The sequence below is a fragment of the Lolium rigidum genome, chromosome 7 (assembly GCF_022539505.1).
Source record: "Lolium rigidum isolate FL_2022 chromosome 7, APGP_CSIRO_Lrig_0.1, whole genome shotgun sequence".
NCBI classification, from domain to species: Eukaryota; Viridiplantae; Streptophyta; class Magnoliopsida; order Poales; family Poaceae; genus Lolium; species Lolium rigidum.
The window spans coordinates 49,535,979-49,608,067 of record NC_061514.1 but is presented as its reverse complement, the minus strand read 5'-3'; the positions used below and the strand labels follow the sequence as shown (position 1 = coordinate 49,608,067).

The 72,089-nt window shown below is 45.9% G+C and overlaps 3 protein-coding genes and 3 pseudogenes across 3 annotated transcripts; 3 read left to right on the top strand and 3 right to left on the bottom strand.

The window, feature by feature from the left end:
* Positions 1 to 11,207: 11,207 nt before the first annotated feature.
* LOC124671321 lies at positions 11,208 to 12,239 on the bottom strand (annotated as a pseudogene).
* A 3,431-nt stretch (positions 12,240 to 15,670) lies between these two features.
* On the top strand, positions 15,671 to 20,622 carry LOC124671320 (annotated as a pseudogene).
* A 5,488-nt stretch (positions 20,623 to 26,110) lies between these two features.
* LOC124671319 lies at positions 26,111 to 34,199 on the top strand. The gene is made up of 5 exons (XM_047207708.1): positions 26,111 to 26,420; positions 26,563 to 26,842; positions 30,206 to 30,453; positions 31,252 to 31,559; positions 31,869 to 34,199. The coding sequence occupies exons 1-5, from the start codon at positions 26,111 to 26,113 to the stop codon at positions 34,197 to 34,199; spliced, it is 3,477 nt and encodes a 1,158-aa protein (XP_047063664.1).
* A 1,601-nt stretch (positions 34,200 to 35,800) lies between these two features.
* On the top strand, positions 35,801 to 38,051 carry LOC124671317 (putative disease resistance protein RGA4). The gene is made up of 2 exons (XM_047207707.1): positions 35,801 to 35,819; positions 37,165 to 38,051. Exons 1-2 carry the CDS (start codon positions 35,801 to 35,803, stop codon positions 38,049 to 38,051), a joined length of 906 nt encoding a protein of 301 aa, XP_047063663.1.
* Positions 38,052 to 39,377: 1,326 nt separating this feature from the next.
* On the bottom strand, positions 39,378 to 42,322 carry LOC124669322 (annotated as a pseudogene).
* Positions 42,323 to 46,234: 3,912 nt separating this feature from the next.
* Positions 46,235 to 50,700, bottom strand: LOC124669336 (polyamine oxidase 3-like). The gene is made up of 10 exons (XM_047205969.1): positions 50,576 to 50,700; positions 48,652 to 48,764; positions 48,462 to 48,550; positions 48,233 to 48,346; positions 48,059 to 48,146; positions 47,887 to 47,972; positions 47,702 to 47,804; positions 47,499 to 47,596; positions 46,974 to 47,403; positions 46,235 to 46,889 (listed from the first exon to the last, which is right to left on the bottom strand). Exons 1-10 carry the CDS (start codon positions 50,586 to 50,588, stop codon positions 46,572 to 46,574), a joined length of 1,452 nt encoding a protein of 483 aa, XP_047061925.1. The 5' UTR covers positions 50,589 to 50,700; the 3' UTR covers positions 46,235 to 46,571.
* Positions 50,701 to 72,089: the final 21,389 nt, after the last annotated feature.

The window sequence follows — 72,089 nt, the reverse complement described above, 5'->3', positions numbered from 1 at the left end:
GCATGGTATGTGGCTAATCGATGAGTTATGCATGATTTGTGCATGTATCGTGTCCGCAGGTTCCACTTGGATTCTGCTAGTAATTCAAATTCAGAACTCCACAGTTCTCGTCCACGACTCTCTGAATATGGATCCGAAGCATTGGGCCGACATGAGAAAAATGATGCAAAAGTAACTATTTTCATTCGTTTGCGCTCTATATCGATCGGCCTTTTTCGTTCATCATTTCCTAATATCAAGTAACTAATTAATAACTCTCTTGTTCATTTAATTTTCCTTGCCTCGTAGGGTTTGGAGACGGTTCGTAGATCAAAAGGTCGGTGAATTCAAAAAAGCTACATTTTAAAAGGGCAAAGGCTGCGGCGGGGATATTTAGCCACCGGGGACCAATCTATGTGGATACTATGTTTGTGAGAGGATCCGGAGATACACCACCGAGCGGCAACCGTCCGAGAACAACATCGGGAGGAATAACCTCCGGACGACGCTTACTCCGGAAGCTCGCGCCGACCACTTCAAGAGGAACTAGCTGGATGGTTCGCGAGGGAAGTCATCGATCCTAGAGGAGAACACTATGTAGAGGACGTAGAACTTTATATGCACTAAATATGTATGGAAACTTGTTCAAAATTGTATATGGTCATCCAATATCGAATATATATTGTATATTCCTCTTGAATTCTTTTTGTTCTAATTTCAAATTTGTTTGAAATTGTACATTCATATGCATGTATGTAGTACGGTAGAATATGTGAAACTCCTTCAAAATTAAAACCCAAAAGAAATAAAACAATACAAATTAAAAACAAACCAGATTTAGGGGGAGGGGCTAAACCCTAAACCACTGCGGAGGCCTTTAGTCGCGGTTGGCCGGAAGAACCGCGACTAAGGTCCTCCGCCCGGCGCTCGCCTGCCGCCCACGTGGACGGACCTTTAGTCGCGGTTCGTAAGGAACCGCGACTAAAGGGGGGGGACCTTTAGTCGCGCCTAATTGGTCGCGGTTGCGCAACCGCGACTAATGGCAGTTGCCAACCGCGACCAAAGGCCATTTTTCTACCAGTGGAGCTTCCATCTACTCAATACAAAATAGCATATCACGTTGATCTAAAATCCCTGTTGAGTTCCTATCAGGTTCACCTGCAACCAAGGGGGTAGAGGGCCGCAGAGCAGGATCATAGGTACGACAAAGCTGTTCTTGGGAGAGGTTGATGTAGAAGGCGAATGCTGCACCCTTGTTGATTCCGTCAGCTGCGTAATCTCAGGGCTACTCATTAGCTGGAAACATTACTACATCCAATGGAGATTATTTGCTAGAAAGTTAAGTATTGGACAACAATTTTTTCTATTTTTGTACGAACATGTTAGCATTTCATTTCATGGATGTCAGATAATAGCAACCGTTGACAACAAAGAGATATTATGAACGACAAGAATTGTATGGTAGTGGAAAGCATAGAGGTTATCATCGCTTCACATGAGTTTTTTCTTGGAACAAAGAAAACAAACATCTGTGCACATTGAGGTTATTATCGCTTCACATGGTGAAAACGACAAGTCAGGTTTGATGCATATCACACGCACCCAAAATTTAGAGAATAAAAACACTAACTACCTCTAATGTTTTATTTAATTAAACTGTTAATAATATAAAACAAAACAAATTTAGAAGACTTCATACAAACACGAACATATATAGCCATTGATTGGCTTTCAGTCACACATTTGGTATTATAGGAAGGAAAAAAATGAAGAAACATAGCAGGACATTGGAAATCTGTACGGTTGCAAATATAAACAAAGTTTGCAGCTGCACGGCTTGCTACCATAACCAGCGATGACATATATGTTATTTGAGTTATAACCTGGACGGAGTTAAGTTATAATCTCCAAAACTTAAAAAGAAAAAAAACAGTTCAATGGAGTTGACATATACCAGTTATGTTATACTACAAGTACATGATCCAAAAGCTTTGTTCTGATGCGTCGGGATTTTCTTTGTTTCAGAGCAGATAGTGGGAATAATCCGGCATCACATATTTTAGTACATCTGCACTCAAGCAAAGAAACACAAACATTAGATGATGTATTTAATCATAAGAACATAGGGACCATTGGAAAATAAAGTCTAAACGAATTTAGATATAACCTACACATGAAAGAGAATAGTAAGAACTTGATTGGGCTGGGAAGGATTTATAGTAGCACACATGACTGCTTCCATTGCAAATGTGCTGAAAATGGGTTTCTATCACAGGAATAGGGATTTTTCTGGGAAAAGAAAACAAAAAGTTGGAAATAAATTGGTGGTGTGGAGCAGCAGGGCTCGCTACCATAACCTCCACACACGCTGCTTCTATTGCAAATGGGCTGAAAATGAGTTTCTATTAGATGTCAAATGAACCACATTTGTTCAACGTCGTCTGCCGTCCGAAGCCGCCAAATAAATTAAGAAGGAACTTGTTATCCAGTGGAGAATCACCTGGAGGAGGCGGGCATGGATGGTCCATGGCGAGCTTCTGCACCAGTTTGATACACTACCAGTCAAGCTTCGACATGAAATACAGATGAAATCATGGCCGTTGAAGGCCATCCTCTGGATTTCACTGATGTCCGCCGTGACGTTGAACATCGTTGGTCAGGTCCACATTGTTCAGGGTTGGGCTGTCTAATATCCTAGCAACCTGAAAGACGGTCGAAGAAGGTCCATGGTGAGATGTGCACCGTGCAAATTTGTGGTTGCCAGCTTGTTATGGTGTTTTAGTCCGTACCTGCCCAATCTTGGGCCTCCTTGCAGCCGAGTGCCGGAACCTCTCCACATCGGCAAAGTTGCCAGCGAGCAAAGGGTCCACCACCTCGTCAAACTTATGTTCATCAACCGCGCAGGCGAGCAGCGGCCTCGACTGCGTTAAGAATTTGGATAGAACATGCTGTCACAATTACTGATACAAATAACAAAGTGCCACTACTGCTATATCATCTTACCCACTCCACCAGGCTCTCATCATCGAGGGACAAGACGAGTCCACAGGTTGCCGGCCAGTGATGAGCTCCAGGAGCACGGTGCGAGAGGAGAACACGTCCGATTAATTTCTCCATCAGCTTCCCTATCGATGTGTGCTCTGGGGACAAGTACCTATAATCCTATATTCAACACAAATTCAGAGTTGACACTCGTGTAAGTTACCCTTTTTCTTTCCCCTTGCTGAGAAGAAATGTCCGTGCAACAAGCCCATTTCAGAATACAAAATCATTGATTCTCATGTAGCAAGCACTTCAGTGATTACACCAAAACATCAAATATTCCATTGAAAGGGTAAACACAATTCAGATCTCAGGCCAAACAAAAATGTAAATTGAAGTATAACTTTTAGTCTTTTAGAATATATTAACTTAAGTAGCTCTGGCTGATACAAATTATTCACAGCACAAAGTGGAAGTAAGTTGCAGGTATAAAACAACAAACAAAACAACATTGAGCAAATACACTCTATGTACGAATAAATAAACCGCAATACTCATTTCTTTTTCCAATTGGCATCTCTAACTCTATAAAACTGAGAAAGATCAAAATGCAAAATGCTATGTCACACAAAGGGCTTTTGCACTTCCACAGTTGACAAAATTGTGTGTCCAAAATCATAGTATAAATCAAGTTTGTCAGACTCAGCCGCGCAACGGTTGGCCCAGCTATACACTTATACTATTTCAAAACAATGGGACATCCTAGGAAAAGCAAACATTGGGAAGAGAAGGAGGAACAGAGGAATGGTGTTACCGGGTGATACACGACCCCGTCAGCTTCCGTTGACCACTGGTGGCGAGCTGGGGCGGTACATGCTCTGAACCATGAAACCTGCATTATACTCAGTTCCGCGAGGAGACTGAGCGCGAGGGATACAACGGTGCACACGGCCGCGACATGGGAGATGCTGCAAGGACACCACGCATGGATGAATCCTGGTCAAGACGCCGACGAGGATGCGCGGTACATCGCGACCAGGATTCAGACCGACGAGGTGTAGGCGGGTCTCTGGCTTGAGGAGGCCGGCAGAGGGAGCGATAGTGAGGGGCTGTAGTCGCATCGCTGGTCCTAGGCCGCAACGGAGGGAGCGTCATCCGGCGAGCTCGAGCTCCGCTTGATGGGTCGAAGACGCGCAGGGGGTGGCCGTGGGCTAGCCCTGCTCCATGGGATGACGGATGTGGGGTGAGATGAGGGTCGACTTGGCGACGGTCGGCTGGTCAGGGGCGGGCGTAGGCCGGAGGCCGAAGCAGCCAGGTGCAGCGGCGGCGGAGGATGTGTGGGAGGAACCCTACTCTTACGTTTACGTCACGGGGGAGGATGGCGAGCTCAGGGGCAAGGGTTTCGGGTGCTGGGTTCAGGTTCCATCATGAGTTCACGACCTGGTAGCTGGGCTTCGGCCCAGTTGAGCTCGTGCGGAACGACGAAGGAAACGACCAAAATCTTGACGTATTGGTATCTATATCTATACCTAATAATAAAGGAGCTAAGGTTTCTGCCAAAATTTTCGTCAACGCTTTTTTAGGACCGTTTTGCCCTCCCACCAAATCCCATATTACAGCAAAATGCCATGGTACCGGTTCGTTCGTTTAATTTTTCTTTTTTCCTCCTCTGCCGACAGCCAGAGCTGCTCTGCCGCGCGGCGCGATGCGCGCCTCCCGCCGCAGCAGAGGCGTTGCCGTCAGAGTATTCCTCGAGCAGCCGTGGAGACGGCGCACTTCAGGATGCGGTCGAGGTTGAGGATGCGCCCATTTGAACGGGAGGATTCCTGCAATGTGCAACACAAGCCGCCGCCTGCCCCAACTCCTGCTATGCACCGAGCTCCCGTCACTCGATCCGGTCGTGCACCCCCGAGTCGACCGCCACCAAGATCCACGCATTCGTCTCGCCGCTACCTTTTTCGGGCGTGCCGCCCCGCTCTGGTTATTACACTTCGAGGAGTAGCAATACTGGGTGTGGCCTACTTCTCCATGGCGAGGTACGAGGCGAGAGGGCGCCACCACCGTCGCCAGCACTGGCCATACGGAGGCGGCAGCAGGCTGGGCAGTTGGGCGGTTGAGCTACGCGTTGGTCCTCACCACAGGGACGGGAGCAGAGCTATTCGCATCAGGGGAATTTCTCGATCGAGAGATGCAACATCGATTGGGATTTGGGGATTTCGCTGATTGCCTCTGGTGTGGAACAAGGAGATGACGACCAGCGGTTGCTGGAAAGATTCGTTCGGTTCGTTTTTCCTTTTCTCTCATCTCCTTCGCATAGTCGCGTGCCTCCCGCCGCCGGCCAGGCTCGCCGTCGACTGGCTCTCATGTTAGCCCAAATTAGTTGCTGGTCGGGACTTAAAATGGCTAAGAGCTTGCGGCACCGCGCCTTGCAGGCCGCCGCCTCTGCGGTCGTCCGCGCCGCATGGATATCCAACTAGATTGTGGACGCCGGAAGCAGCAGATCGCAACCATGGCAGTGGGGCTGGGCAGTCGGCTGGAACGCAAAGCGGCGCGCCCTTGAATGCTCCATCTGGTGTCGCTCCTGCGCCTGCTCCGCACGTTCCTGATGGTCGAGCGACTCCTACACAAGCAAAAGGTCCTCATTGGTCGTCGTTGACCACGTCCTGGTTCATGGCGGGTCGCGCATGGTTTAGGGTACACAGACTGTAGTCAACTTCAACCGCTATCTCCCTTCCAAGAGCTTGGTGTGATACCGTAGGCTTCCTGGTCAATAGAAGGGGATTTTCCTTGCCAGCAGGAGACGCAGAGATAAGAATGGATGGTTGTGCCCGGTTCGTGTCTTACCCGATGAACAAAGGAACATGTAGAGAACATAATAGAGGAGTGTAAAAAATAGTTGGCTAAAATAAGTACACATTTGTTATTCCTCATTTTGCATCAAGTATAAAAAAATCAACAACCTCATTTTGCATCAAGTATTTAAAAAATCAACAAATAGAATTTATGTTGCAAATTATCTTTAATTTTCACCGAAAAATCCGACAGGCGCCCGCACGATGGAGGAAGCTCCTGAGAGGCGACACCGTATATGATTCGGGGGAGGGCAGGCCATCGAAAATTTCAATAAATGGATTTTTGTTGGAAACATCTTTAATTTTCACCGAAAAACCTGACATACGCCCGCACAATGGAGGAAGCACATGGGAGGCATTGTCTCCCCACGGCTTCAAGCTTGGGGACATCCTAAGGCTGAGCGTCTCACGCGACACCTCCTTCGCTTCAACCACCAGCACGATGGGGGCGTGGTGCCCAATGAACGGATGTTCCCGCGTGTGCGCCGGATCGACAAGGTCGCGAAGATGTCGATGGGAGATGCGTGATGTCCTACGAGAGGTGTTGTGAGAGGTAAAGTTACACATAATTCCTACGTTGTTTTATTCTTTGCCCATCATTATGCTGCAATGATAATAATTTAGCAATTTATCACCGGTGCAACGCACGGGCATTTTTGCTAGTCCTGACAGAATAAGGAATATGTTCGTAAAGTAGTGTAGATAGACTTTAGTCGTCTAACTGCCTAAGCATGATGATCGTTTTAGAGATCAATGGTTCCAACTCATCCCGACAAGTCGGCAATCAAGGGTACCGATTCATCCTTTTATCTAGTCCCCAATCTCTCGGGGTGCCAGCCAAACTACTCCCCAGTCTCGCCCAACTCGTCTAAAAAATCTCGCCGTACCCCTGATGAATCGCCTCTGCCGATTCCCGATCGCCATGGACGGGATCGACCTGGCGCTCGCACGGGCACAGGAGGAGCGCCGCAAGCTGGAGGGCGCATTCGACACCGACCTCTACGGCGCCGCCGGCCACCGTTTCGATGGCTACGTCGCCTCCATCCCGGTATCCGGGGATGATGAGGACGATCTATCCGCCGGCAGCCCCACCTTGGCTCCTCGTCTCGCGTCATACACGGGCTACGACGCCGCCCTCCCCAGCGACCACGCCACCAACGGCAAGCCACGGCGCATCATCGACCGCGAGGACGAGTATCGGCGCCGCCGCCTCCACCGCTACTTATCGCCCGACCGCCACGACGCCTTCGCCGCGGGCGAGGCCACCCCGCACCCGTCCGCGCGGACCTACGCCGACGCCATGCGCGAGAACATGCTGCAGCACCGCAAGGAAGAGTTGCTGCGTGAAATCGCTAAAATTAAGGAGGCGGAGAAGCAGCCGGTGAAGCGACGCGACAGGTGGGATGCTACCGCCGCCGGGGCCAACACCGCTAGCTCAGCTTGGGACGACGACGACGATGCCCCCGATGCTCCGACAGGGAAGAAGCAGAGGTCGAGATGGGATGATGATGAGACACCCAAGAAGCAGAGGCCGAGATGGGATGACGAGACACACAAGAAACAGAGGTCAAGATGGGACGACGAGACAACGGAGGCGAGTATGGAGACGCCACTCGGAGCAGAGCATCTTGCCACGCCCACGCGAGCAGCTAGCCAGATTGCTGCCTGTGGCTCAGCGACTCCGGAGCTGTACCAGCACCTGCCGTGGGAGCGAGGCATCGAGGAGCGCAGCAGGCCTCTCTCCGATGACGAGCTCGACGACATGTTCCCGCAGAAGGGGTACAAGATCCTCGAGCCTCCGGCTTCGTACCAGCCCAAACGCAACCCGGCAAGGAGAATTCTTGCCGCCACGCCGACTCCTCTATGCACGCCGTTATATGCTGTTCCGGAGGAGTACAGAGTGCAACTCAGATTTCTGGGGCAGATGTAATTGAGTGTGCACAATCAGTAGGAGCGTAGGTAACTAAATTCAGGTTATTGCATCTGCTTCAGAAAAATTTGAGTTGCACTTCTGGACTTGATTGCAAGACCTAATCAATTGGAGGAGGATCCATATTCTTTTATCCTAAGAAAATTTGCGCTGATGATTTTTTGTCGGACATGGCTCATCTTCAGCCTCTTGGATCCCCGGGGAGTGAATTACACAAATCTACCACAATTGAGGCAGTGGTTACAGGTCAGTACCATTCTTGGAATTTTTTGCTAAAAACTACAACTTCTGGAACGACCAGTAACAAATCGTGCAAACCATCGCCTGATAGCAGTTTAATAGATGAGGACCCACTGTCAGTGCTGAGTAAGCCGAACGGCCGTTTCCTCCCGTTAGGAAAAGAAATCGATGGCTGACCCATCCTGGAGGCTGACACGTGCAACGTGAATCACATTATTCCCATTCATTTCTAGCACTGTTCTCTTCTTGTCCCGTGAGCAGCGCACACCGGCGGATCCGTGAGCAGCTCGGGTAGTTCGTCGCCGGCGAGCTTCTGCGGCGTCTCGAGTGCGGGGAGGCCGTCGGCGGGGGACTCGAGCGCGGGTAGGCCGTCGCCGGCGAGCTGCTGCGGGGGAGGCTGTTGTCGGCGAGCTGTGCGGCGTCGCAAGCGCGAGGAGGCCATCGCCGGCGAGCTGTCGTGGGGGACTCGAGCGCGGGGAGGCCGCCGCCGGCGAGCTGCTGCGGCGTCGGGAGCGCAGGGAGACCGTCGCCAGCGAGGTGCTACGGCGAGCTGCTTCGGCGTCTCGAGCGCGGGGAGGCCGTCGCCGGCGAACTGCTGCGGCGTCGCGAGCGCGGGGAGGCCGTCGCCGGCGAGCTGTCGCGGAGGACTCGAGCGCAGGGAGGCCGCCGCCGGCGAGCTGCTGCGGCGTCCGGAGCGCAGGCAGACCGTCGCCAGCGAGGTGCTACGGCGAGCTACTTCGGCGTCTCGAGCGCGGGGAGGCCGTCGCCGGCGAGCTGACGCGGGGGACTCGAGCGCGGGGAGGCCATCGCCGGCGAGTTGCTGCGGCGTCTCAAGCGCGGGGAGGCCGCCGCCGGCGAACTATCCTGTGGGACTCGACCACGGGGAGACCGTCGCCGTCGAGCTGCTGCAGCGTCGCGAGCGCGTGGGCGTGGGCTGCAATGGGGCTTCGCTGGGCATGGGCTCCTCCGACGGTCGCATTGGCGACGGCGAGCGAAGGAGTTCAGAACAGCACGAGTGCCTCCGGCTCTTTGCTTTTTTTTTTCCGTTCCCGTGTACGTGCGCTGTACTGTCGATCGATGCATGATAAAGCTGTGATATTTCTCAAAAATAAAAAATAAAGCCACCGTGGCTTAACCAGCTAGTGGCTCTCACGGGAGAAAACGGCCGTTTGGCCTGACAGTGGGTCCTCCTCCCTTAAACTGATGTTAGACGAGTATTTGCGCGATCTGTTGTTCGTCGCCTCAGGAGTTGTAGTTTTTAGCAAAAATTTCCAAGAATGGTACTGACGTGTTACCAGTGCCGCAATTGTGGTAGATTTGTGTAATTTACTCGTCCCCGGGTTTGAATGCATATTTTTGGATGGAATAATAAGATGGGGTTGCTATTACTCGGCTCAATAAACTGCTTAGTAATATATTGCAGCTTGCTTGCGTGATGAGTTAGACTCCAAGTTCTGATAATCATCATATTGTGGTTGCATTGGCTACAATGAGTAAGCCTAAGAGCATCTCCAACATGCGCGCGGTATAAAAACTGCCGGTTTGCAACGCGCGGGAGCAAAATCGGTCCTCCAGCAGGCGCTGCAAACGGCGCGGCGCTGTAAATTTTTTTGGGCGCGGGACGGTTTGCGCTATCGTGAGCGCTATACTTTGTGCGCCGGCTACAGCGCGCGGCATCGCTCGACCACGCGCGAAGAAACCCCGCGCTGAAACTTCCCTTGCGCCTCGCCGCCCGACCGCCCAAACCCTCGCCTCCGCGTGGCCGTCGGCGCAATCCCGGCGATGGATGGGCCCTCCGGCAACCCAGCAACCCCTCCCTACTCCGTCCCACCCGCCGCCGCTGCCGCCGCCTCTGCAGCGCCGCCGCCCAATGCGGCAAACCCTACCGGCAGCACCGACGCCGGCAACACAACCGCCGCTGCACGTGCGCTCTTCGTTCCGCCGCGCGGGACGCTCCACACAGGCGCCGCCGCCGCGCAGATGGCTGCCGCGCAGGCCGCCGGCAAGGCGCGAGCGCCGGAAGGGGCCGTCGTCCAAACGGCCATACGGAGCCGTCGGTGCCGCCTCCGTCGCGCCGCCGATGAAAGTGAAGGCGCCTGCGACCCGCCGCCCGTAGCCTCCGCCGCCTCCTCCACCTACGAATCAGACGCCACCGGTGCCTCCGTCCGGCAACCCCGCGGGCGCAAATACGGTGCATGATGAAATGTCGGAGAGGTAAAAAAACACATCTTTTCATCCAAATTTTAGTTTAGATGCATACATATCCGGAGAATAATGAATTTCATTGCAATGTAGAGTCGATGATCAGACTTTCATGGAGACAATGAATGTTGGATCTTCGTTTATGCATGATGAAGCCGCCGATGGATGGGAGGAATATGATGATGTCGATGAGGAAGGAGAAGGGTTGATTGAACCTCGCCATCCCGATCGGTCGGCAAACTACACCATAGCGGAGGACAAGTTGCTTTGCAAGACATGCTTGACAATTGGAATGGATCCAACAACCGGTACCGATCAAACAAGAGACACATATTGGATGAGGATGACGGAGTACTTCAACACCCACAACACAAGTGGTAACGAGCGAACCATGCGCTCACTTCGGTCTCGTTGGTCCGGCATCAACACCGATTGCCAAAAATGGGCCGGCGTGCAAGCCAACGTTGATGTTCTTAATCCAAGTGCTAGTATGTTGACCATATAACTCATATGTGAAGGATACGGTTCTATTTCATATAGCTCATCTATTCTCTTTTGCTTGCTTTGTAGAACTCTATGGCTCAAGGATTGTTTAGGGATGTGGGAAAGAAGAACAAGAAAGGCAACAAGATACTTGGCAAGCCATTCACCTTGCATCATTGCTATAAAGTGCTAGAAAATGAAGAAAAATGGAAGACCCGCGGCAAGTTGGATGCGGCAACTATGGCGGCCAATGCTACCGGTGATGCAACAATTATCGATGATGATGATTCAAGTGACGAAGGCAAGAAGAGAAGCTCCACTCCTCACTCAGTGAACAATAGACAGAGGAATATGCTTGGTAGGAAGACCGTCAAAGATATCGAGCAGCGGTTGCGAGTCATCTTCGTTCTTGTCGAGCAGCCAGCATCGGCATTGTTTTCTCTTTTCTTTCTCTTTTGTTCCTTTGGACTTAGTTGTGCTGCGGTCCCAGCGTGCCTGTTATATCGGTTGGTTGCTATATTAATATAGCAGGCGAAAGCCTATTTCGAGGAGGATCCTGCAAACAAGCCAAATGAGAAATGATGCAAGAACTTCAGTTAATGATAAACAGGGGTTTTGACAGTACCACTGAATGATGAGGAGCCGCTGCCCGACCCACCAGAGGCACTCACGACCTCAGAACCCTTCTCGGTCTCCATTGACTGGTAAGTCGCAGTTGGCATCTCATCTACATACTCATCCACTTGCTCAGCCATTACTACAGTCGTCTTCTGAGGATTCTCACCCTCCTGTAAATAACAAAACAGAACAGAGAATCGAAATTTGCATATGCACTACTTGCAAACAATGACAGTGCGTATTGTTTCCTATGGCCATTACCACAACATCAGCATTGTCAACAAATGTAGGCACAACTTCAGACCCAGCAGCATGGTTGATCTCAGCACTGCCCCCATTCATCACCGCAGCTCGTCGGCTCTTGTTGAGCGCCTTGTTGAAGTTGGTGACGAACCGATCAAGCTCCCACTGCGTCTCGATGTCCATTTCGTCGATATCCAGCTCAATCGCATCCCCAAGCAGCTCTGGATTGCTGGCACTCCTCTTCTGCACAATCTGCATCACATTATGCATCTTCTATTCAGGCAAGTTCTCCAGCCCCACCTTAAGCATGTTCTTCTCCTCCGAGCTCATCCCCCTCTTGTTAGGCACCTCGGCCTTTGGTTTCCGCACCTTCCCCGCCCTCGACTTCACTTGTGTCGGCCGGTACCACCGGTAGACTGGTAGTGGCAGTTCCGCCGGCACCGGCACCGGTATAGGCGGCGCTAGGCGCTTGCATTCTTCCTAGAAACAAGAGACCTCCTCCCTGTACATCTTCTCGAACGAGACAAGGAGGTTGCCGGAGAAGGTGTGGACGTCACGCCGGCGGGGTTGTACCGCAGCCACTGCGAGTCTAGTGTGAGGGCTAGGTGCGGGGAGGGAGGGTGGGGGCACAGGCGCCAACGGGGCGCAGTTCTGTCCCCAATGGTGGAGCAGCCGGTGAGGCCGGCGAGGATGGCGGGGGCAGGGGCCATCGCCGGGGACGGGAAGGGTTTCGCGTGCTGGAGTTGGTGTTGAACGGCTGTGAATCCGGCCTGCGGCAGGGGGCTGACCGGCTGAGGGGATAGTGGTCGCCCTTTTTTTTTTTGAGATGGTCGCCTCACGCCTGGTCGGCTGGGATCTCTGACATGTGGGGTGGCCGGGTGGGCTTGTAGAAGGGGTGGGCCGGATTCACGGCGTGCCAGAATTCTCCTCGCCAGTTACCAGGGTGCGTGTGGGCTCCGGAGTCGTTGGGCCAGAGACAGCGATCTCTCTACGCTAGTTGACACGCCCACGGCTATGAATCCACTACACAAACAGTTATATGCTGATCTGCAGTTCCAGCTTGACCCTTCGCTACGGAACGTGGATTCCTACCGGACCTTATGGCGCCAGGACCCAATCGGCCACCGTCCAACTGCATCAAGATTAGTGCTTCATTTTTGCAAAAAAATCCTACGTTTTATCAAATTTCTCTCAGGAGATCCTTGTTGATGTTCTAAAGTTCTTCACATCTAGTGTATGGATCCATTATTTTGTATGAAGTTCTTCACAACTTTTCATATAGATCCATTGTTGTCATTCTCAAGTTCTTCAGAAATTGAAGATAAAGATCTAACAGTCAAAAAGTTCTTCACAAAAATGTAGTAGATATCCATTCTTGCTATTATAAGTATCATTTATCAGATCTCTGTAGAATGCTTCATAGATCTTCATAGATCAAACACAGACGAGAAAGTATCTATAACAAAAATTTACAAGATCCAAACAGGATCCAGTAGATACAACAAGATCCAAACAACAACGTGGATCCAGTAGATACAAAAAGATCCAAAACAACAACAGGATCCATAGATACAACAAGATCCAAACAAAGATCTTTACAAAGAAAAAAAAAACACCGGCTCGTGTCCAGCCGCCGGCTCGGCCGTGCTGGCTGGCGGCGACCTCCGCCTCGGCCGGCCGTGCTGGCGCCGGAGATAGCCGGCGGGAGGCGGCCAAGGCCGACGGCGGCGGCGTGCGCCCGTCGACGGGGAGGCCGAGGACCCGATGTAGGGCCGGCGCGAGGTGGTGGCGAGGAGGAAGCGGACCCGGGACGGCCGGGGAGGGCGACGAGCACGTCGGAGAGGGACGGCGGCGAGGGGAGGCAGCGAGGGGAGGCGACGAGGGAAGAGGCGAGGGGATGCGGGGATGGCGGCGAGGGGAAAAAATGGGCCGATTTAGGGTTCCGATCGGGGCTGGGAGATCTTTATACAGAGCTTTCATTGGACCATATCGTGATTTGCAGGAAGTACGGGGTCTTTTTTGCAAAACAGTCACGCACGAATCTCCCAGCGGAACCAGACGCGCGGGATTGAGTCCGGGCGCCGTAAGGTCCGCTCGTTTGATTATTCGCTACGACATCAGCAATCCACTACAGAATCAGTACCTGTTAGTGTACACTACAGAGACTTGCTAAAAAAATGCATGTCTCTGTTGTGAAATGTGTGGCTATGGAGCTTTCAGAGGGTCCCATGCAACTAGTACCACCACCTTCATTTTGCTAGGATGTGTTTTGATTTAGCGTGTCTGACACATTGCATGAGCACAATAATAAACTTAAATCAAATAATCTTTCAAATATTTAAGATACAAGGATTAGTGTTTTAAATTTTGTGATTTCTAGTTCAAGTTCTGAAGTAAAAAAATCATAAAATGAATAAGTGAGATTTTGGACTGCTTTATATCTACCTATTAATAGTGTCCAATACAAAAGTAATGCATGTTGCTTACTTCTCTCTTATTTTTTCTTCTTCTCTTTTTCTACACCAACAACTGCCCTGCTCTTACTCATCCCTCCACTAGAGACCCCGCTGCCTACTCCTCTGCTACTCCTCCTCTACCCCCTCTACTTTCCTCGCTCTTCTCTATGGTCATGGCTATGGTGGAGTCTCCAGCTTTGATAAGACCAAGGGAACGATAGATTAGTGGGAATGGACTCGAGGTCGCTAGATCTGATCCCGGTGGAGCTTCGGAAAGCCAGATTCCTTGCCAGCAAAGTCAATGTTCCACTGCAGGGTCAGTTATTGTGGATTTTTTTTTTGAGAATTTCTCTGCGGATTTGTTGATGCTGCATGAGTGTTTCAAATGCTACAAACTCGTGTTCGTTTTGCTACAAACATATAAACGAGATGTTGCAGTGAGTTTGGCCATTTATTGTAAATGTTGTACCCATGCTACAAATATATTCGTGAGTAACTACAAACCTTGTCTTCCCATGATGTATAGGGTTTTATTGACTTCTTTTTTCCAGGGATTTTCTAGGATGGAAATTTGATGCAACCGGTATATATTTTATTGCATCCTTACATTGTTTTTTGGCAACATTGATGTTGTTGTGGTGGGGTATTTTTGCTCCCCTGGGACTTTCTTGCTTCAATGAAGCAATTGCGGGATTTGGGTAGGATAAAAATGTGTTAGAGCATCTCTAGTAGATACCCCATCTAGAACCCTAAACTTGTACGGATGGATTAACTGCATCGCTCGTTTTCGCATCAGTAACGGAAGCAGCAGAACGGATCCCCCATCCTGAACCCTAAACTCGATTTCTTATAAATTTGGCGCAAGATTTTGAAACTAGAACATCCAAGATTCGTTTACAAACAAATGCAAAATTGGAACTAACATTCCTAAAAACCGCAATTAAGCTAGCGCATGATTCATCACTACATCATTTGAACTTGGGGTGTCTTCTTCGACAACGGCGGCAGCGAAGCTTCACGCGTCCTCGTTGTCGGTGTCGTTTCATTTTTTTTTCACTGATGCACCCGATAGCAGTGAAACAAAAATAGGCCTAAATGGCATTCAATAGTCCATATTATCTGGAAAAAAGCACGACAGGGCACTGGATGCTGTGTCGTGCAAGTGTTCTGTTGGGTTGAAGCAACATGTAGCATGTGTACGTCTTTATTTCTCTCTTTCGGTTTGGTTCGGGTGAGCTGAGTTGCTCATTTGCCCAGGGGTATTTAGGTTTTTCCTCCTGTTCCTTAAGTTTTGTTATAATGAAGTATTATTTATATTCAAACAGGGTATTGTTTAAAAAGTGGCAAATAAATTTATGGCATATTAACAGTTATCATGGAAATGCCCAGCTAATATTTTCTTTACCCAGTCAAAATTACAAATGGAAAGTCGGCATATGATCAAAGATCCAAAGTCCAAACTTTTGTGGCTGCATATGATCAAATCGCTGGTAGCTCTCCCTACCATACAGGCAGCATGACACCCTCACCAACGATTTTTTTTTTTCCGTTGAGTCATCTGAATGTCTTCTACTCTTCTCCTTCACACTCTACTTTCTCACCGTCTACCTCCCGCAAAACTTTTGTGGTTTGCAATTCATTTTTTTGGATATAGAATTCAAATGTTACAGGTAGGTAGGTCAAACATGGTCATACTAGTCTTTTCCTCTGCAGTTACATGGGACGATACTGAAGGGGTGCATGAAGAAGCACAAGTAGCTCAAAGATCAAGGGGCAATGATGCTGATATATCTAGTAACAATGGTGGCAAGAAACAATCCAATGCATGGGATGATTTTGATATTACAGAAGAAGACACCGGAAAGCCTGTGAAAGCCAAGTGTAAACACTGTCAACAAGTGGTTGAGTGCAGGACTGACAAATGGACATCAGTTTTGCACAACCATGTCAAGAGTGAGGGTTGTAAAAAGAAACTTGGAGCAACTGACCAGCCGCCAGACCCTTCAAGGTACATTTTTTTGTATATTGCCGTATGTTTTCCTCCGGATCCTAAATTACTCATATTTCTGCACCTCTTTTAGTGTTAAAGTTTGTTTGTATGTATCTAATATATGCCCCACTGTTATTTTAATAACAGAATATATATTACCACTCGCATGGATGTCCACCTAATATTCAAAATTCATTTGTCATAAAAAGTTATGGATTGCTTTTAAATTATTTGTAGATATAAAACATTGCTAGCCACTAATCATGGAAAATTTGGGGCCAAAATGTGACTATATTCATCTTGCACAAAAAAGACAGATCTGTACAGCTTGAACAGTGCATAGTGTACGTGTTCAGGTTGCACAAAATTTTCTTTTTTTTTAAAGAATGCATATCATCATATACTTGCTTTTATACCAATTTTCTCTAAGATACATGTGATGGCGTGGTATATATCTGAATTTCACATTTTTACAACATTTTGAAATGGAAATGAAAAGTTGTATTTTGTATGGTGGAGAAATAATTGCATTTCTAATAGCCAATCTGAAATCTCTTTCATATTGCAGCAGCAATGATCCTACTGAAAATGCTGCCCCTATTGTAACTGGTGATTCATTTGGCAGAAAAAGGAGAAGAGATGAGGATTTGGCACAAATCACCGCAACTAGCATACACAGTTGGCACAAGGCTGAATTTTCCAACAGGATACAGGTAATAACTCATCAGTTACAAGACATCCGAGAGGACGTGAGCGACACTCGAAAGATGAATGGATCATTCTATGATACAAGTTCAAACCACTGCCGCAGTACAAGCAAAGATGATGTGTGCCCAACATCAAGTCTTAATCAGCAAAAAATATATGGAAGAGATTTAGAAAAGAACACCATCATACAGATGATTACAGCTGAGAAACATGAAAGTATATCTGTACTTTCTATTGTAGGCATTGGAGGAGTTGGCAAGACAGCTCTCACGCAACTCATATACAATGATCCACTAGTGAAAGAACAGTTTGAGCGGATATGGTTATCGGTGTCTAACAACTTGGATGAAGTAAGACTTACCAGAGAGATTTTAGACTTCGTTTCTCAAGAAAGACATGAAGGTATAAGCAGCTTTGCAAAGCTTCAGGAGATCTTGAAGATACACATGGAGTTCCAATCGAAAAGGTTTCTGCTCATTTTAGATGATGTCTGGGAAAACCTAGATGCTTACCTATGGAACCAACTGTTGTCTCCAATGATGTCAAGTCATGTGAAGGGTAATGTTATTGTAGTCACAACTAGAAATTTTTCTGTTGCAAAAAGGATAGGCACACTCGAACCAATCAATTTAGGTGCTTTGGCAAATGATGATTTTTGGTTATTGTTCAAATCATGTGCATTTGGTGATGAGAACTATGAAGGGCATCAAAGTCTAAGCATCATCGGACATCAAGTAGCAGAGAAGTTAATGGGGAACCCGTTAGCAGCTGGATCTACAGGAGAACTATTGAGAAAGCAACTCACCATTGATCATTGGAGTAACATTTTGAAGAATGAACGTTGGAAATCCCTACAACTAAGTAGAGGCATCATGCCCGCTTTAAAGTTTAGCTATGATCAACTACCCTACTATCTACAACAATGTTTCTCATACATTTCTATATTTCCGTGCAATCATCAGTTTCTTGGTGATGAGTTGGTCCGCATTTGGATTTCACAAGGATTTGTGAAGTGCAACGATTCCGGTGAGAAACTGGAGGAGACAGGACAGTGTTATCTGACTGATTTGGTGAACCTAGGCTTCTTTCAGCAAGTTCAAAGCAAAGACAGGAGAGTCCTTTTTCAAGCTGAAATTTTTTCCATGAGACTCATGAATCCAGTTGCAAGAGAAGAGTCATTTACAGGCAATCAAACTTGCTATGCTATGGGTGGCCTTATGCATGATCTTGCGCGGATTGTTTCAAGAAGTGAATGTGCAGTTATAGATGATCTACAGTGCAATGAAATGTTGCCAACTGTACAACATTTGTCTGTGGTAACTGATTCTGCATACTGCAAAGATCAAAATGGAAGCATACCTCGTAATTACAAGTTTGAAGAAAATCTGCGAAATACAGTTACATCAGTAAGAAGATTGAGGACACTGGTATTAATTGGGCAGTATGACTCTTTCTTCTTCCAATCCTTTCAAGATATATTAAGAAAGGCACATAATTTGCGTCTGCTGCAAATGTCTGCATCATATTCTGATTTCAATTCCTTCATGTGCACTTTGATAAATCCTACGCATCTTCGATATCTGAAGGCCCTTAAGCCGGGGATGGTTTTACCTCAAGTTTTGAGCAAGTTATTCCATCTTCAAGTATTAGATATTGGCTCATCCACTTATCCAACTATATCTAATGGTATCAATAATCTTGTTAGCCTGCGGCATATTGTTGCACAAGGACTGTCGGCCATTGCTGGGATTGGTAACATGACATCCCTTCTGGAACTACATGATTTTAGGGTCCAAAATTCTGGCAGCTTTGAGATAACACAACTTCAATCCATGAACAAGCTTCTACAGCTTGGTATCTCACAACTTGAAAATGTTACTACAACAGATGAGGCTGCTGGAGCAAAATTGAGGGACAAAATACACTTAGAAAAACTGTGCTTGTCGTGGAAGTATACTTATCACAGTGACATAGCAAGAGAGGTACTTGATGGTCTTGAACCACATCAAGGCTTAAAGCATCTGCAGATATTTGGGTACAATGGTGCTACCTCCCCAACTTGGCTTGCCACCAATATCTCAGTTACCTCTTTACAGACACTTCATCTAGAGGATTGTGGAGAATGGCAAATACTTCCATCTCTAGAAATGCTTCCATTTCTTACGAAGTTGAAGTTGTGCAAAATGCAGAAAGTAACAGAAGCAACATTTCCTTCATTGGAGGAGCTGATTTTAATTGAAATGCCAAAGTTGGAGAAATGTTCCTGCACTTCCGTGTCAGATCTGAACTCTAGTTTAAGAGTACTGCATATCAAGATGTGCCGTGCACTGAAGGTGTTTGATTTGTTTGAGAATTGCAATAATTTCGAAAGCAAAATGAAGTCATGGTTGCCCGGTCTTAGAAAGCTAATTATCTACGATTGTCCTCATTTGCAAGTAATGCACCCTCTTCCACCTTCAACCAACTGTTCTGAATTATTTATCAGCAGAGTTTCAACATTTCCAAAGATGGAGAGATCATCCAGGGAAACATTAGAAATTGGGTATCTATTTGCCTTTCATGATGTGCCTTCTTATGAGATGAGGGCATTGGACGACAGAAGATTAGCATTCCATAATCTAAGGGACCTTAAATACTTGTGCATCACATATTTCAGATATCTGATGTATATTCCATTCAAAGGATTTAGTCAGCTAGTCTCCTTAAAGAGTTTGAAAATAAGCGATTGTGAAAAGCTTTTTTCTTCAGATATACCAGAGCATACCTATGAAGATGTGGTAGCTGCAAATTGCATTGCCCTCCCGTATCTTGAACATCTCCACATTCATTCATGTGGTATAACGGGGAAGTGGCTTTCTCTGATGCTGCGACATGCGCCAGCTCTAATGGTATTGAAATTAGGGTCCTGCCCGCAGATAACCCAGTTATCAATACAAGAGGAAGAAAACAGTCAGCCAAATCTTATCTCAACCCTGCAAGCTTTGTCATCAGGATATCCAGACTATGCATTGGCAAGCTCAGCTCCAGAAGGGCTCTTGCGCATTCCATTAACTCTACTCTCTACTCTCCAAGAGATGGACATTGCAGTATTCCCTTGTTTAACATCTAAGCGTAGCATGGGAGGCTTATCTGGATTTACCTCCCTTGAGAAGCTAACAATTCGGTATTGTCCTCAGCTCCTTTCATCTTTGGTGCATATTGACGGAACTGATGGGCAGATGAATGGAAGATGTCTCCTCCCTCAATCACTTGGACATCTTGTGATTGGCAATTATTCCGGAGTAATGCTTCAGCCATGCTTTCCAGGGAATCTGACCTGCCTCAAAAATTTCCAAATATTGGACAATGAAAGTTTGGAATCTCTACAGCTGCATTCATGCACGGCATTGGAGGAGTTGAATATTTTGGGATGTCCCTCGCTCACCGCACTGGAGGGCTTCCAGTCCGTTAGGCATTTGAGTGTATTCAGCTCACCCAGTTTGCCTCCATATTTGGAGCATTTTTCCAGGCAAGGTTGTGCGTTATGCCCTCAACTGGAAAAGCTTGTGACCGATGACCCCTGTATCCTTACCACACCGTTCTGCAAGCAGCTCACATCCCTACAACGCTTAGAACTACGGACTTGCGAGAGTAAAGCAATACGGCTGACAGATGAGCAAGAGAGAGCGCTTCTGCTTGTCACGTCCCTGCAAGAGCTCCAATTCTGGAAATGCAGTTATCTGATGGATCTTCCTGGGGAGCTGCACAGCCTTCCTTTCCTCAAGAAGTTGGAGATCAGGAATTGTCAGCGCATATTGTGGCTGCCAGAAAAGGGCCTCCCACCATCGCTGGAAGAACTGAATGTAAGCTGCCATGGCGGTTGCAGCAAGATGCTGGCTGCACAAAGCAGGGCGCTAGCAACAAGCAAGCTAAAGGTCAAAATTGATGGGAAATGTGTGAATTGATTGCTTGCTGGTTGGCTTGTTAAGCACACGTTTCTATCGCACAACACATATCACTGAGTTGTTTTAAGGTATGTATGATTTTACTATGGATCATGGTCCTCACAGAGTTTATTATTTAACATAGATTCAGTTTAGTGTCATGCTGAAGTATGCATGGTTGCTGCTGCAGGGTCTGTCTTCTGGATAGTGGAATAATAAGCTGGTGCATCTCTGTTTTTCATGGATCACAAGCTTATGTTCAGAAGACCAACGCCTAAATGCATATGAAAAGCAGTAGAGTTCAACAGGAATTGAAGAATGGGCTTCCTCTCATATCAACTGAATGCAGTCAACGGGTAAACCAATCTGTTCCATTTTTTTGTTCTGCATCTCATCCTATGAGCTCAAGAGCATGACTAATTTTCGTTTCCCTTTACTGAAGAAGGAACTGTGTAAGATGAATTTTGATCGCTCGTTACAAGTTGGTGTCTTGGAGCTCACCAAAGCATTCCTTGCTACATCATGCAGATGCTTTTCCGTGGGTAGAGAAAAACACTTTTCTCTACCCGTCAGGCCAGAGATGCCTCGTCAGCAGAATAAGCTAATTTGTGTGTACATTCGAATATGCAAGGCAGCAACATGTTGCGTCTTATTGTTTATTCTATCTGGGTACACCGTAGTACATCAGATGCTTTTAACGCATTTAAGCTTCAGGAGGACTGTAATTTTATCACCGAATACTGGAGTCTGAGCAGCCACGTTGGGAGACCAATGTTTTGGAACGATGTGTTTGACTCTAGTGGGTATCTAGGGCAGGCGACGGAGAGAAAGCCGAGAGGGCAAAAGAGGATCGGTTACGAGCTTCCAGCTTACGACACGGCCAGGTCGTTGCTTGGGTCCTCTAATAAAATAAATCAGGCCATTCTTAGTTCGTTAAATGACAGGGTACAGCTGAATGCTCATGATGCTATCGAATCCCAATTGTGAAACACGAACAAGGCCACTCATATAATCGTTTGCACCTGCGTCGTTGGCTGATGACAAAAGATCAGATCAGTTCATCGCATTCTCTTTGTCGTCGGTGTGCTTTTTTTTTTTTTTTTTTTTTTGACGAAATGCAGCTTGGCTGCTTTCATTGCTTAAGTTGAGGGAAAAGTACAAACGGAAGGAGACCTTCCTTAGGTACAAAGGTAGGCCAAAGAAAGCCAGCCGAAAACACTGAAAAAACCCGCAGAAAAAAAGGAATGGCATAGAGCTTTGCTCCAGCGCTACAGAGGCAAGGGCACTAGTCTGGCTCCCTGGGTCTTTCAATCAAAGCTTGCACCCTCCGGCGACCGGCGTCGATCCACGTCCTCGCCTCTGCTAGCAGCGTCTCAAACAACTACGCAGGGGAGGATGCAATGTGTCTGAATATCCTGCCGTTTCTCTCCTTCCAAATGCACCACCATACGAGCGGAATGATGGAGCGCCATAGCTTGGCGTTTGCCGTTCCGGCTTGGCAAGTGGAGGAGACCAGCCAATCCTGAAGATCAGTGTGTGCATCAGGGATCAAAGACACCGGCAGCCGCGCACGATCCACCATCAAAGTCCAGACTTCTTTTGACATAAACAGACCTTTAACTGCACATATTAACCTTTTGCCCTCATCTGAGCTTTTGTTTGATGCAACTATTTGTGCCTAGGGTGTTCCTTAGAGGAATGGGGGCACCAAAATCACCCTCAATTCACTGATATAAGAGCATCTCCAGCCGCGTCTCCCAAAAGATATTTGGACACGCCAGATATTTAACCGGCCACAGTCGTACGCCCCAAAGGCCCTTTTCGCTCGGCGCGGCCCAATACGCTGTCCGGCGCCCCAAGGCCGTTCCCGCTCCCACAGGGACGCTCCTCAGACAGAGCGAGAAAACGAGCCGCGACGCCTCATAGCTTTTCCTTAATGGCAACGGAGGGGCAGACGAGACGTCCCGTCAGTGTTGTGCCTCCCCGACGCGTCTCTACGCCTCCTCCACGAGTCGCCGATGTTCGCACGTCACCGCGCGTTCCCGCTCTTTCTTCCCGCCTCTTCTCGCGTCGTCGGTGCCTATAAAAGGCTTCCTCCGCTCAATGGATGCCACCACAGCCATCGGCAACCCTTTCTCCGCCGCAACACATGCCTCGTCGCCTACGCACCATCTACGCAATGATGAGCCGCGCCGGCGGCGGCCAGTTGCCTCCACCACCATCTCCACCTCCACCTCCACCTCCACCTCCACCGGAGTTCGACATTGACCCGGAGCTGGCAGACAACGAAGCGTGGGAGGAGGCGGTGCAAGCGGCCACCATAGAGGCGTTCAATGCCGCTACGGCGGAAGAGACGCGCCTCTACCGGACGGAGGAGATGGGCGAGCGGTGGCGTGCAGAGAAGATTCAGTGGCGGCGGCGTGTGGACGAGCTGCACGAGCGGCAGTGCATTGAGGAGCTGCAGGGCGGCTGCGAGAGCTCCATCAACTGCAGCGGCGGGAGGAGCTGGAGCAACAACTGCGGAAGGAGGAGGCGGCAGTGGAAGCGGCGGCCTGGGAGGCGGAGGTGTTGGCGGCACAAGTGGAGGAGGAGGACGACGACGACGACGATGACAACGACTTTGACTGGTCCGACGATGGGCCAGACCCGGAGGACTAGGCGACGCAGCAGCATGTGATCGTTGAGTCGTTCGAGTCTTAGAAGAAGCTGCAGGACGATGCCCGTGCCCGCGAGGAGGACAACGATGCGCGGGGTCGCCGTGGCATCGAACTCTCCCTCTAGCAGGCTCAGCTGTGGAGGGGAGGCGACGACACGGCGGGATGGCGTCTTCTCGTCACGCTCCGTAGGGAGAGGCGACGCGCGGTGCATGAGCAGCGGTGGAGGGGAGGCAGCGACGGGGCGGGGCCGCCAAACGCACCGCCGGGCAGCCAGTAGGCCAAGTTTAGTTGATCTAAACATTTTCATTCAAACTTGTAAAATATAATCAAATTTAAATGAAAACTTTTATTTTCATACATCTTTATTGTTTTGGGGCCTCTAGATGGGAGCGCGGTGACGGCCCCAAACGTGGCACCAAGCAACAACATCCCCCAAACGCTCGATCCGGCGCGATTTAGGGATCGCTTTGGAGGATGCGATTGAAGATGCTCTAAAATTCTTTGGAAAGCTAACTTAGCTTGCCAAAACATCTTATGTTAGGAGAAGAAATAGTTAGAAATTTGTTCTTGCTTCTCGAAAAGGTTCTACACTCTCGTGTTTCCCGAAGGACCTGGAGCTTGCATTAATTTTGGGGTGTGTGTACATTTTACAGATAAACGGATACTAGAACTTTTCCTTCACGGTTTTTGCAGGTTCATAGCATGTGCCCCATATTATTTTACAAAAGGAATTTCATTTGAAACTTGAAAATACAAATATAAATACTGAAAGCACTTTCAGGCACCAAAACCCCGCTCGCACTTTGGCTGGAACCAAACGAATCCTCCGTGCACTATTAGGGTGCTCCTTATCCCGAGTTTCAAACCGGTCTAAAAGTTTTGTTTATAAGTTCCAGAATTTTTTGTCATAATCATGCATATAGCATTGATACTTTTGCATACCAATTATCAAGAAAAAAAAAGAGAAACATGCATCTTGTTACAATGAAATAGTACTTTAACTTGTACTCAGCTACTTGGTCTTTTTACCTAAGTTACATACTTTCAAACCAAGTTTCAAACTCGGCACACCTACACCTGCATACATCCTCTACTTGCAAAACTATATTTCTTAATTTTCCAATTTAGTTTAGTATTTGTTTCAGTTTACTGTTCATGTGGGATCAGGAATACCAGGTTCTGAATGGTTCATCCTCTCTCTGGGTCTGTTTAACACGAAACACAAACCAAGCAAGCAGCATGAGGATCAGTAATGTAACCGTGGACCTCGCCTCTTCTATCGTTTATGGATTGTCAACGCTGGGTGTGTGCATCTACCGATGCAGGGGACAGGCCGGGATTTTCCGGATTGGAAAAAAGAAAGGTAATCTGTATTTTGTTCTGCCTTTTACTCCTGATCGGTGGACGTGCTTTCTTCGAAGTTGGGATGACAACGGCAGGGGTTGAGGTACGGGTCGACTGGTTGTGCACCACCACGTGGCGAAAACGAAGTGTTCGGCTCCGGCTCCGGGTCTGGGTTCGGTTCTGCTTCGGTTCTCGGCTTTGTGGTAGAGATTGAAGACGAGGATATGCAAGCTTTCTAATTGTATATCTGTCCATCTTTTACTATTAGCCCACTTGCGTGCGTGCTGGACAATGATGCCTTTGACTCTCTTGCTGCGCTCCCACAGACCCGAAATGACATTGCTCGGGTTCAGTTCGGTTCCGGCTCCTGACGCGCCCCAGGTCGTTGTCGCCGAGGAGCTTGTCATGCCTCTGAGCATAAAACTATATATATTACCCTTCGCCCCATTCATTTTCTCTCCACAATTGGTCTCCAGGCTCAGAGCTTCAAGCTAAACCCCATTTTACCACCGCACGTACAGAGAAGCAAGCAATATATGGAGCTCCTGGTTAAAATGGCGAGCTTGATCTCCGACGCCTGCCGCGATGCGGAGAGGCTGCCGGTTGCTCTGATCTCGTGCGGCGTCGTGCAAGCCGCGGCAGCGCTCTGCCTCCTCATTTCCAGACCTCCCGGAGGCATATTTCTTCACCACGGTAAGGCGCCCTTCTACTTGTACTACGGCATCCTCATCGCCGTGTTCGTCTTCGGGCTCTTCGAGGCGTCGGCCGGCTTCTGGGCGTCAAGCGATGTGAACGGACGGCGTGCAGCCGGGAAGACAGTCCTGTGGGTCTCCATCCTGCCCCTCGTCGTTGTCGCTGCGCTAGGAGGCTTCATCATCCTGCACTAGGAGGCTTCGCCATTTTGTAGTGTACAAAGGATGTAAGTTGTTAGTATGGAATAATTGGTGTTCGTTGTGGGGGCGATCATTGGGGCGTGAGTCTGTGGGAGCATGAGTGTATGCATGTGTATATTTTGGGGGATGTGTGTGTGTGTGTATTCGATCTGGTCCATCTGGACTATTTGAATTACAAATATTAGATTTGGTGTATTAAAGGTTTGGTCTGTGCTTTTTCTTTTAGGCGCAATTATATCGATTGTATTTTCTCATCCGCTGAAAACCACGTCGAAAACAGAGGAGCAACAACAGCACCTTTTTTGTTTTTTTGAGAATACAGCAGCACCTTCTTGCAAACTGAGAGGCATGGCCATCGTCTAGTTGATCTGGCCCGGGATCGTCGACGGTAATGATGGGCTAATCCTATGCGTTGAAAAGCTCAACTAGCAGATAGGATGGGCCAATCCATGGGCTGAAAAGCTTCTGAATACGGGCGGCCCAGCTCACCTCAGCTAGCCTGTTACTCCCTCCACTCCAGCCCAATGAACCAATGAAATGCTCGACGTTCCAGTGAAAGCTTCTCATTTCTCCGTTGACTCGAGCTCGAGCTCTGCTCCTGCTGGATCTGATGGAGATGGAGGCGGCGGAAGACGATTCCCTGGAACCCGCGATTGCGTGGCTGGTGCAGACCATCCTCGCGACCCTCCTGGTCGACAAATTGGATACATGGATTCGCCAAGCTGGGTTTGGCGATGATATCGAGAGGCTCAAGTCCGAGATCAGGAGAGTCGGGATGGTGGTCTCTGCTGTGAAGGGGAGGGCGATCGGTAACGAGCCGCTGGCTCAATCTCTCGTTATTCTCAAGGAGCTTCTGTACGATGCCGATGACGTGGTCGACGAACTCGACTACTACAGGCTGCAACAGCAAGTCGAAGGAGGTAAGCCGTAAGCATACTGTCCGTATGCCTAACTCAAGTGTGATAATTATTACTAGTTTGGAGATTTTACTGTACGTGCTACTTGTCCGATGGAATACAACCTTGCTTTTGTGGTCCATGATTCGTGTTTGGTTTGACACAGTTACAAGGGACGAGTCCAAAGGTATGCATGGAGTTGAGCGAGTCGATGAGATACCGAGGGATGCTAATACACCGAATAGCAGTGTTGGCAAATTACGGTCTGTGGTATGGCAACACTTCAAGATCACAGAAAAAGATAATGGAAAGCCCGTAAAATCAGTATGTAGATATTGTGGCAAAGAGTTCACATGCGAGACGAAGAACGGAACATCGTCTATGAGCAAGCATATACACAAGATTTGTAAGAACAAACCTAGAGTGCTTCCACCAAACCTTTCAAGGTATCTACAAGAATTTATACCTTATGCACATTTCGAGAAGTCTTTTATATAGATCTGCTGGTGTCACTTCCGGTTAACTGTCTATCTTGCAATCTCATACATACATATATAATTAGGACTTTGAAGACACCGATATACCTAGGTTCAAGTGCCCCATCTTGGGTAACACCAATAGTACATAATTGGGCTAAACACTGCTCTAACACCATAAGTACGTAATGCTTTGCCTACTGACTCCAGCGAACTGGAGCTAACTCCCATCTTACAGAGCCAAAGCCGGTTTACAAAGTGGAACCAGCCATAGATGTCTAAATTCGAAGTTTCCTTTTCTAAACCATATCTAGGTTTATAAAAAAAATATGATCAATATTACATGTGATTGTCATAAATTAACAGAAGGACAAGAATGATCATCACTATATCTCACATCATGAGTTCATCACAAATAAAATTAGCAACATGATTGTTACTAGTTTTCCTAATCTGAGATAAGAAGTAGCAGTGTTATAGAAGATCACAAGTGAAGATATAACTACATAACTACCTAATCACAGACCATATTGACTAGCTAATCAGTAATCACGACCTAATCACAGATGTCGGCATGTGGTTGGCCTCGGACCAATTGTTGACCGAAATGCAGATGGCACAAACCATGTGAAAGGATCATTAAGTTCAACTAGAGGGGGAATGAATAGGCGACTAACAATTTTTAGTATTTTTCAATTTAGGATTGACAGAAAGGTAAATTCTCTAGATATGCAACTAGGAGAATTTACCTTATATGACAACAAAGCAAGTAAATCAAGATAGAAGTGGTAACTGATAGAAATAAAATCAACGGAGACACAATGAGACATGAGTATGATTCATATTGTTCCTTTTGAGGGAAAGTACGTCTACGTTGTAGTGGTATGGCGCCACAAAGGACTCACCATATTCTTTGGTGAACGAACCACAAAGGTTAGTCCACGCTCCAATATGCGGTGGCCTTGCAGGCAGCGTCCCAAGCCTTTACAACAAGGATGGGGCAATGCCCAAAACTCAATTGGAGGCTCCCATTGATGACCATGAAGCTGCACAACAACATTAGCGAGCTTCGGGGTGACTTCTTCTGTCTAGGGTTACAAGAACCCAATAGTAACAAGTTCCTTAATGGACTGAGTGGGAAAATAAATTCCTTTGGTTGAAGCATAGATCTTGGTCTTCTCCCTTGATTTCCAAGAGGGAGGCAAGATTGAGTGGCTAGGGAGGGAGATCTACTGATTTTGAGCTCAACAATAATGGAGGGGGGGGGGGTTGAGTGGAAGCCGTTGTCGTCACTTGGGGAAGAAGGGGGCCATTTATAGGTGCCCAAAGTGCCTACAAGCATGTGCTAGAGGTAGCTTTTGCATGAAAGCCCACTTCTCTTCTCTCCTCTTCTTTCTCATCCAACTCATCACAAATATATTTTTGAATCCGTATAGTCTGCTTACATTACATTACCTTATTGTACTTGCTCTGAGTGCTACTAGGTCCACTTGCATCTTTTTTTTTAATTTACCATCTTTCTCTTCCATGACTCCCCTTTCCACGAAAAAATAGTATTCTTATTACACTGTTTTATTCCCTTTTGTTGCTACGTTATAAGGTAGGATGAGGTTTTAGTTTTTAAATATTCATTGCGTCCTTTAAAAAGTATCCCGATGAAAGGTTGGGCACCCCATTGTTCCAATAAAATGGTCCAAGGAGCACGGGCAATAGAAACTTTGTGTTGGCTCGGCACATCCATCTATGTATGGAAAGATGGGGCTATAGCTAATATTTTTCATATCCAAAACTAACAACTATTGCTTGGCATGTGATGAGCTGATCCAAACACATGTAACGATCTCTCTTGCCTCATTTTTCCTATCTCTTTACATTCTCTTTCTTGCCTTTCTCTTGTGAAGGAGCGGCCTCCTCTGGAGGGTACAACTTTACTTTTAAGGCTACTGCTTTTGTAACTTAGGAACATCCGACATGTGGGACAGTAAGTTGAAGCACTGTTAAATTTTTATAGGTAATGTCTTGATTAAACACTGTCCGGGGGAAGCAAATCAAGTGACTCACGAGATAGCTAGGTCTTGTTTTTTGAGTAAAAATTATTGTCATTGGGTTGATGAGCCATTTAGCTTTTTTTTTAGATAAACTCATTAACGATGTAACTCTTGTTTGAAATTAGTAAAGCTTGCAACAAACCTCGCAACACTGTTGCTTCCCTAAAAACACACTCTTAAATTTCTAGCCTTTCCCAAATGCCATGTTGACTCAATGGGTTAGTTCCGTGCGTGGGATATCTACATGAATCTAACTTCTCTCTTCCCTATTTTACACATTATGTGTCGGTCAGATTCTCCCATACCACACTATTAGATCTAGATCTAAAATTTGAAATCTTCATAACTTTTGAACCACAATTTAAGTATGCAAACTATTTGAATATTTGAGTTCCTAGTGAAAAGAGCTACTAAACCAGATTAATTTTGAAGACATTTATAATTTTCGAAAAATGACTTCTAAAATTTGATAAAAAAACTTAGTGATATTTTTCTTAGAAACAGCTTGTTTCAAACTTGGTTCATCAGACTTAGGAAATATTTGACAATTGCTTAGAGTTTAGTAATTAGTAATTATTTTTTGCATCACCTTTTATCAAGTATTATTGTGTATCATCAAGTTTGATTGTGTTTCAGAATTCAAATTTTAAGATTTTATATAAAAATAGGCTTTAAAATATATTTTAAAATTTTATATAAAAAATAGGCTTTAAAAGATATTGTCGGGTAATCTGATTTTTTTTTTCGAAAAAAGGAATATGACCCCGGCCTCTGCATTAGATTAATGCACACAACCTTTTATTATAAAGTTTCAGAATTTATCAGGTTAATATCTCAAGGATCACATAGGATCGATACAAAAATCAACCATCACATTCAAATTTAATCCTAAAATTTAAATCCATGTATTAAAAAATGAGAGAGTACTAGCCATGGGTATGTTATACATACAATCGAGTGAATTGTAGATGCGTGCATGGGAAAACACATGCTGCTCTCCTCTTTCGACGAGCAGTCCAAGGCCGAAGCTTTTTCTGCATCATGGCAAGGACGATTATTGTGGGAGATACGTCCCCAAATTCTTTCTCTCTCTCTCTGCTTGGCTACGACTGCGTGGCTCGTTGATTTCGGTCCGGCTGACGTGTAGTGATGGGGGTCGTTCACGTGATTCAGCTAGAGTGCCCTCCATCTAGACTACCATGATGTGCCGTCTCCGTCCACTAAATAAGTAAACAGTCCCGTCGTGGTTCTAATAGCTACTTCACGCTGTTTTTTCTTATTGCAGCACCGACGACGCTATTACAAATGCGGTACCTGTTGTAATTGGTGACTCATGTAGCAGAAAAAGAAGGAGAGTGGATGAGGATTCAACACAAATCACTGCATCGAATACACAATCCCCTTGGGACAAGGATATATTATCCAGTAGGATAGAAAAAATTACCAGTCAGTTACAAGACATCCGAGGGGACCTGGGCGAGTTTCTCAAGCTACACGGGTCGGACTTAGCTTCCAGTTCAAATCACCATCCGAGTACAGACTTATATCAGCACCTAAGGACATCAAGTCTTGTTCCAAGAAAAGTTTATGGAAGAGTTGCAGAAAAGGACTCTATTATAAAGATGATAAAAGAAGAAAGATCTGATGGCATAGCTGTTCTGCCTATTGTAGGCATTGCAGGTGTTGGGAAAACAACTCTTGCTCAACTTGTATACAATGATCCAAATGTGGAAAGTCAATTTGACCAAAGGATGTGGGTTTGGGTGTCTCACAACTTTGACGAAGTGAGGCTCACCAGGGAGATGTTGGACTTTGTTTCTCCAGAACGGCACGAAGGATTTCCTAACAAAAATGAAACGTACAAGGGAATAAATAGCTTTGCGAAGCTTCAGGAGGTCTTGAAGGGGCATATGCAGTTCCAGTCAAAAAGGTTTCTGCTTATTTTAGATGATGTATCGGATAACATGGATGGCTACCGATGGAACAAAGTATTGGCCCCCTTGAGATCAAGCCATGTGAGGGGTAGTGTGATTCTGGTCACAACTAGAAATTTATCTATTGCGGAAAGGGTAGGCACACTTGAACCGATCAAGTTAGGTTCTTTGGCAGATAATGATCTTCGGTTGTTGTTCAAGTTACATGCATTTGGTGATGAGAACTATGAAGTACCTATGAATTTAAGCAGTATTTGGCGGCAAATAGCAGAGAACTTAAAGGGAAACCCATTAGCAACTGAATCTACAGGAATTTTACTAAGGAAGAAACTTAGCATTGATCATTGGAATGACATACTTAAGAACGAAGGTTGGAAGTCCATGCAACTCGGTACAGGCATTATGCCCGCTTTGAAGCTTAGCTATGATCGACTTCCCTACTATCTACAACAATGCTTTTCATATTGTTCTATATTTCCTGATAGTTATCAGTTTCGTGCCAAGGACTTGGTCCATATTTGGATTTCACAGGGATTTGTGAAGTGTAACCATTCCAGTAAGAAATTGGAGGAGATAGGACAGTTTTATCTGACTGATTTGGTGAACCTGGGCTTCTTTCAGAAAGTCGGGGAAGAGGAAGATGAATCCTCTCTAGGCAGTCAAAGTTCTTATTCTATTTGTGGTCTCATGCATGATTTTGCCAGAATGATTTCAAGGAATTATTGTGCAACTATAGATGATCTATTCTGCACTAAAATGTTGCCAACTATACAACATATATCAGTAGTAACTGATTCTGCATACAACAAAGATCGGCTTGGGCACATATGTCGGAATAACAAGTTTGAAGAGAAACTGAGAAATGCAGTTATGTCACCGAGAAAATTGAGGACATTGGTGTTGATTGGGAAATATGACTCTCACTTCTTCCAAGTCTTCCAAGATAAATTCAGAACAGCACATAATTTACGTTTGCTGCAAGTGTCTGCAACATCTGCTGATTTTAATTCCCTCATGTGCAGTTTGGTAGATCCTACACATCTTCGCTATGTAAAACATAAGTCTGATGATTTTGACAGGCCTTTGCCACTGGTTCTGACCAAGTTTTTTCATCTTCAAGTATTAGATGTTGGATCCAACAACGATCCTGGTGTACCTGATGGCATGTACAATCTTGTTAGCCTGCGGCATCTTGTTGCAGGAAATGGAGTATACTCTTCAGTTGCTAACATTGGTAGCATGACATCACTTCAAGAGCTACATAATTTTAAGGTTCAACCTCTGTCTGGTAGCTTTGAGATATCACAACTCCAATCCATGAACGAGCTTGTAGAACTTTGGGTCTCTCAACTTGATAATGTTGAAAGTCGGGAGGAGGCTTATGGGGCAGGATTGAGAGACAAAGTACACTTAGCAAAACTGCACTTGTCCTGGAAAGATGCCTTGTCAGACGAGGAGCTTATGCCAATGGATGATGGTGGCGCAAGTTCTGAACCTTCTATGGGTACAGCGCGAGAAGTGCTTGAGGGTCTTGAACCTTATATGAACTTGAAGCATCTACAGATATCTGGATATAATGGTGCTACTTCACCAACTTGGCTAGCCAGCAATATCTCAGTTACTTCCTTGCAGACGCTTCATCTCGATGGTTGTAGAGGATGGAGAATACTTCCATCTCTCGAAAGTCTTCCGTTTATCAGAAAGCTGAAGTTGAGAAACATGCAGGAAGTGACAGAAGTATTAGTTCCTTCACTGGAGGAGATAGTTTTAATTGGAATGCCAAAGCTAGTGAGATGCTCAAGCACTTCTGTGGAGGGTCTGAGCTCTGTCTTAAGAGCCCTGGAAATCAAGGAGTGTCAAGAACTGAAGGAATTTGATCTGTTTGAGAACGATGATAAATTTGAAACATGGCAGAGGTCATGGTTGCCTGGTCTTAGGAAACTCGTTCTCAGTGATTGCCCTCATTTGAAAGTGTCAAAGCCTGTTCCACCTTCAACCATCTCGTGTGAGTTAAATATCAGAGGAGTTTCAATATTTCCGAGCATGAAGGGATTATCCAGTAAAAAGTTATATATTGGGAAGTCGACTAAGCGAGAAGTTTTCAAATATGAAACTGATGTATCTTCCGATGAGTTGAGAATACTGAATGACCAAATTTTGGCTTTTGATAATCTGAGAAACCTCAAATGGATGAGAATAGCAGGCTGCAGAAATCTAAGGTCTTTTTCGTTGGAAGGTTTTAGTCATCTCGTCTCTTTAAAGAGTTTGGAAATAAGCAGGTGCAGAGAACTTTTCTGTTCAGATAGGATGCCAGATGCTACCCTTGAAGATTTGATAGCTGCGAATTGGAAGGCCTTCCCATGTCTTGAAAGTCTCAGTATAGTGTCATGTGGAATAGGAGGGAAGTGGCTATCTCTGTTGCTGCGACATGCGCCTGACCTAGAGGAATTGTGTTTAAAGGATATATTACCGATAGGAAAGGAATTTTATTCAGGGGAGGAAGATGACCCATTGACAGGGTTAGCTCAAGACGAGCAAGATGGGCTCGTGCACGTTCCATTAAATTTCATCTCCTCTCTCAAGAAGATAACTATTGACAATTGCCGTTGTCTAACATTTAGCTATAGCGAGGAAGGCTTCTCTGGATTTACCTCCCTTCAGGAGCTAATCATTGGGGGATGCACCGAGCTGCTCTTGTCTTTTTTGCATAAAGACGGAAATGATCTCACCCGCCTTAAAACGTTAGTGGCACGGTCCATCCCAGGTTTGAAATGTCTACAGCTACACTCATGCACGGCACTGGAAGAACTGAGAATTAAAGATTGTGAATCACTCGTCCAACTAGAGGGCTTGCAATCCCTTGGCAGGCTCAGGCATTTGGCAGTATCCGGCTGCCCTGGCTTGCGTCCATGTTTTCAGAGCTTTTCAAGGCAGGGATGTGAGCTGTTCCCTCAGCTGGAAACCCTTGTGATCGATGATCCGTCTGTTCTTACCATGTTGTCATTCTGCAACCACCTCACCTCCCTCCGACGCCTACATCTTCGCCATTTGGTGCTATCAGAGGAGCAAGGGGGAGCACTTGTGCTCCTCACATCCCTACAAGAGCTCGAATTTAATGATTGCCCTAGTCTACCAGATCTTCCTGCGGGGCTGCACCTCCTTCTTTCCCTCAAGAGGTTGAAAATATTATATTGTCAGGGAATCTCAAGGCTTCCAGAAACAGGCCTCCCACTTTCGCTGGAAGAACTGGTAATACGTCGGTGTAGCAATGAGCTAAATGGTCAATGCAAGGGTCTAGCAACGAGCAAGCTAAGGGTCAAAATTAATGACTCGTCGGTTTTATGAAGTCTTCTCAAAATTATCTTCTTAACCATGTACCGGAATGCTAGCTCTTGTGTGATAGACAAGACCAGGCGGATATGTTGGGGTTGACTAAACTAACGTGTCCCTGCCTGAAAATAAAGAGAGGGAGGCTAAACTCATGTCTCGATCAGCCAGAACTCCCAGAAGAGAGGATGCCTCACCAGCAAGCACCAAGTCTGCGCATAAATTGTTCTTACAACTGAATATGCAAACCTGCAACCGGTTTGGTCTGTCACTGGTCACTAGCTAATTTCATCTGCTGTGATAGGAGTGATGGAGATATGCCGATAACATGTGTATGTATTATGCAATTTTGGTACTGTATATCCTATTGGGTTCGTTTTTCTTCATTTTGTGTATTTGTGATGCTGGTAAACAAACATATTGCGCTCAAACAACCGAGTTCATGGATCAGAGAGCACACGATTTTGCTACTGACCTGGAGACTGGAGTCATTCTGTCACTGGTAGTTTGCTTTGTCCACTTGAGGTCGTCCTTTACATCAAGCTTTTCTAGCCCAAGTTTAGCTTGCTGGAGAAGTGGTCAGCAGTGTAAAATACAAACAAAATTCTTATTAAATTTAAGAAATTAGAGGCCAGGCATCAATATCTCTTCTCAATTTGTGGAGAACAAACTTATCCCTTCATCCCACACTGTCATGCGGGCATTGGAACTGCATCAATCATTTCGACAATTAGCAATTGCTCAACATTTACAAGGGCCAAATTTTCTGTACTGACAAACATAAGCAATCTAATACAACAGAAAACGACGGCTAACCTGCACCTTGTGCTGACATTTCCACTATTATGCATCAAAAACAAAGCTTCTAGCAGCAGTACATCTCAAGTTACCCAATAATAATAGGCCAGTTTAAGGCCTTGTCGTTTCAGGCAACAAAATAGCAAAAACACTTGTTTGAGGGATGTGGTCTTAGAGAAAAACAAGCAATATCACTAGGACAAAAATTCACAATCAAGTCAGCTTTGCATGGCTATTGAAACTTATATCTCATTCATATGCCATTCTCATGTCAACACACATCAGTAGACAAAGATGACAACCAAATCTCAAAATATTCTTAACCTGATGTAGTTACAGAGAGGCAAAGAGGCAGTGCCGGGACCACACGCCACACGGCAAGAGGCTGCGGGGAAATTTAGAATAAATTGGGGATTTTAGAATAAATTGTGAAAGCCAGGATTTGAACTCGAGACCTGGGGCTCTGATACCATGTTAGGGCAATATGCTTGTTGTATTACCAGGGGGCCAAAGGCCACAATATATAGTACATGTACAGGTGCAAATATGCAGGAAGCCCCCTAACATATGGGGAAACTACAATATACAGATATATACATCTAACAGTTACATCGTGCATAACAACGATTGCATATATGATAGTTGTACCACGGAAAACACACCGATACAAAATCCATCTTCAGATCAAAAGGCCAGATGAACTACCACATGCCTCAGTACCCTCCAATTTTGACTTATATATACACTGTCCAGCTTAGCTATCAGATTACCCAGAAAGCCAGCCATCCACTAGGAGCTAAGTTAACTAAATCCAACCCCACATGCACATCCCAGAAACAAGTACCCATATTACACACCTACTCAAATCTACTGTCAGAACAACCTCCTCTACACCAGAGAACAAACATTGCCAGCTTCCAAGGCGCTGTCCCCTGAGCTGCTGGAATTTGTGGGCATTTGGCCTTTGGCCCATGGCCTATTATCAAATTCTGAAACTCACATGGCCCATTCCAATAATCAGTGGCAGCACTAGTGGGGGCTAAAGTTTAGTCCCACATTGCTAGTTGGGAGAGAGTTGGAGTGGTATATAAGGTGGGCTGTTCTAGTCCTAGTAAGTGAGTGAGAAGAGAGAGAGCCCTCGCGCACTCCGCCGCCCGCCTCGCCACGCCTCGCCTCGCCTCGTCACGACGCGCCGCGGGTTGCGGGAATCTCGCCGAGCCGAGCTTATCTTTTTGCTATTTGGGAAATTAATTGTGTAATCAATTCTGAGTCATTAACGGACGCGTTACTCAGCCGTTTTGCCTTCCGGATTTTCTGGATCGTGGCTGTGCCGACTCGGACGTGGGCTGCGCCCCACGACCTTCCCGAACCGCACTATATAAGCGCGGATGAGAACCCTAGCGTGCCACATATGCGATTGCCTGTTTCCAGTTCATTGCGCCGCCGCCTTCGTCTTCCTCATCCCGTCCGTCGGCGTGCACCGACTGCCGGGACAGTAGGCCTCCGGAACCCTGCCTCTCGTGAACCTGTACGGGTGAGGGGCAATCGGGTTTTTGGGGAGCGCTCGGCGCGACCATGCGGCAGCACGACGTCGTCATCGGACGACGAGTTTTTCCACACCGACAACTTCTTCCCGGACCTCGGCGACTTCTTCGACAACCTCAACATGGGCGACAACGACGGCTGCTGCGAAGTATGTGATCTTGTCGTTTCTCTTTCGGTTCTCGTTAGAGCTTCTTGTTCTAGTTTCTGTGGTAGATGCGATCGGTTTGTCTTGTTTAGATGTGATCTGTTCATCTACCTTACTAGTCTGCACGGTTAGTTTACTTATTGTTTTCATAGTCATGATTTATCAATTACTCGTACGGATTATTTCATATGGATATTTGCTTATATATTCAACAATCCAAAAACCTGATTTTAGGCAAATCAATTCAAGCAGCATTGCTGCCGCTACTCGACCTCCCTCCTTTGATGGTATGCATTACAAGAGGTGGCGCACAAAGGCAGTTCTATGGTTTACAAACCTAGGCTGTTTTAGCGCCACGGATGCTAGACCCGAGGGGCATCTCTGCGGAGGAGCAGGGAAAGTTTGAGAAGGTCGACGCCATGTTTAAGGCGGCCTTGTTCAGCATTCTTGGGGATAACATTGTTGACCCGTACATGGCTTTCGACCATGGTAAAGATGCGTGGGATGCGCTCGAAGACGGAAATGATCTCACCCGCCTTAAAACGTTAGTGGTACGGTCCGTCCCAGGTTTGAAATGTCTACAACTGCACTCATGCACGGCACTGGAAGAACTGACAATTAATTGTGAATCACTCGTCCAACTAGAGGGCCTGCAATCCCTTGGCAGCCTTGAAAGGTTAGAGTTAATTTATACCCCAGGTTTGGAATCTCTACAGCTGCACTCATGCACGGCACTGGAAGAATTGAGGATTAGGCGCTGTAGATCGCTCACCGCACTAGAGGGCTTGCAATCCCTTGGCCGCCTTAAAAAGTTGGTGGTAGAGTGGTCCCCAGGTTTGGAATCTCTACAGCTGCACTCTTGCACGGCACTGGAAGAACTGACAATTACATATTGTGGACCACTCATCCAACCAGAGGGCTTGCAATACCTTGGCAGGCTCAGGCACTTGGCAGTATACGGCTGCCCTGACTTGGGTCCATGTTTGGAGCTGTTCCCTCAGCTGGAAAAGCTCGAGACCGATAATCCGTCTGTTCTTACCATGTCATTCTGCTACCACCACACCACCCTCCGACGCCTAAAACTTTACCATTTGGTGCTATCAGAGGAGCAAGGGAGAGCGCTTGTGCTCCTCACGTCCCTACAAGAGCTCGAATTTAATGATTGCCCTAGTCTACTAGATCTTCCTGCGGGGCTGCACCTCCTTCCTTCCCTCAAGAGGTTGAAAATATCTTATTGTCAGCGAATCTCAAGGCTTCCAGAAACAGGCCTCCCACTTTCGCTGGAAGAACTGGAAATCTCTTATTGTAGCAAGGAGCTAGATGATCAATGGAAGGGTCTAGCAACGAGCAAGCTAAGGGTCACAATTAAGGAATGCTGGTAGGTTTTATGAAGCCTTCCCAAAATTGTATTCTCAGACAGGATGCTCTGCAGCTATATACATGTACTTCTACATCGGAAATCGGAATGCTAGCTCTTGTGTGATAAACAAGACCAGACGGATATGTTGGGGTTGACTAAACTCACGTGTCCCAGTTGGAAAAAAAAAGAGGGAGGCTAAACTCATGTCTCGGTCAGCCAGAAGAACTCTCAGACAGGATGGCCTCACCAGCAAAACCCAGTCTGCGCATAAATTGTTGTTAGAACCGAATATGCAAACATGCAACCTGTTTTGTCTGTCACTGGTTACTAGTTTCCTCTGCTGTGATAGGAGTGACGGATATATGTCGATAAGATGTGTATGTATTAGGCCATTTTGGTACTGTATATCCTATTGGGTTCATTTTTCTTTGTTTTAGGTATTTGTGATGCTGGTAAGCAAACATATTGCGGTTAAACAACCAAGTTGTTCTTGGATCTTCAGAGAGCACACAATTTTTCTACTGACCTGGAGACTGGAGTCATGCTGTCACTGGTAGTTTGCTTTGTCCACTTCAAGTCGTCATTTACACCAAGCTTTTCTTGCCCAAGTTCAGCTTGTTGGAGTAGTGGTCAGCAGCGAGAAATACAAACAGGATTCTCATTAAATTTAAGAAATTAGAGGCCAGGATAAGTTACCTGAGTGAACGTTTAGATCAATGCAGAAGAACAAGCATCAATGTCTCTTCTCAATTTGTGGAGAACAAACTTATCACCTCGTCCCACACTGTCATGCTGGCATTGGAACTGCATCAATCATTTCGACAATTAACAATTGCTCAACATTTACAAGGGCCAAATTTGCTGCACTGACAAACATAAGCAATCTAATATAACAGAAATAACAGCGGCTAACCTGCACCTTGTACTGTTATGCATCAAGAACAAAGCTTCTAGCAGCAGTAGATCTCAAGTTACCCAATAATAATGGGCCAGTTTGAGGCCTTGTCGTTTTCATGCAACAAAATAGCACAATCACTTGTACGAGGGATGCCGTCTTAGAGAAAAACAAGCAACATCACTGGGACAAAAATTCACAATCAAGTCAGGTTTGCATGGCTACTGAAACTTATATCTCATTCATATGCCATTCGCATGTCAACACACATACAAAGATGACAACCACATCTCAGAATATTCTTAACCTGATGCCATAATTACATCGTGCATAACAACAATTGCACACATAATAGTTGTACCACGGAGAACACACCGATACAAAAGCCATCTTCAGATCAAAAGGCCAGATGAACTACCACATGCATCGGTACCCTCCAATTTTGACATATATACATTGTCCAGCTTAGCTATCAGATTACCCAGAAATCAAGCTATCCACTAGGGACTACGCTAACTAAATCCAACCCAACATGCACATCCCAGAAACAAGTACCCATATTACCCAACTACTCAAATCTACTGTCAGAACAACCTTCTCTACACCAGAGAACGAGCATTGCCAGCTTCCGACGCGCTGTCCCCTAAGCTCCCTGACCCCGATCCTGCAGACAAAGCCAAATGAGAAATGATGCAAGAACTTCAATTCATGAAAAATAAACAGGGGTTTTGACAGTACCACTGGATGATGAGGAGCCGCTGCCCGACCCAACAGAGGCACTCACGACCTCAGAACCCTTCTCGATCTCCATTGATTGGTAAGTCAGTTGGCATCTCATCCTCAATATCTACATACTCATCCACTTGCTCAGCCATTACAGTCGTCTTCTCAGGATTCTCACCCTCCTGTCAATAACAAAACAGAACAACACACACATGAGTCCATTTTGATATCCACTAACTGCAAACAAGAACAATTGAACAACACGATTTCCTATGGCCATTACCACAACATCAGCATTGTCAACAAATGTAGGCACAACACCATTCACAGCGTCAAGCCCAGCAGTATCGCCAACCTTAGCACTGCCCCCATTCATCATAGCACCTCGTCGACTCTTGTTGAGTGCCTTGTTGAAGTTGGTGACGAACCGATCAAGCTCCCACTACGTCTCGATGTCCATTTCGTCGATATCCAGCTCAATCGCATCCCCAAGCAGCTCTGGATTGCTGGCACTCCTCTTCTGCACAATCTGCATCACATTATGCATCTTCTCTTCAGGCAAGCTCTCCAGCCCCACCTTAAGCACGTTCTTCTCCTCCAAGCTCATCTCCCTCTTGTTCGGTTTCCTGGCCTTGGGCTTCGGCACCTTCGCCGCCCTCGGCTTCGCCCGCGCTTGCGGCAGCTCCGCCTTCACCGGCGCAATGCGCCTGCGCTCGTCCTCGAACCAAGCGACGGCCGCCGTGTACATGTCCTCGAACGAGGCGAGGAGGTCGCCGGCGAAGGTGTGGACGCCGTGCCCGACGGGGTTGTACCGCAGCGCGTTGGAGAAGGTGAGGCTGACGTCGGCGGCGAAGGCGTCGTGGGAGGGGTGCTTCCTGGCGGCGAGGGTGGCCCTGACGGTGCCGAGGTCCATGGGGCGCTTGATGACGGCGTGGTAGTCGTGGAGGCCCAGGGCCGCGACTTCCACGGACAGAGATCCAGTGCCTTGTTGTTTACAAGGCACGGCGTGCCTCGTCTCCAATCTCCATCGTCCAGTTAAATCCAACGGGCAGCAGAGATTCAAGACCAAAACGAGGTGGCTTCCTCCTCCGCGCACAGTCAAACCATTGAGATGGGCTTTGCAGCTCTGCCGCTACCGCCGCCGTGGTGCCGGAAAAGGAGGCGAGCCGCGCTAGCTGCTCCTTGAGAGTGAGATTTGAGTACGTATTTGTCGACCGAGACGGATAGGGGAAGAAGGGCAGGCTTCATGGGCGACAGGGATTTTCCCTTCGCGGCTGCACCGTCGACTCGTCGACGAAGACAGGAGGCGCCGACGCGTCGTCAGCAAGCGCCGACGTGCGCAGCACAATGAGACGACGACCGCGACAACCACGACGACGACGCCCACGATGCCTACGACGACGAGGACGACTACAACCGCTGGGCTCCTCCTCCACAGCCGCAACCCTGGGCGCCTCCTCCACCGCCGCCACAGCCGTATCCCTGGGCGCCTCCACCGCCACCACAACCGCAGCCCTAGGCGCCTCCAATGCCGCCACAACCGCAGCCCTGGGCGCCTCCACCTCCAGCACCGGCGACGCGCCCGGCGTACGCTCCCCCGAATGGCAACTGGCCGTGGGCGATACCGGAGCTCATACTGCTCGACAGCGACGAGAAGCAGCAGCAGGCGAATTATGTTTCATGTTTAAAAATATGATTCGGCCAAAAAATGCGTCGTGCCGCTGTAGCCACCCCGACGCAAACGGACGTGCGGTCGATTTCGATCATTTCGGCCGACGTAAACGGACGCGTGCGGACGCTAAAATGGGTCGCGCCGCGGGCAGATGCCCTAAGCTGTCATTTAATCTGTGGCTAGTATCGTGTGTGATAATCCTAGCAAAAAGCATCAGATTTTTGAGGTTACAAAATCATCTGTCCTGTTCGTGCGTGTTGAAATCCGATGAGTTTGACCAGCTTATCGATTTAGCTTTGCTGCGTTCGTCACTCTCACCTGGGAGGCAGCACGGCGGCTGGTACGACGGAGCACATCGATGGTGTAGCTGCGCGCTAAGGATAAATCCTCCTCCTTTTGGTCTTGAATGGTTGTCATCCGTTAGATTTAATTGGACGTTGGAGATTGGAGACGAGGCACGCCGTGTCTTGTAAACAACAAGGCACTGGATCTGTGTCCTCCACGGATTTAATTGTGGCGCACGCCGTGCCTTGTAAACAACGGACACAACAAGGCACATCCGTTAGATTTAATTGCACCAGATGCTCCGCTTGTCCTTCTGCAGCCTCGCCAGGATCTGCGCGCACCGCTTCCGCATTGATTCCCGGAGCTTCGCCAGAGGCGCGGGGAGGTTCTGGTTCTGCTGGCCTTGCCGCCCCAGCTCGCGCTGCCACGTGTCGATGCGGGAGAGGAGAGCACGGACCTGACCCAGCTCACTGTCGAGGTGCTGCCGGAGCGCCATTGCCTCGTGGTGGGACGGCCCCGCCGGACGGAGCGTCAGGTAGCCGTCCGCCGGAAACGTCAGTGGAGGCGGCGGCGGCGCCTTCGAGGTGTCGGCGCGCGGGAGAGCGTGGCGGGCGGAGTTAGGGCTGGGTGAGGGGGCCACCGGCGTGTTCAGCGGGGCGCGATTCTCGGCCCAGTGGTGGTGCGGCGTGCGCCGGCCGGCGAGGACGGCGGAGGCCATCGCCGGCGAGGGTTTGGCGTGCTGGAATTGGTGGGCTCGTCAGTTGGATCCGCGCCGCGGGCGAGCACGGCAGTGGAGGGACGGGGAGATTTTTTCCTGGCTGGTGGTGGGGAAGGAAGAATCCGCGCCGTTGGTTAGCGCCTGGACGGCTCCGATTCGACCTGAGGCAGGGGAAACAGAGCAGACTGGTACGGTGGGGATATCTGACATGTGGGGCATGGTTGCTTAGTGATCCGGTGGGTCGCTTTGGCAGTGGGACATAGAGTGCGGTTGGACCAAATGTGAGCTTTCGCAGGAACTTTGACTTGCAGGGTTCGCGCCGCGAATTGCCTACAGAGCGAACCAAATTTGAGTGTAATTGTAGGAAGGGGCAGTGCCAGGATTTAAAGTCCGCCCCTCCCCTCCCTGTAAAATTTTCGCGAGATCGGGATTCGAACTCATAAAAGCTGGCTGCACGCTCGCTAGCTTTGTCACTGAGCTAGGACTCAGTTCTCAATATCATTTTATTTTCAAAATAAATATGGATGCGAATATAAATGTTGCCGAATAGGAATGTGAAGCATATGTTGGTAGAATACAGATGCGAATCATATGCTTTCTCAATTCGAAACAACTATGAATAGTAAAATAATAGACATATATCTTATAGTGAGTCAAGTGTATAATGATATGCTACACAATAGTTTCATGTTTTATCATAGATTTGATCACTTTGTTACTAGTTTTAGTTGAATAATTGGCATATCGAAATAGAATTACTAAAATATGCTGACATAATTTTATTTGAGTACGGATATATCTATTTCTATGTCCATATCCTCCAGCGGCAGCGGTGAGAGGGCTTTTGAGCGGCGACAACGGGGGGATGTCAACCGGGAGGCTAGGTTGTGTGGGTCGTCAATAGTGTTTCAATCTTTTACTGCTTACACACTTACACGCATATGAAACAATGGCAAGTGAGAGCGCACCAATGCAAGATGTCATATATCCTTGCTTTTAGCTAGTACATACTTCTTCATCTGTTGCTGCCGTGGAACTATGGATTTGCAGCAAAATGTATGTTAGATTATTAAATTTTGCTCTCTCTCCTTCTATAATTTTTATCGCGGATTTAAATGTATCTATTCACAAAATATGTTTAGATACATCTAAATTTACGATAAGAATTATGAAATTGATGGAGTATTATTATTCACTATTATTATTCCCTATTTGGAACGATCAACGCATTATTCGTCTCACGTCGTTTGGTCGCACATCCTTGTAGTTTGAAAATAAAAGCTATTTATTGGTGATTTATTTTGTGTGTATATTCATAGTATTATGTAGTGTGATCCATTTTTTTTGAATGTTTAGTGATTGATATGTTTTTATTTATTACAAATAAATCAGTGAAAATACCTGTTTTCTCATGACTCTAGGATATTTTAGACAATTTTTAAATTTATAACCACACAGCTCGCTAAGTTGCTAGAGACTAAAACTTAGAACAACAGTTTTCTCTTCACTGCACCAAAGCCAGCCCAACCAAATATGCCTTTAAAAACCAGTTTATTGACGGCATGTAAGACGAAGAAGGCAACACGTTCCAATACTGTGCTAGTATCGTAACACTCGACACCGGCCCGGCCGGACGGTCATATAGAGCTCCACTCGCATAACACAAGCAGTACCTAGTTCATGCATCCACAAGGCTAGAACCACAACGAGAGCACAATCATACACATTACCAAGCACCCGACGCTAACGGAATATATTCTTTGAAACGAGGACGCTGAAGGAAATCAGTCGATCACGCGGCGACCTTCGAGCGGCCCGCCTTGGCCGGCGCCGGGCCGGGCACTAGCCGCTTCTCGCCGTGCACTGCGCCGGAGGAGGAGGAGTCGCTGCTGCCGGCGCAACGCTTCCCCTTATCGTTGCCGGCGTGCACCGAGAAGCCACCCCTAATCACATTGCGGTGAGGATGCACCAGAGCTATATTCTCCTCCTCCGCTATCGTGTCCAGCTTCGTCCTCGGGATCCAGTGGCGGCGGCGCCGCCTGATGATGGACGACAGCGGCGAGGACGGCGCGAGCTCCACGGCGAGCCGGGCGACGAGCTGGGCCTTGGCCATGACCAGCGTCAAGATGCGCCTGCGCGCAACTGCTAATTAACCTGCAGATAATTAAGCAGACTGCATATGGGTAGTTAATTTACACGGTAGCTAAAATATACGGATATGTGTAGTAGTACTGTAGTATAAGCTTTGTGGTAGCTCATGGGAGGTCGTTAATTTGAGACCAGCCTGTATTTATAGAGCCACACTGCCACAGATTTGAGACCGTGTCTTCCACATATCTGTCTTTTTTACATCGTTTTCCACATATCTACACGGATGGTGACGACTGGCCGCTAGAAAATTCGCAACAGATTTCCGAGGGTAGTGCCCAGATGAGTACTCCCATCGCAGGTACTGTTACTGCACGAGACCATACGTTACGTTTCTCTCAGCATGCACTGCTCGCATCTCAGCTGGGAGCTCTGTACCGTGTTGGTCTCAGAAAGGATGTCTGAATATTTCGGTCTGTGCCAGTTATTCAGAACTTTTCAATTCGTGGTGAGCCTTTGCATGGATTCATAGCTTCGGCGCTGACGACTGGCTAGAGATTAGAGGGTCTACAGCAGAGGCCACAAAACATGAGTGTGTAAATTAACAGCTAGAACTAAGTTAGAGTACACGCAAGACACTAGACATCTTTCATGCAACAGCCAATGCAAGATAGCCTATCTCGGCTGGATACCTGGGTCGATGAACATACTATTATCCTATAAAATCTTTGGACATAATTTTGTTATGTGCTGATATACGAATTTCCCAGCACGCATCCACCAAATAGTTTTTCATCCAGTTGTGCAAGAATATGCAAACAGGTAGTACAACTGTCAATTTTTCACCTTTACTTTGATTGACACGCGTGGCGATCAAGTGTGTCCGCTATTCCCCATTGAGGAGGGCAACCGCATGAGGCCAGGCAAGGCTCCTTCTTGGTCTGTCACTGCTTGCGGGCGACAAGCAACTCGCCACGCATACGTACAGTACCGTACGCCTCAGCCTATCAGCGACCAGTTATGGGTTCAGATATTGAAACGAGAAGACGTTAGAGACTAGAGAGGCGATGCTCCTCTCAAATCAGAAAGGTTTGGTTGCTACTGTTGCTTCGGAAATCTTGGAAATCCCGAAGGAACAGAAGATCGGAGAAGTTTAGAAAATTTACTTTGGAAACTTGTTGCGAAGTTCAGAATAATTCACTGATGACCTTATTGCCATTTGCCAAGGCCCATCTGCCAAATAGATCATGCAACATGTTTTCAAAATATCCGATTGGCATTCAGAGAAAATATCAGGGGAACCCACAGCCTTACGTTCAAGAACAGTACATGAAAATTGCAGAAATTTACAACAAAAAAAAGAGGAAAATTCAGAAGCCACAGAACAATGGCACGAAAGGACAGTACACGTACAGTGAATAAAATCAGGCCAGGGAAAGATTTATGTGCACAAGGTAAAGCTTAGGCTGTCTTGTAACGCCTGCTGCCCGAAGCCCTGCGATACACGATGTGATCAGGAAGCTTCTGGCTCCTGACCTGATAGCAACAGCAATACACCGCCCTCTCTATGTCCATTTCAAGTCGCTGCTGCTTGACCTTTGCAGGCAGACACTCTTTCTCAGGTCAGGATCATAGGCATTGTTCATAAAAAAATCTCCCCATAAATCATCCCGGAAATCAACTCACGAGCAGCACACACAACGAAAGCTGAATTTTGAATTGCAATTGCAATAGGAGTAACCCTATATTCAATTAAATAGGCATGCCTCAGTTCCATAATTCTTATCGGTAATTTTGGTTCAAATTTTGACGGAAGTAGAACAATGATTTAAACTTCATGGAGAATCTGCCATTATCATCAATATTATGAATGTCAATGTAAATTACAGTGTTCATCACGCATAAACCATCTTTGCCCTACAAAGATGGTCACGTAGGCCCTAACCGAACTTATAACCGCAATTTATGTCTGAGAGTACACATATACCAACAACGCCCACACTTAACAATATCCAATCATAACTTATTCAGCAAACCGCGAGTCACATGATCGCACGCCTCATGCTACAAGGAAGAGCAAAGATAGATTGCTCCCATGCTGTCTTCCTCGAGCAATCACTGGAATGGCCAGCAAACTCGGTGTGCCGGCTCCGACTATAGTTTACAGCCGGGAGATGAGCAGCGGGACGGAGACCGTGGCCGTTTGCTCAGCCATCGGGTGGCACATCTCCAGCATGTCCAGCTCCCGGAACTTCTCCAGAACCCTCATCCGGCATTCCTCGGCAGCCATCTCGCCGGTGGAGAAGGCACCATGCACCGTGCCGGTGTACTGGACGCTCGTGGCCTCCCCTGCAAAGAAAAGGTTGTCGACAGGGATGCGGAGCTTTTCGTAGAGGTCACGGGGCTTGCCCACACCATCAAAGGTGTAGGAACCGAGAGTATTCTCATCTGAGCCCCAGTGTGACACCAGGTAGTTAAGCTGCAACAAGATTTAGACATCATGTACTGTAAGAATTGGAAACAGGATTCTTGATGATTATATTAAATGTGTCGAAATGCTAACCGGCTCAGCTGCATTAGGGAGGATTTTCTTCAACTGGGAAAAGGCAAACTGGGCTGCAGCCTCATCTGACATCTTTTCAATGTCACAGGCAAGCCGGCCTGCAGGCATGTAAACAAGAACAGGATGGCCCGTCGCCTTGTGAAGGTTGAGGAAATAGCTGCATCCATATGTAGTGGATGAAACTACTCCAAGGAACTCCACATTAGGCCAGAAAACCTCACTGAAGTGGAGAACTATTTTGTTCTCAACTCCAACTGACAGTTCTCTTATTGCTTCCTCCTTCCACTCTGGGAGCCTCGGCTCAAATTTAATGGTGTTGGCTTTAAGAACACCCAAGGGAACAGCAATGACTGCAGCATCCGCAACAAATGTTTTACCACTGCTTACAGTCACCTCCACTCTGTTCCAGTGGCGAACAATTTTGACCGCCCTAAAGAAAAGAACTTGGATCAGTACTAAGTACTAACAAATGGTGGACTGAACCATGCATGCTCAAAGAGCATTTAGAGGAAAAGATGTGCATACCTGTGACCAAGGCGTATATCTAGTCCTTTTGCCAGAGTATTTATAACCGGACGATATCCACGAACCATGAGACCATGGCCGCCAGGAAGCAGCACCTCCTGCACCCCATTGCACAGAATATCGTCAGAAATAAAGAAGGGTGTTATGTAAAGCATCAGCAAGATATATGGCTATTTAAGTACTGGGTGGGGTGAGAATCCTACCTGGTCCCAGCACTGGAGCGAGATTGCATCCGCATCAGTGGCAAACCAACCCTCCATGCGGCACAAATACCACTGAAGAACGTCATGCGCAATCCCTTCTTGCCTAAAGCGTGCACCATGATGTCAGATACAATAACCAATACCTTTAGGATAATCTATGCACACAGAGATTAGATGGTACAAACCTCAAGTGTGGATTTTGCTCCAGCACAATTGCAATGGCCTTAGCTATAGAAATATCTTCCTTCATTTCTTCCCTTAATTTGCCAGTCTATACAAATAACAAATGTTATAGGAAATCAAAAGCCAATAATGTTGCAGAAAATCAATAAGCACCAAGAACCGAGATGTTATTACCTCTTCCAAAATAGTCTCAAATATTTTCCCTATTTCTTCTACAAACTCTTGTGGAACTTGAGAGCCGTTAGTGTCATAAAGGGCATAACTGGAAGAAAATATATCATGTTAGTTGAAGCATTGTAGGGTTTCATCATAACTATCTACATACAGATACTAGATGGCCATTTTTACCTCTCGAGATCATGGTCAAATAGCACAGAGTCATCTCCACTTGTGCGGTATAGTGGAAGTCCAAGCCTTGAAATGATTGGTGCCAGGGGATTTTCTTCAGAAACACCATGAAGCCTGGTGCATACAAAAATTGGAAGTAAGATTCAAAACAGTACCGCTGAATGAACTTTTGGTCATATACAGTTTAAATAACACTGTAAAAGCAGTTCAAAGAAAGAACAGAGCTCACCAAGATGCCCCCAGATCAACAGGAAACCCAAAAGAGTAGTCAGTGTGAACTCGACCACCTATCCGATCACGGGATTCAAGAAGAACCACCTGGAAAGGAATCACATTAGGATTACTGATGAGATGACAAGTGTCTGCATCAAAAGGCATCACATGAATTGCAACTAAAACATCGGAACAAGAACACAAACCTCGAATGATGCATTTCTGAGCGCATTGGCAGCAGCAATGCCTGCAAACCCACCACCAATAACAATAGCAGATGGTGTGTGTGATTTTTTACTAACATTTTCACCATTTGAGCCTGAAATAAGAAAAAAAAGGTTTTACCTCAAATTCACAGTGGCAAGCTGAACCAGAAATTTTAAAATTAAGAAATAATCAATTGTGTGTATTGTTTTCACTATCATCTGGCAATGTAGAACTGATTCACATTAAATTTGTAAAATTAAATATTAATATAGCCCATAAAGTCAACTTTTGGGCATATCTACTAGTAGAAGAAAGGAGGCAGTAGGCAATGTTTTCTATGACTTCTCCATATTCAGAGATTACCTAAACTTCACTCTAATGATGAGCTTTGTACGCTATATCTTATGACAATGGATAGGATAAACAAAAGCTTTAATCTTCTGAAGAATTTGCTGTAATTGGAGGATGCTTGTGAGCTGTGAGGTCAACTGAGTTCATGTCTGTGGAGTTTTAGGGTGTTTTTCTAGGTGGAGAGGTGTCGGGCCTTATGGTGACAATTTGCTTGTATGTGGAAAAGGGGTATTCCAAAAGGAAAAAAAAATCAGTTCATACAAAAATAACATAAAGAAGCCTACCAAGCAGTGAAAGTGCCGATATCGCCTGTTCTTCTCACATCAACCCTCCTCTACCCCCTCCACCATGGAGGGTTAGTAGTGAGGCATGTTCCCTGTCTAAGAACAATGATGGCGAAGTAAGACAGGAATATTATAGATTTTCGCTGACTACCCTAACAACTTGACCAAGTGTGGACTGGAACTCTTAACGTAGGTAATATTTGTGTTCGGTAGCTATGCAGTGGACACTCAGATGTGTAAACATTTTACTGGACAGGCAGCTGCAGATTAAAACTATACCTATGACCACAAAGATAATTAGCATGTTTTCTACATGATGCATGTTATTACATGTGAGTGGTTGGGCACATGGCACATTGCAATAAATGCGCAATAGGCATGGCATGTTTTGAAGCTATTGTTTATGATCGTGTTAGTTTGCAGACCTAGCTTTAGCAAGACAACCCGTGCGGGATATGCTTCTAACACTAAGACCCAAAAATAAAGATCCGCATATGTGAGATATGTGAAACTGACGAGAGCACAGCTAAACAGAGCAAATGAATACATATTTTCAATTGTAGCATTGGAGGATAGCGAACCCATACAAAAACTAGATCCACGGGCGAATATTCTGAACAATATAATATATGCCGACTACGTGCATCACAATAATGTCAATCAATATGCCTGGGATGACGGCACAACACTTAACAAAAACGTTACGCACTTCAACATGATGCAGTTTGGGTAACCTGATTTCAGGTATCTATGTACTATTTTAAGTAGTGTAGGAATCCTGTGTGAACACTACACTCTTCCCAACTAATTTTCAGTGCTGAATACACTCTTCCCAACTAATTTTCAGCGCTAAGAAGAGCATAGGACTCCCACAACTCCACATGGACTTGTTATTTTGCAACGGGTCAACTGGTCAAATCCTAGAAGCTTCCGAAGTGGTGGGTTCCCTTTGCGTGAGGTGTTGGTCTAGGAAAAATGTGAACAGCTAGTATTTCGTTTTTTTCTTCCTCCTATCACCGACCACGGAAATGGCAATCGTAGCTGGATGGTTGATGCCTCTTTCGTCTGGCCCACGAGGTCCCTCCCAAGTCCCAACAACCATAAGCGACTACTCAAGTGTCTGGCATAACAAATCAAATTGGACCACCTGGTCCTAGATGGTGGCAAAATTCGATTCCTACACTAATTTTGCATCAGAATAAGAAAAAGCATAAGATCCCCCAATAATGCTTAATCAAGGAAAACACCAGTACATACGAAATCTGGCGAGAAGAAGCATGGGACTTACTGTTGTTCGCCATTTGTTCAGCTCTCCTTCAGAAATTACTACTGGGATTGGGTTCTCCTCCTTGACGTTTACTACTACTGGGATTGGAATTAGAATTGGGCTGGCGATTCGACAGGGGCTGCGGCGAGAAATGCAGCAGGAAGATGAGGAGGCAGGCGACGTAGTGGTTGGAGTTGGAGTTCAGTCCCAGATTCACGAAACAGTTCATGCAGTCTCGCGCGGCCGAATGGCGGAATCCCTGGGGAAATTCACGGTTCTCCGATCTCGATCTCACTCCAGCGCCGAGACACCCATGAAACTTTCAGGCGATCCGGTTGGATTTTACAAGCTCCCACGCACGAGGTAGCACTGCAAAATCAGAAAAATAGAATCAGTAATCTGCTTATTGGTTAAACAACAAAATACGCTTTCGACCGCAGGAAACGGGCCTAAAAAATCGGGCGAGAGGAGTCCGGCGATCTCGGGCAATCTGGGCGCAGCCAAATCGCCACGGAACCGGAAAATCCCCCTCCAGAAACCACGCCGAGGTGATCGAGCAAATTTGGCACCTAGGGCGGGCCAAGCGCTCGCCCTCCACCCAAAAACAAGAGTTCGTCCGTTTCCGCCCTACAGAACCAGGTTAAGATCGTGGGGGAAATCGTGAAACCCACCTGGAAACTGGGCGGGCGGCCGGCCGGAGCAAGGAGATCTGCAGATCAAAATCGCCGTCCGGTGGATTTATGGGAGGGGGATTCCAGTAGGTGGGTGGAGAGAGTCTTTGTGCTTCTTCCTGAGGCGATTTTGGATTGGGGGAGCTTTTTCCTCCTTTTGGGCTCGGGTCTGGCTGGGGAAGGTGCTTTGCTCTTGTTGTTGGGCTCTCCTCTCCAGGTGGCGTGCGTTTATATATAGCCTCGTTCCGGGATACGTGCACCGCCCGGTGACCGGACGCGCGACACGGAGGTGACGTACCCACGTATCGTGCGCGTTCGCTCGGAGATGGACGGCCCGGATCTGCGCGCTGCGGCCCGGACGTGCACGACCACATGTCAGGCGATGCAGACCATGTGGCTCGAGCACCAAATTACACGTGGGAATATTGTTAGCCTTGCGCTTTCTGTGTTGTTCATTCGTGCTCTTTTCAAAAGGGTGCCTCTTTTTTCTGCCACGATGATATCATGGATACACATGCACTGTTACACATGAATGCATACAAGTCTTCAGCAAAAAGTGTGTTTGATCAATCATATCATCATTATTGAGGTGGATGATCGAATTAAGAGAATTTTAAATACCTTCGGGGTTAATTAATCCAACTTGTACATGTTTGGTCTTCCACGATTTTTCGGCCGAAGTTTTGAGACAACGGTGTCAAGTTGGATCACGTCTAAATCCCTCGTATACGTCATTAAACTTTTGTACTGCAAATTTAAAGACAAAATTAGCACTACACGTGTCAAAGTGAACTAGAATGGGATTTAGGTGAAATCACACTTTCATGGGCGAATTTACTAGGCAGTCTTCTGTAGCCTCGAGCCCACCCGCCGTTTTTAGTGAGAACCCGTCAAATACGTATTACTCAAGTATGATTGATGATGAAGGATCAAAATTCCAATAGTAATAGAAGCAAAGAACTGTTAAAAATGGAGCTAAACTGAATACTTTAATGACCTAAGCCTTATGTGGTAGGTGCAAGGCTTATTGTGCATCTCAGTTTCGAAATTATGTTGTAGACTGGGTTGTATTTTCATTTGAAACCATGTTCTGAGTATTTTGAGCCTACCACGCTTTCATCTTGAATTCCCCACTGCCCACTTACATCTCAAGTCAAGATGCTAATAGGGAGTTAGAGCATCTCCAAAGGGATTTGGGGGACGCCGGCCAAAAAAACGACCCAGTCGCGTGCCCCAAAGGCCGCTTCGGTCCGGACGTGCTCCAAATGTTGTCCGGCGTCCCTCGCCCATCCCCTGTGTATAGAGTCTCTACCGGGGACGTCGGACACAACTTTTACACTTACTTTTTGTTTGGAGGTCGCGTTTGGGGGACGTGGCTAGAAAAGGGACCTTTTCCAAACGAAATTTTTGTCCGGACGTCCCCCAAATGACTAATCCGGCGCTTTGTCCGAACATCGTTTGGGGGACGCGACTGGAGATGCTCTTAGAGATGACATTTGGGAGGGTATATGCTATAACTTAGTTTGTCTAGATCTTTTGTCATTTTTCTTGATCTAACATACTAGCGTGCCCAGTTTATGAATAGAAGTCAAATCGAGCCGAAAACTAAAATAACGACTGTAGTTCACTTTACCGAATAACATTGCATTCTCCATATTCTTACATGAAGTGTAAGTCTTTTTACAAAGAAAAATTATATTTCTAAAAAAAGCTTGTATTTCCAAAGAGTAACATTGCATTTTTAAAAAGCTTTCTTTGGATTGAGCCTTCACTTGGTCCAACAATAGGCAGAATCCAACAATGGAAAATATTGATAGAGCATTCATAAACATATATTGGGCTCAAACCTTCCCAAACTTCTCCATTTCACCCCTCACTCATTTTATATCAGATCACGTCCCTCCTATCGCCTCCATCTTAACCTCCGTACTGCGTCCCACCTTTTTTAGGTTTGAAAACATCTGGATCTCCTGCCACCAAACAGTCAACGACCTTTGGGCCTCCATGCAGCCCTCGACCGACGCGGGCCGAAGCTTGGTCGCAAAAATCAAACAAACTAGGTTCGCGCTCAAAAAATGGCGAAGGGCGATCTTGCCTAATCACCTGATTGGAGCCAACTGCAAAAATGTAATCTCACTCATCGACTTAATCGAAGAACATAGGCAACTCTCCAAAAACGAGTTCAACCTTAGACATGTCATCATAAAAACCATTCGCCGAGCAATATGATTGCGGGTGGACAATTGGAAGACAAGATCCAAAATTAAATACTTGATTGATGGCGACAAAAATATTAAATATATCCACATTTGCGCATCCAGCCGTCTTAGGAATAATAAAATCTCTATAGTAGAACAAAACAGTATATAATTTTCTAACCACTTGCAAAAAACCGAAATCATCACCTCCTTCTTCTCTAATCTCCTTGGAATCTCAACCGATACAACTTAGAACTTCACGTTAGATGAAATCTACCAACATATCCATCATTACCTTTGCCACCTCGACGACCCCTTCTCATCTGACGAAATCATAGACACTTTCTTTGGCATGAACAACTCGGCAAGCTGGGGCCTAGATGGTTTTGGGACGGGTTTCTACCAAAAAAAAGGTACCAGATTAACACAATTACACGTGGCTCGAGCACCAAATTACACGTGGGAATATTATTAGCCTTGCGCTTTTTGTTATTCGTTTGTTTTCTTTTCAAAATGGTACATTTTTTCCTGCCACGAGGATATCATGGATACAATTCACTTCAAACCTGGATTACTTTTTCTCTTGCTCGTGCATGGTTAACATTTTGCACGTGACGCGTAATCTCGTGCATCATGTGACAGTATTTCATTGTTTCAAGCACATACAGAATCGAAAGGTCCCTCAAAGACAAAAAGACGGGTTTTTCACATTGAATTTGATGGTTGGAGGGAAATTGAAAGCTAAGAACCGGTAATTGAGACCCCCGGGGACGAAGAGAAACCTTCTACTTTCGCCATTTTTCATAGGTCCCTTGCTTCTCCTCCGGGCGATCTGGCGCCACGAGATGGAAACTGTGGGCCTACAATCACAACACAATTTAAAATTTCTTCAATGTTAGGGTTAAGTGTTATTGGTGACATTGTTTCGATAGTGGTAATACACTATTACACATAGGATGAATGCATAGAAGTCTCCAACAAAAGAGTGTTGAAAATGTGTGTTGAACAATCGTATTACCGTTATTGGGGTGGATGATCGAACTAAGAGAATTTTTAAAACCTTTGGAGTTAATTAATCTTGCTTGCACATGTTTGGTCTTCCATGTTTTTTTGGCCGGAGTTTTGAGATAATGGTCAAGATTAAGGTGTCAAGTCGGATCACGTCGTCTAAATCCCTCTTATCGGTCATTTAACTTTTCTGCTGCAAATTTGAAGACAAAAATGAGATTTAGGTGAAATCCTACTTTCATGGGCGAATTTACTAGGCAGTCTTTTGTAGCCTCGAGCCTACCATCCGTTCTTAGCGAGAACCCATCAAATATGTATTACACTCAAGCATGGTTGATGTCTTGATGATGGAAGATCAAAATTTCATTAGTAATAGAAGCAAAGAACTAGAGCTAAATTGAATACCTTAACAACCTAAGCCTTATGTGGTAGGTGCAAGGCTAGTTATATATGCATCTCAGTTTTGAAAATTGGAAAGTATTATCATTTGAAGGAGTCTTTGTTGAGCCTACCTGCTTTCGTATCGAATTCCCCACTGCTCACTTACATCTCTAGTCGATATGTGAAAAAGGAGTTAGAGATGACAATTTGGAGGGTCTTTGGTGTAACTTAGTCTGTCTAGATCTTTTGACATCTTTCTCGATCTAAACTTATTAGCGTGGCCAGTTTATAAACTGCAAGAACAACCGTAGTTCAGTTTACCAAATAACAATGCATTTCCCATGTTCTATAACCGTTTTTATTAAGCTTGAATTTCGAAATGAGTAATAGTAGTCACTGCGTTATCACTGGCCGTGATCAAGGGTGCTCGTGAAGGGTGTGCGTGTAACGCGAGTGTGATCGTGTACATTTGTGTCTACATCGTCCTCGATCGTAATCGAAAAGGACGGATCCTGTCGCCTCGATCGTTTTCGGCCCTGGCCTGCGGGTAAGCAGCGCGTCCTTTTCGTGCATTCACCGGCCGTGTACGTGTACCCGCGGGTTCGATCGAGGCCCCGCGCGCGTGGGCATGTCCACGTTCACGTCCTGCTCGACCGCCCTCGTTGAAACTGGCGCCATGCAGCCTGTCCACAACGGCCGAGCGAGACACGCCACAAGCGTGCTGGTCGCAGCTGCCCCTACAACCTTGTTTTCAAGATTCTACACCACACAAATTAACACAATGACGCGCGTGTCAATGAGCACGAGTGGATTATTTATATGCACTAAAGATCCCTGTCTTCGGCCCTAGCTCGTTCTCAAATGCCCCAGGCATGTCCATCTCGCTTACAAAATTACAACAGTACACACATGTGTCACCATGTATTTGGATAACATATATCCATATAGGGTGTGTTTGGTAGGTCGGGCCAACCCAGAAAATCCCATCTCAACAGAGATTTCTGAGATTTTAGCTGTTTGGTAGGTCGGCTCTCCCAAGTGGGCACTGCCCAACTCACCCGGAAAAGGCCTCTCAGCCCTGCCCGACGGAGAAGCTCAAATCGAGCTTCGCACCCGGCGAGGGCTGACCTCGCCGGAAAAACCCCCGCGCCTCGCGGCCGGGCCAAAATCCAACAGGGGTCGGACCGGTCTCGCTCATTCCCCCGTAACCGCTCTCGCTCCAAAATCGCCCGCTCTTGACGCCGCCCTGCGCCGCCTCCTCGACGCCGGACGCCACCGCCTCGACGCCGGACGACGCCGACGGCCGCCCCGCGCCTTCACGCCGGAGCTCCTCGCACGGGACAGCCACGGTCGGCGGAGATCCTTCGCCACCGGAGCTCCTCGCCGAGCACACGCGATCGGCCACGGCCTCGCGCCGGACGGCCAGCTCCGCGACGACCAGCCACGGCCGGCGCCGGACGGCCAGCTCCGCGACGACCAGCCACGGCCTCGCGCCGCCACCGGAGCTCGGTCGACGGAGCATCCTCGCCGGAGTTTCGTCGCCGGGGACCCGATTGCGTTTCGACGGGGCCTCGCGCCGACCTCCGCGACGTCCACGGCCTCGCGCCGCTGTCGACAACCTCGCACCTGCCGTCCACGGCCTCGCGCCGCCATCCACGACCTCCAGCCACGGCCGCCATGGCACCACAAGGACCCGATTGCTTTTGTGTCATATATTTAGGGACCCGATTGCTTTTTATTTTGTATAGCCCGGCTCTAGTCATACATGAGCACCAAACAGCTTCTCTACTCAGAGATTCTCAACACACCCGGCCTAACAAACAAAGGCAACAATCTGTACTGAGCATAGTTGAGGTCAGCATAGCTGAAGAGAGATGGAGAATCTGAGTAGCCCCAGGCTACCAAACACACCCATAGTGTGGCTACTGGCTAGTCACATGACCCAAATTTCATGGAAATCCAGTTGATCGATCCGATCCATCCATTTGTGGAATGTATCACGCGGAGACGAACTGCTTCCATAAATATATAGATATATAGGGCTTGAGTGCTTGACTGCTCACCGGAAGCATGACAATGGATATCTATGACCGGTGTATCCGCTGGGTAAAAATCCTATTAGAAGTATGGGTATGAAACAAAAAAAAAAGATCTATGGACATATAACTGGTTAAATATCAATGCCCATCGGTAGAGCGGGTACGGGTATATGATTCTAGCATCCATACCCACATACCCATTCACCCGTCCAAAATTTAAGAAGTGGTAATGATCTAACATGCTTAATTTTCCCCCTATTCACACATCCACGTAGCTAAGCTAAACCTCACATTTTTCGGTCCCACACAATCGGTGGAATGTTACTACGTAGTTAGGATTTGAAACCCAATTTAAGATCACTTCACCTCCCGATGTTTGATGTTTATGGGAAAGTGCTACTGTTTATGAGAATATGATGCAGTGTATAATATGTTCTAGTTCATAATTATGTGTTGATATTTGTAATGTGTAGTTTTTATAAATTATGGTTACATGTTGTTATTTACAACTAACTTTTTGTCAATTTCATGTGTTATAAAAGCATATATTTTTACCTGCACGTATCTATTTACCCTGGCGGATGACGGGTATGAAAAAAAACTTCTACCCGTTGGCGGTATGGACAGGGGTGGCGGGTAAGATGAGAGTGACGTGTACGATTATGGGTGGCTCCAGCCGTACCCATACCATGAGGGTGCCATCCCTCACTGTCCATTAGTGGAATTTTCTAAGCAATTACTTTTTCAAATATGGCGAGTAAATTTCCTTTTTCTTATACGACAAAAGTTAGCATCAAGTCTGTGGTTAAGAGAGTCGTCCCGTGAGGCCGGTCGTGAAGGGCGATCAGATAATGCGAGTGTGAACGTATTATCCACAAATCAGTGTACGTTCGCGTATAAAGTCAAACCTTTAACATTTTAAAGTTTAACCATGGTTATATAAAAGTCACTAACATTTATGTCACCAGATTATTATTATTATATTCATGATATAATATATTTTTATCACATGGTTATTCTTGGTATAATAAATTTTGTTATATTTTTATGTAAACTTGGTCAAGGTTTAAAGTAGTTTGATTGTTCATGAAAGCTGAAAGTACATTGTTTCGTCGATGGAGGGAGTACTTTCATTTAGGTCAGCATCATCCTTGGTTAACGTTTCGGGTATATATTACGGGGAGAAAGAGGATGAGATCTAAAAAAATACCAATATAGTGTTTTGTACCCTTTGCCGGCGATATCACCGGTCCGCCATGCATTCGGTGGCCTTGGGGCCTTGGAGGCCCTCTCGCCGGTGATTGGTCTTGTTCTTTTCTTTTGGTATTTGAAGTGTCTTGTTCGGAATGGTACGGATCCAACTACGTTCTGAAGTCAGAACAATGTCCTCCCTTCCCTATAATTAGTCCAAAGGTTCGCCTAGCGCCTATGGAGCGCGTGTGGAGTTGTCTTCCTGACGGATCTCCTAGAATCCGGTGTTCGTGTCAATTGGTATAGTTACAAGTCCGCGCTTTCCGATCTATAGTTCTCATTTTTTATGATGGTTCTGCTTTGATGTGCTAGTTCTTTGGTGCTAGGGACCAATACCACACTGCGTACCTGTAATATCCCAGGTAATGGGGTTACAAAAATAGAGGAAACAGATGTGTGCATTGCATTCATGCATAGAAAATCTGGGGAATTTTCGCGCTTTAAAGTAAAACAGATCCACGATGAATCGAAGTTTCACTTGACCTTGGTGGAATTGAAGTAGCTCATCAAGTCAAGCGCTATAAACCTCAATGTGACTTTGTTAAAACCTTGTTTTGGGTAAAGATGATTTGATCTATGGGGTTAGATCAAATGGAACTAATAATCAACACACCAACACTTTACTCAATGATCAACCACTTGATCTTATTAAAGATCACAACATGATATTCCTTGCCGTAACATATGAACATCCATTTAATTGGAAATCAAGTAACAATAATTGGAGAAACCATTCTTCACTCATCTTCTCCATGTCTTAAACTAATCCATGATCCTACCATGAACCTCATTGTATTTATTTATCTCATTCTTGGAAACATGACAAGGAGATCAACTCTAAAAAAATATATTCTTCTCTATTCCAAATCTTTTAAAGTATCAAACCTAGAGAGGTGAGAGTTCCATTACAATTATTAGGGAAGCAATAACAAACCTTGAGTTAAACCTTGGATATACATCCAAGTATTCAAATCATCATCTCTAAGAGAAACCCTAGGATATTATCCAAGACAATTTCTAGAGAGATAAACCATTTATATTTAACATAGACATTGATGATCACATCAATCTCTATAGAGCCTAACCCTAAGTTAGTATTATAGTCCTTCCCAAAATGAGGGAGACCATTCATACCAATTCCAGCCTTACTTATTAATGAACCAATGATAATCTTTGAACTAAAGTATTAGGAGGTAAACCATTTCATCTTGGTGTGAAGAGATAACCAAATACCAAGTGGAATAAGACTATATCCATGAATTAGTGAACTAAGGAGTGGGCTACTCCAACTAAGTTAGACAATTGAATCTTTAGCTCAGCTACCTAAATAAATATTAGGAGTATACCATAAACCCTAGAATAACTATTCCTGTATGAGAGAACTCAAGCTATGGTGTTACCCTCAAGTTAGTTGAGGAACACTTGGATTCAAGGGAGAGACCTATTATATATTCAAGTGGTTAAACCATCAATCCTTGAGAGAACTCTAAGTAATTTCCTCAGGAATTCTCCTGGGATTTAATCTATTGAGACAACCATAGTAGGACCATCTAGGAAAATAAAATAGAAGTATTACACCCTAGGTGAGCAAGACAATGCTTGATCATGGAAGTGAGAAACCTATTTAATGAGAGATAACTTAGAAGCCAAACCTTGATCATTATAAATTGAGTAATGATCATAAACCCTAAGAACTTGAGATAAGGATATTAAGAACAAGTGGATCAAGCCTAATCCATGACCATACTTTGGAGAAATAGGAGAATAATCCAAATGCTAACACTTATATGACTAGTAGATCTTATTCACCACATGAAATCATAGGGGGATCACTAGTAAGCAAATCCAGACTTATATCTCAATCCCAACTTGTGGATCACTAAGTGATCATAAGTAGGACTATAGCACATCTATAATCCATTTATTCCTCAATCAAAGGAACTAAGGAAACTTCAGAGTAAAACTCCATACTTCATATGGTGAGAAATCATTAGTCCATATAACCAAAGTTAACTATACAAAAAACCATAATCATTCTAGTTACTTTAATGATAAAATGAGGGTAATAATAAAAGTCAATTGGTAGTAAATAAAACCAATTCTCAAGTCCTTAGTAACTATAGGAGCACATGATAGATTAAGCAAATAACCAATTTATCATGCATTGGGGAGAGTAAACTTTAGCCAATGCAATATGGGTCACCTCATTCATACAAACTAAAATTATATCTCAACCCTAGTTATGGTATCACTATGGTGATTACCATATAAACCTAGACCCTAATTGAGAATTAAAACAATGGCCATTAGGTAAATATCACTAGAACCCTAGTGTGGCATATTAATAAAATCTTATGCTTCAATTATTAAACCTGAGAAAAACCATTGTGATACATCTTATAATTAAAACCATAAGTGTAATTATCAACCACTTATCTATTTAATTAAGACCCAACCTTGAGGAGAGTAATACCTACTCCAAGTAATTCAAGGTGTTATTAAATATAATCCTAGTGCCACCTTTGAGGTATGGTTATAATAAAACTTACAAGACCCTAACAAGCAAGTGCTCACATAAAATGCAAGTGACCAATTCCCTAAATTCAAACCAAATTTTAATACAACCTTTGAAATACTTTGAGTTAAAAGTATCAACTATAATAATCCAAATATTTGATTCACAAGAAAAATGGAAATTATAATGAGAGCACAAAATCATGATTAATTAAAAATTGCAAGAGAAAGTTCATACATAAAGATTAAATGATCATTCTAGAACAATTCAAGTATGAAAATGATCTTCTTATTAGTCCTCAGTAATTTCCAATTGACAATCACCTACAAAATAAAAAGATGCAAATTTGAATTGAAAACAGAATTCAAAAATAGAAATACAAAACAGGAAATGAATAAAAGAGAAAAAGAAGAAAAACCTCACCTGGACTTACTACTGTCATCGCAGCCCACGTGGCAGCCCGCCAAGCAGCCCAGCAGCCTCGGCCCAGCACAGCCCGTCGCGGCCCAGCATACCGTTTCGCGTGGATAAAGACGAGGAGACGTCGTCGTCTTCGTCTCCTCCACAGGACGCGCGGGAGATCGCCACCGCGATGGCCAGGGCCACGTCCCGCGGTCGTCGCCGCTATTGCTGACCGCCAGCACACGCCGTCGACCCTATAAAGCGCCGCGGAAGCCTTAATTTCTCCTCTTTTCGTCTCAGACCGCCGAATCCCGAAACCCTAACCAACCCTGTCTCCGACCATCGCCGTCGATGGAGACCTCCCGAGCCAAGCCGTGACCACCCACGTGACCGCCGTACTCGACATGATCAAGGTGCAAAAGGAATTGAGCCGGGGCAACCTATATCCCCGCCGACGAGTTCATCTTCCCCGACACCGGCGCCGATGATTTCCGGCGATACCGACCCTCATTCGCCTCGCCGCCAAGCGCTCTGTGCTCCTGGTGAGCTCCTGCATCTCTCAGCACCCTCGGCCCGCTTAATTACGTCCTAAATCATCGCCTCACCGTGAACCTGCAAGCTTCGCCGCTTCACCTCGCCGGCGACCATGCTCCGATGACCTTTAGGTAGCGGCGCTAGGATCAGTAGGTTCCCCGTGACGTGCGGTTTCGATAGAGACCCCTTGCCCGTCCAAGCATGCCCTGGATCGGCGGTGCCGTCGTGGATTTCCGCCGGCAGTGACCACCCTGGACATGAACTCGATTTGGACTTAGTCCACGCCAACGTGGCGTCTGACGTGGCCATTGGCCCACCGGTCAGTGCCCCTGCGGGTAGTCTGGCCGGGTGCAAATAGCATTTCCTTTGTTTTATTTCAAACCAATTATTGCTGAAACTTTGATAAAATTGTGGAAAATCCAATATAGCTCAGAAAAATAAATATAAGATATCAAAATTCTTAAAAAGATAAATCCTATACAATAAAAATATAAAATGAAATTTTTATTTTTAATAAAAATTCAATTATTTAATACTTGTTATTTAAGCCTTTAATTTTAATTCTAAATTCAATTAAAATTCAATAATTAGTAAAAATTTGCAAAAGTAAATAAAAACCAGTAAATAAATAAAGAAAACATTAAAACTAATTTTCTTTATTTGTTATTTTGTTAAATCCTTATTAGAAGGATTTAAACCCTAATTAATAATTACCTTAAATATTAAATGCAGTAAAAATAATAAAATGTCAAATCCAATATTATTTTTATTTCAAACTCATTAATAACTTCAACTTGATAATGAAGTTATTAAACCAAGAATTATAGGGTGATTAGAAAACCCTAGTTCCATATGGTAGAAAACTAGGAACTCATCATTTCATGTATAATCCTGAAACCCTAATTCAATTATGCACAAAACCTAGTTCCATCACTACATGTGAAACTTAATTGTTTTTAAACCTAAACCTAGGTTAGAACATGTGATCATGTACTTACTTCTGATCCACAAAACCATAACTAGCAATTAACTACTTGTTATGTCCACATAAAATGTAGGAGCTCTTTTATCAATCATTTAGTATCCCATATATGCATCCCTATCCAACATGGTTAATCAAGTAGGGTTAACCAAATGCAAACCCTAGCTCATATCATTAGAATTATCATCTTTAAGTAACTTTAATTATCATCACACCATTGTGATGAACCCTAACAACACCCATACCTACCATATTGCATTACATAACCCTGTTCCACTAAACCCTACTAGTGTGAGATACTTATGAACCATCCTATTTTGGAACCAACCATTCTCTACTTAGAGATCCAATGGCTAATACAAGCCAACCTCAACCTTAATTATAATACTTCTTATTACTTCAGAAGTATGTTCTTCAAAAGTTATTCTTTTGAAGTAAATAAAGAATCATCATCAACCCTGCTTATAAGAACCTATAAACCCTAGCCAACTATCACCAACAAGGTATGCCACCTTGATAGCAACTATTGGTGATTAAGATATTTAGGCTTAATTCAACAATACAAGCCTAGTAGCTGATGAATCCAACTAGGTTGTGATCCATCTAATACTTACTCCAGAAATTAACTGAAACCATAATCAACCATAGAACCCCCTCAACCATAATGATCATACTTGTTCTTCATTATAGAACATGTTCTTCAAAAGTTATTCTTTCGAATTATATAATAAGTAATCATCAACCATGCACTATAGGACTTAAAATTGACAACTGCTGTTTACTTATTATACAACTACTATTCCTTGAGGTGTATGATTGTTACTAAGCATTTTACCACTTGCTTATGATTCTAAAACAACACAAACCTGAATAAGAACCTTGTTTGTGAATCACTCTAAAAGTGCAACACGCCCTGAACTAATCATTACAACTCACTGATCCTAAATCATCGGGGTTAGGACACGCTTAGAGCGATTGCATCTCATTCTTATGCATTATTGCATCCTTGCCAATCTTTTAAACATCGTCCTTACCGGACGATGATGCTATTTCAGAATTTGGAGTTATTACGCATCGAAGACCTTGCCTGCATAATCTTGCAGCCAAGAAAGGCAAGTTCATCACTTGCTCATGTCAATTGAGTATTTTTATCAAATTACTTGCAAAGTATTATGGTTATCACTATTGCACAAAAATCAAAACCACTACTTTCATAACTATGAATATGACTATGTGGTGGGCAATGGAACCATGGATTGTGTTGATATGGTGGAGGTTCCATTGCACGGGTTTATATCCATCTAGGATTAAACAACAAATGTCGCCAGTGATTCTTGTGCCGTAATACCCGTGTTAACCATAAGATCCGGAGTGGGACGGAGTAGTCAAAAGTGTTTCCACCTCTCGTTCATCAACGGATGCGCTTTACCGTAGTACACTTGTAATCCAAGGGGGCAAGTCGGTGAGGCCGGGGAGTCCTAAGTCCCCACGGCATAGTCCGTAGTACACTTGTCGCCCGAAGGAGCAAGATGGTGAGGCTGGGGAGTCCTAAGTCCCCACGGTATTGCGGTCTAGGATGGGTTGCAGCTACCGGCGTAGGAGTGTATGGTAGAGCCCAGAGATCGACGTCGTGGTCGGGGTCCACCTTGAAATCTACAGGAATAATGGGACCGACGTGGACCCGTGGTCGGGGCATGCAACAAAGGGTGGGTGTTCGAGGTAGCGGAGGAACATGATTGGCTAGACCTTATACCGGGCCTCACACCAAAGGAAGTGTGGACGGGAACAATTGCCCGGTTGGCACCAAGGTTAAGATCTCTTATGGGTAAAGCAACACACCTCTGCGCAGTGTAAAGAACCGTGACTCGTCACTCCTCGTTCCGGATATGGAACTGCGAACGCGGCCGGAAAGGAGCTCCATGAAGTTCTAGTAAACCGGTGAAGGCTGACGGACATAGTTCTTCCGAATAAAAGCAACCTTTTGAAGAAATGGTTATGAAAACTTGCATTGGTATTAGACTTTACGGTCTAATGCCGTAGCTAGTGCATTAAACACCTCTTTCCTATAATGAACTTGTTGAGTACGCTCGTACTCATCCCACTCTTAAATCCCCTGCTTAGATATGGAGGCATCGAAGGAGGATCTACAGTGCAACTCGAAGAACGAGGAGTCAACAACTACTTCAAGATACAGGACCCTGTCAGAGGAGTCAGATACACAGCCAACAAGGAGAAAACCTAGTTTAGCCATAGAAGGGAACTAGCTTCCTAAACCTAGCTCCTATTTAGCTAGAATCTATTCTTAGCCTCTATAGCTAGTTAAATACTCTACAAATAGAGTTCGTGATAGGACTAGACTACGAGTCGTTCTTCTGGAGTTTATGTGCAGTTTTACCTCATTGTAAAGTAGGAGGCTGTGCTGATCTTTTGTAAAGAGTCTGTGTTGTAATTCTATAGACATGCCTTGGACCCGCATATGTTTCTGTTGTACCACTCTGAGCGATATAGTACTAGTGGAACGGTGTTTCATTGGTATTATATCAGACTTGCATACTACACCATGCAGTGGTATGCCGGGTCACCACAGTACCCCTATACTGATATACGCAGTGAGTATAAATTTTTATCCATATCCATACCTATGGGCATAAAGCTTTACCCACACCATAACCAACGGGTAACCGTACCAATTGTGTATCTAAAGTGTCTTCTTCAGATACAAGTGTACACATACCCTACTTTTGCCGGTATGGTACCCGCGGGTACCCGTGCCCACGGGTAAAATTGTCATCTTTATTTGGGACTTCAGTATGGCGACATCACGTCTATATATATTACAATAAATCCTACTACGATAAGCTTTTTCTGGCTCAGATGAGGGTGAGACGAGGACTTCAGAATGCCTTAGGCTTGTTCTAATGCGGTACTCTTCGCTAGATGTTTTCAAGACTGCATCTAATGCTTTGGCAACGGAGAAAAATAAAAGATTAAGAGGAATTGAAGTAACAGGGACTTGTATGATTTGTGGTATGGAGCAAGAAGACACGACTCATGCACTTTACAAATGTCTGCATGCTCGTCAGCTATGGGACACTATGAGACGTATATGGCATCTTCCTTCAGATCGCGAACTTCAGGTTAACTCGACTGATTGGTTGAGAGCGGTACTAGAAGCTGTACCCAAACAGATGATTGATCACATCCTCTTAATAACTTGGAGAGCCTGGTATGTCCGCAATGAGGTGACACACTCTAAACCTCTGCCTACAACCGAGAGCTCAAAGAGATTTCTTATAAGCTATGTTAAGATTCTACGGAATTTGAAGGTCTCCTCTACAGAGGATATTATTAAGGGCAAGCAATGCTAGAAAGTATGTATCAGAGTTCGCCATGTCCTAAGGAACCACCTGATAAGAGATGGACAAAACCCCCAGCCGGATGGGTAAAACTGAATTGTGACGGTTCAGTCAAAGTCGAGGATGAATCCGCAGGAGCAGGTATGGTGCTTAGAGATGAGAACGGTGACACTATCTTCTCGGCCTGTCGGAAGCTGCTAAACTGCCTCGACCCTCTTGATGCTGAAGTGAGGGCATGTGAGGAAGGATTGTTGCTGGCCATGCGATGGAGTGATAAACCGGTGGTTCTGGAACTTGATTGCAAAGTCCTCGTCGATGCTATAAAAGAAAAGAACCAAGACCGTTCGCCGTTCGTTCACACGATTTCTTTTATTAGAAATTTGTGTAGTAGTACTAGAACTATTTATACTGTAAAAGTGGATCGATCTCAGAATAGGGTGAGTCACTGTCTCGCAAACCTTGCGAGGATTGAGGGACAAACTGATATTTGGATTGGCTCAGGACCTGAGGGCTTGTCCCAGGTGTATGACCAAGACATTCTTGTAAGCCCTATCATTTAATATATCCTTTTTTACTCGCAAAAAAAAAGATGATTTAAAGACCTATTTGTAATTTTCGAGTTCTTATTATATACAAGTAGACTTTTCAACAGCAACAAAAAGTCAGCGTCGTCCTTGTCACGGAGAAAGAGAAATCACAGCATCTCGTTTTCGGCCTGGCCTGCGTCAAGGAGCGGGTCCTTTTCGCGCGCTCACCGACCGGGCACGTGTACATGAACGAGGCCCCGCGCGCGCGACGCGCATGGGTACGTCCATGATCACGTCGCGCTCCATCGTTGAAGCTGGCGGCATCATGATGCAAGCCGTCCAAAACGGCCGAGGACGACACGCCAGAAGAGCCATCCATGGTCGCCGCTGCCCCTACGACCTTGATCTGAAAATTCAGCGCCACAGACGATCGCATCAACGCGGGTGTAGAATGAGCACGAGGGGATTATATACGCACTAAAAATCTCTGTCTTCGGCGCTCGTTCTCAAAGGGGCCACATCCTTTGCCTCATCCATGTCCATCTCAGTTAAACCAGCACACACACATATGTCACCATGTGTTTGGATAAGAGCTATATGTTCAAAATTTCACGGAAGTTCAGTTAATCCATCCCATCCATCCATCCGTTAGAGCAACTCTGCCGATCCCCATAATCTGAATCTGAAAAAAATGATCATATACTGAAACGCAAAGACCGCCTCATAATTCCTAACACGTGGAGTCTGCTTGTTTTTTTTCCTCATGTCTATCTTCTTCCTCCCGTGATCACGAGGCGTTGTGTCCTCACCCCTAGCTGGCTAGCTGCCCTATCCCGCGTTCTTGCTGGCCGCCCACCCTCGCAGGCAGGTGCTACCATGGAAACAAGGCCATGTAGGTGCTTCCATGGAGGCATTCCAACAAAGCCATGATTTTGGGGAAATTGGTCACAATCGAACCTCCTGTCGAAAACCTAGTCTCCTCGTCGTGGGATCAAGCTCGAGCATCGCTGGCGTAGCACGGAAGCATTGACCCGCTTCCAGTTCTCCTCAAATCTCTACCAAAAACTGGTTCTATGGAGTAGGCAGGTGAATTAATCCGGAATGACGGAGTGAGTTCCTCTGTGGTGTGCCATCAACATTACTTCTTCTTCAGTCGAGCTACAGTCAGGACAAGGGCTTCGAGGATCAAGCGGCTCTTCATCTTTTTCTATGTTTTTGTGCTTGTTGTTTTCATTTGCCTGTAAGTGTAAGCTGTCTGTGCGGCATTTGTAAACTTGGCCGTGAAAGGCTTTAGTAATCAACCTCGAAAAAAAAGGCTTTAGTACTAATTTAAAGTCGTGTGCTCTTTGAGCCTCCATTTGGTTGTATAGTTTTCCAGGATCCATTCGGTGCATCTTTTTCAACTGATAGTGGACAGTGATTGTAACGAATATGTCCGGCCGGTTACATCAACGAAACTATCGCAGGACGATGACGCGGTAATTGGGCTGGCTTGCCGTCAGTTTCCACAGACAATTTTCAGTATCCGTCTCCTTCCAAGAGCACAGGTGGATAAGCCAAGTGCTTGGCAACACGCCTTACACACGTCGGTGCAACTGATCAGCGAAAGCGATGCAAATTGGTGTTGTTGCCGCCGCTGTAATTGAGAACGCTCGACGAACGCGATTGAGTCTAGTCGAGTGTGCCGGTTGCAAGAAATTCGGTGAAGCAAGCTGCACGTACGTACGGCGATCACCGACGGATCGAGGGGACCGTGCCTCCAGCTTCACGTGATCTTGCGTTGCGTGCTTTACGGAGGTAAAGTTGCGCCGTGACCCGGGAACAGAGAAGAGTACTACGTTCCGTGGCGACGCTGCCTCCACATGATCGATCGATCAACCATCAGTCGCTCGCGGACAGGTCCTACACTCGCATGTGCTCGCGGCCGTCTCAGTTGATTTTTCTTCATCTCTACTACTTATAAAGGCACGAAGTGGCGTTGGAAAATTAAATCTGAAACGTCCATCATTTACATCGCACGGCCCACGATGATCTATTCTCCCCGCCCACGATTTCAGCTAACTACATCTCCCCCACGCTTATTTTTGGAAAAAAACGGGCTGGGAACAACAGGAAACGATTCCCCTAAATCAGTCCTCTTCCTTACGAGTTCTGCAACCTCGCCGCCACGCCCCATCCGCCATCCTTCTCTTCCGCCGCCCCTAAGTCCCGACCTCCTTCATTGTTGCCCGCCCACGCGCCTCCTCCACGTTGCCGTTTGTGCCTCCTCCCTGGTGCAGCCCCAGTCGGAGGTAGCAGAAGCGGAGACACAGGTCGTGCCGCCACATCTGGAGAGATTGCAGGGGCGCAGGATGTGGCTCGCGGGTGAGCAGCAGCCAGGTCGATACGCTCCCTAAATTTCTCTCTAAAGCTTCTAATTTTGGATTCTTTCTTCGCGCTCGAGCTTGTGCAGATGGGCTACTCGGGCAAATGCTCCGACCCCCAGCCATGTCGATCTGGACAACGTCTTTGCGTTCGTCACCAGCGGCAGGTTCAGCGACCTCTTCAGCTACCTAGCCTCTATCACCGCGCAACCCGTCGCTGGGTTGGCTCTCCTGGACCCGACACTAAGGTGTGATTCTGTTTATCTTTTCTGGTCTGAAGTATTGCTTGACATCATGGTATAACTATTGAAGCAACACGGTTGTGTGTGTGTGGCTTTGATAAGGGCAACCATGCGTATGGCTGTGATGCATTCATGCTTCTATTTTCTGATTTAGAATTATAATCTCTTGGCACTTTGCTTAAGTTCTGGATTTTGGTATTTAAGTGTTAGGAGGTGTAACTATACTCCGTTGCATAAAATTGTTGCTAAAGGAATGTACTCATGTTTGTACTTTCAGTTTATTATTAGTTTGCATATACCATCATGTCGGTTGGCAAGATTGTTTAGCTTCATTTTCTTCAGTTTTGCGGTCTAACTCTAACTACGTGCACATTTCAAAGGACCAAACAGCCGATAGGAAACATGTAGATTCCAGTGTAGCCCCGAACATTAAAACTGAAGAGCCTAATGGTGTTCTACAAACATATGAAGAAGCACAAATAGGAGTCAGGGAGCAGGCAACCTCACATTTTTTGCAATTCACCTCAATGGTACTGATCCTCGCCTAAAGGTTAAGTGAGATGGGGACATTGCTATCGGTCTCACCAAAGCCGCTTGATTGGGCCAGGACCCAGGATTATTATATCCAGTGTAAGGTATGGCGTCCAACTTCCTTCACTACCACCACCTATGTTCCCTTCTATGTATGTATGCCATTTACTCTTTGGCCTTTCTCTTAGTGCTAGACTAGAGTATGTACCTAAAGAATCACATGGTACTTCAGCTGTTAGATATTTTGCCTCACATAATAAATTCAAATCTTTAAGTACAATGCCTTTACAGATCAATCGGATGTGGCTATGTAGCATCATTATTTATTTTAAACATGTAGATATACCTCAGTTTACAGATGAGTTAGATCATTTGCTGGTTTATTGTATTCATATGTAGAACCAAAGAATGAATTTTCTTTTCCGATGTATTCCTTAGAATTCATTGCTCATGTTAAATACTATCTGCAGTAACCTGTGCATATTGATTATTAGCACTACCGTTTTCAAATTTCACTCTTCAAATTGCGGTCATCTTCATCTTCATGTCCACTGGAGCTGGTGCATCTGACTAATGGCCCCGACAACAAGGTCACCACCTGAGGTCACCAAGTAGGACTGCACTATTTGCTTCAAGCTACTAGGATACATCTGGATGCACTCTCTGTGGACAAGACCGTCGTGCTCACTGGTGGAGAGGTGAAGCAAGAGCCAATAGGGGCACAAGTCGACAGTGGTGACACTGGATATGATGAAGATCTAAAGACATCTTGTAAATTTTGGTAGGGCTACTTTATTTGCAAGCTCAACATTTTAAATGTGATTGTATTGATGCTTATGTTCAGTTCTTTCTTTATTGAAAATCTAAACCTAACTATGTAGTATATTGTTGATATTTGACCGCCTCAGTAGAATGATAAGATTAGTTGACATGCTTCTGTAAAATACATTTGCTATCATGAGTACAAAGTAATATTAGCTTCAAAATGGAGCAAGGTGAAGTTTTAATATCCTGGATTGCATTAGTTTGGAAAATATCAGGCACATGATTACTTTGATAAGACGTGCGTTGCACGTACAGGCTAACTAGTCAGATAAAACATCCACGATTACTGTTTCTGCAACAACGGCTGAATCAACGGACTCACGCTTGACGGTAACCGAATATGCAAACATGGCAGGATTGGTTGGGCTCCTCGCTTCTGCTATAACTGTACCGATGATGTAGCCCCTTGAATCTGTCATCCAATTCAATCCCCAAGGGCTCTCCTTTTATCTCTTTTGATTCCGTTTTCCTCTCGAAAAAATACCACACCGAGACATCAGAGAAGCAGTGGAGCCGAGAGATGCTAAGGGCATCTCCAGCGGGGCGACGCAAACGGACGTTCTTTTTCGTCCGAACGTCCGTTTGCGTCTGCGCGGACAAAAAACGCCCTCCAGCGGGGCGGCGCAAAACGTCCGCAGTGTCCGTCCTGACGCAAATTTGGACCAAATATGCGCCAGGAATGCGTCACGCGTCCGTTTATGTCCGGTTGGGCTGAATGCAACCCTCTCTCTCCTCTTTTAATCACGCATGCGCTTATTCCTAGCACACAAACAGAATCTTTCCCTCTCTCTCCTCTCTAATCACGCATGCGGTTAAATAAATGTGTCCCTGCCGCTGGAGAAGGGGCAGACGCATGCGGACATGCGGACGTTTTTTATGTCCGTGCCCGACGCAAACGGATATAAATATGCGTCGCCCTACTGGAGATGCCCTAAGGCGCCCAACCAGTCCTCAAGCTTTCCCTCGTCAGTTAGCTCCGTTGTCCCGGAACCGCGCTGCTGATCCCGCACTCCCGCACCGGCGCGGCGGCGCCGCCCTATACCAAATGCAGATCTTTTCTTTTTGTTTGCGGCTAGTAAAGAACGCATCGCCAGGTCTACAACAGTTGTTTTGTTAGAAATTCCGGTAGTAATTTTGTATGCAAATCATGCATCGAGACATGAATTCCTCCACCCTGGTTACTTTTCTCTCCTTCATTCATGCTAGAGCTTACTCCTAGTGACCTACCTAATACAGCGATGGTATAAATGAGAGAGCATCTCCAAGCCACGCCTTTTTAAAGGAATTTACGATGTGTCGGATCTTTGACCATTTTAGCCGTGCTTTTCAAAGCACTTTTTCATCTGGTACGGTCCAATATGGTGTCGACGCCGTGAGCCCACCCCCTTTACACACAGGACGGCTTGGGGACACAAACGCAACCAAAAATCCACGTTGCGAGTGATGGAGCATGCACGCTGTGTCTTAAACCGTCGCCTACCAGTGATCAATTGGCATAATGACCGTGTACCTTTCCCAACGAGCTGCATCGTTTCCCTCGGCGGCGCAACGAAGCATCACATCGCGCGTGGCCGCGTGGCCTCCAGACCAAAGTTAATTGCGACCAACCGTCCCCAGCCACTTTGCGTGCATCTGATGTATAAAAGGGGAACCGGCCTTCTCGGCGATTCCACACCATTCACGCCGCTCCCCAGCACCTCAACCACGTCA

Bases quoted from the DNA above. Each gene is read 5' to 3' on its own strand.
- LOC124671319 (XM_047207708.1), top strand. From the start codon at position 26,111: ATGGAGATGGAGGCGGCGGAAGACGATTCCCTGGAACCCGCGATTGCG. The intron at 30,454-31,251 runs GTACAGACTTAT...AACTCGGTACAG, and splicing joins CAGTTCAAATCACCATCCGA to GCATTATGCCCGCTTTGAAG. The intron at 31,560-31,868 runs ATGATTTCAAGG...TTTAATTCCCTC, and splicing joins TCATGCATGATTTTGCCAGA to ATGTGCAGTTTGGTAGATCC.
- LOC124669336 (XM_047205969.1), bottom strand. The intron at 48,551-48,651 runs GTTTGTGTTCTT...ATTCCTTTCCAG, and splicing joins TCAGAAATGCATCATTCGAG to GTGGTTCTTCTTGAATCCCG. The intron at 48,347-48,461 runs GTGAGCTCTGTT...TGTATGCACCAG, and splicing joins GTTGATCTGGGGGCATCTTG to GCTTCATGGTGTTTCTGAAG.